The sequence below is a fragment of the Coregonus lavaretus genome (assembly GCF_964263955.1).
Source record: "Coregonus lavaretus genome assembly, chromosome: 17".
Lineage (NCBI taxonomy): Eukaryota > Metazoa > Chordata > Actinopteri > Salmoniformes > Salmonidae > Coregonus > Coregonus lavaretus.
The window spans coordinates 32,714,114-32,775,793 of record NC_140004.1 but is presented as its reverse complement, the minus strand read 5'-3'; the positions used below and the strand labels follow the sequence as shown (position 1 = coordinate 32,775,793).

The 61,680-nt window shown below is 44.0% G+C and overlaps 2 protein-coding genes across 2 annotated transcripts; both read right to left on the bottom strand.

The window, feature by feature from the left end:
- Positions 1-1,630: 1,630 nt before the first annotated feature.
- On the bottom strand, positions 1,631-21,526 carry LOC311144903 (vacuolar protein sorting-associated protein 37B-like). The gene is made up of 4 exons (XM_084181078.1): positions 21,336-21,526; positions 9,327-9,498; positions 5,158-5,240; positions 1,631-4,826 (listed from the first exon to the last, which is right to left on the bottom strand). Exons 1-4 carry the CDS (start codon positions 21,438-21,440, stop codon positions 4,344-4,346), a joined length of 843 nt encoding a protein of 280 aa, XP_084037204.1. The 5' UTR covers positions 21,441-21,526; the 3' UTR covers positions 1,631-4,343.
- Positions 21,527-27,579: 6,053 nt separating this feature from the next.
- LOC311144268 (ABC-type oligopeptide transporter ABCB9-like) lies at positions 27,580-59,019 on the bottom strand. Its single transcript, XM_084180281.1, has 11 exons — positions 57,964-59,019; positions 54,604-54,718; positions 54,286-54,416; positions 53,154-53,359; positions 52,795-52,992; positions 52,405-52,533; positions 50,242-50,430; positions 45,157-45,330; positions 44,756-44,915; positions 33,319-33,455; positions 27,580-28,894 (listed from the first exon to the last, which is right to left on the bottom strand). Exons 1-11 carry the CDS (start codon positions 58,667-58,669, stop codon positions 28,574-28,576), a joined length of 2,466 nt encoding a protein of 821 aa, XP_084036407.1. The 5' UTR covers positions 58,670-59,019; the 3' UTR covers positions 27,580-28,573.
- Between the last annotated feature and the right edge of the window lie 2,661 nt (positions 59,020-61,680).

Genomic DNA, 61,680 nt, shown 5'->3' with positions numbered 1-61,680 from the left:
CTTTAAAGTATTTTTACTTAAGTACTTTACACCACTGTAACCCAGTTTATTTTTGGAACGAAAATTTGTATTAACCGGTTCTCAAGATTTTAAAATAACGGTTCTGTTCCCGAACACTAGAGATGACTTTCGTTTCGGGTTCTGCTTCCGTTCCTCCAAAAATTCGGTTTTCTGTTCTGTACCCTGACCTGGTCATGATGTAGCTAATGTTTTGGCTGTATCAGAAAGGGTTTAACACTGTAGAGAATTTACCAAAGCTAAATGTGTTGCATCATAAATGAGAAGTCTACAGTGAATTCATAGCAGTGTATATAGTTCCTAAATCGAGTGTCCTGTTTCATTGGCATTGATTGTTGTTAATAACATGTTTGTATTGAATGCACACCTATTGGACCCACTTCCCAGGCTGCCCACCTGTCATATCATTATCCATGCATTTCAGATTTCTGTTTAGATTAGGAAAAGTCTGAATATGTTCATTTATGGACCATATCTTCCCAGAGACATACACACATGGGGAGAATCTTAATTACATACACTGTGCTTCCCTGTCTCCTCATTCTCAAAACCCATTGGATGAGAAAGCCAGAGGTCCCGCCCCTCTGACCTCCTCCAATGGGTTTTGAGAAGGAATGGATGTGCCCCCGCACATTGACTCTGCACCGGTACCCCCCTGTATATATAGCCTCCCTACTGTTATTTTATTTTACTTCTGCTCTTTTTTTCTCAACACTTTTTTGTTGTTTTATTCTACTTTTTAATTAAAAATAAATGCACTGTTGGTTAAGGGCTGTAAGTAAGCATTTCACTGTAATGTCTGCACCTGTTGTATTCGGCGCATGTGGCCAATAAAATTTGATTTGATTTGATAGGGTGCAATTGAGATTCTCAAATGTTACAGGTCCCGTGCAGCTCAGTTGGTAGAGCATGGCGCTTGCAACGCCAGGGTTGTGGGTTGGATTCCCACGGGGGCCAGTGTGAAAATGTATGCACTCACTAACTGTAAGTCACTCTGGATAAGAGCGTCTGCTAAATGACTAAAATGTTGTCCAAGGAACATCATACAGTAATTCTACTTTCAAGGCAATGTCAGTAAATTAACACTAGATGGCGGTCTTGTTTCAATTTACCCTGCAGAGCCTGATTTCACCATCAAGGCTGGCTCCTGTATTGTAATTTGGATTCATTAGAACAACCTTCCTCTAACTCCAATGTTCATTATAACATTTAACATAATCAAGATGTGACAATGTATGCATCTTCACAGCAAAATATATTAACAATGAGACAGTAGGTAAGCGTGGTTGTTTCTAATGGTACCCTATTTCCAACATAGTGCACTACTTTTGACCAGAGCCATATGGGCCCTGGTCAAAATTAGTGCTCTATAAAGGGAATAGGACTGTGAGGCCTAGGCCGTAGAGGGAGATCAACTCTATTGAAAGTTCATTCCAAGCTCAGATGCCATTAGTAACCTCACATTTTGGAATATAACCTTCCTAAATATTATGAATTAAGTTGAAATGGCCAACTGTATCAGCACTCCTCCCGAACAACCTACATTACATTTAGAGATCAAGCTTTGTGATTTGGTGTGATGCAACTCAAGAGACAACATAAATACAAAAAAAACACTTTAAAATAGTTTTATAATTCCACCAACCACCTCTACAATCTTAAAAGCTAAAAGACCAACAACATTAACATTGAATCAAACAATGTATGAAATGGAGTACTACAAATGTCTGTATTTTAAAGCAGCCCAAACAGCTGAATTATGCCAGTTATAGACAAACAGCTAGCTACAGCAGAAAAACTCTTGAAATGAATAAAATAAAAACTAAAACATGCACACAAACAATGATTAATAATTTAAATTAGAAATGCAGGTTCATCAAAACAATTGGTATACATCAGATTTCTTGCATTTGAAAAAGAAAGATGCATGACTTTATCTTCAACATAACTTACAAGCAAACTGTTATTGCTCCGATTGTGGCCCATGTATCAAAAATATGCATTTCTGTTTGATATAAAAACTCTAGGAGTCCTATTGTGTTGGCGAAACATAGATATGCATATTAACAGAAATGGTGGTCACCCACCTCAGGGCAGGCAAACCACTGTTTCTATTGATAGTATAAAGAAGCGGTAAGAGTACCACACAAACATTAGGCACAGACCCTGAAGACATACCTCTCAAGCACAAGTTCAGAAGCAAACTGCAGTGGCGGCACCAGCCCCATAGCACCAGTTAGGAGAGTTGAATCCTGACAGGCAGACAGACAGACTCAAGCCTCTCCTGCCCCCAGGCATGCATAACCATCACATTAGTTGGAGAACCGAACTGGGGCACAGCCAAGGGGAAGTAAACATTGATGGGGGGGTTAGCAAGGGGCTAGCAACATACTATACATGTATGTTCCTAGGCTAGGGTGATCCAGACCAGCAGATAAGTTAAGCATGGTCAGTGTTCACAGATCGAGCATAGAGCAGTCAGCAGTATGATTCTCCATAATCAGTCCAGTTCAGTGTAGGCACTCATTGGCTCTTTAACAGTGCACAACTGCAGCATTTAGGACAAGGTAACCAACCACTGTTTTAGGATATGTGACTCCTTCAGGATAAGTACTTGTAATAAAAATGGTGCAGAGACATTTTAGTTTCATGTTTGATCCAGACTCCATTTCCTGAATATGGAGTCTGGTGTGAAGAAACAATAGGCTACAAAACGATAAAATGTGCACACCTCAAACTAGTACCATATGGGTATAAACCTAACAAATGGATATGCAGGAAGGTATGAAAATAGTACTTTTACACAATGGTTTATCTATAAACAACTTCAGAGACATTAAGACAACATGGAATCTTTGGTGTTCAGTCAATGTGATAATGATCCGAATCAAATATTTAGAGCCCAACACAAACATTGTCTACATACATTAATTACAACAGAGAGTGCTACTGTTCACACAACTGTGAATGACTGGCTCAGTTATATACTTAATTTGATATGGACTGTATATGGTTATATCACAGATTAAGATTATATATATATATGACTAAATCTTGTTTCAACATCCAGGATGATAAGCTTTAGAACATGTACCCAAGTAAAATCAAGAGAAAAGGTCATTCAATTATGAAAGGAGTGCTGAAGGGCAAGACAAAAAGGTGAAAGGCAAACAAATGTCTCAACTGTTGAGCATAAAGTATGCTTATTAGATAACTGACTAAAACATAGTTAAGAAAAATGTATTATATGGCCATGGCCAGATCCTTCATAGGCCAGACCAAAAGGCCCAGGGTTCAGAGTGTTTGTGACAAGAGCCCCACCCACCCCTATCAGCACAAATCTGCCCTGAGCGACAGAGACCAACTGTCCTCCGTACTGGATTGAGCATGAGATCCATACACTCCTTTGACAAATCTCTGTTCTGGAGAAGAGATGCACCCACCTCACAAAAACATTTTATTTCTGTAAAAATGTCTGTCCACTCTTTCCTGGCAAAAATAAGTAAGCATCCAGCATCCTGTAAGACATTCGTACTCTAAATATATATTAATTAATTTAAGAAGAAGTCTCAACATTTCTACGTACCCTATGGAATTAAGTCAGTAAATGTCCGAATATAATGGATACAGGTTTGTGCAGATATACCTGGGAAATTGGTTCTAAAAACAGCACAGTAAGGTCTCTGTTCGTTTTGCATATGCTTTGCCATTATCTTCCGTGAAGAGTCTCTGGTAACGCAACATAAAACCAACCAATCCAAATGACACAGTAGATGAGATGAGAAACAGCGATGAACGGCTGTAGTCCCCCTTCCCTTTAGACACCACAGACGACAGATGAGGCACCGTCACTGTGACAGGGGCAGGAGGAAAGGGAGGACTGAGGACAACTGAGGGGCATGGACTGTCTGACTGGGACAAAGTGGTGATAACCTAGGGCTCATTTAACTGGGGTGATGGCCAGTCCATGCTACTGAGGCCAGTGAACCATTCACTTTAGACTACATCTAAAGCCCTGTCGCTGAGGGATTTAGCTTTGCAGACGTAGGCAGACTGGTAGGTCAAGTCCTTTCTGGGGTGTTGTAGCAATGAAGTATTGATTCTGGTGAAAATAGTGCAAATTCAATCTCGATGCTGTATAGATTCAGTTTTTTCAGTTGGACATGCCCAGACCAGCCGTAGCAAGTCAATCAACCCCCTTTGCGTTACGTTGCGGCATATTCATGGAGCCTCACAGCCTGACACGACACAGAAGATAGTTCCAGCGAGGCTGCAGTACAAGTCCACTGCACGTACTGTAATGCACCTTTACTGTGGCCCATTCACTACTGAATCATGAAGCCAGACTGCGGAGCCATGCGAGGGGGAGGCCTCTGAGGCAGGGCAGGGGGGTACTGAGACACGAAAGGCTGCAGATACCCAGGGTTGACACTGAGCAAAGAGTGGCCCGCCCTGGGGGGGATAGGGGGGTATGGGGTGGCAGGGTAGGAGAAGACAGCAGGCTGGGGCTGTGGGGCTACAGCTGGGGGTTGTTGGGCTGGAGGGGGAGGGGGGGCTCTCCTTGGCTGGGGCACTGGAAAGGGGTTGTGGTTGTTGGCATCTGTGTAGAGGGGGGCTGGCCTGGCTGAGACCTCCTGAGGGTGGGAGCAGGGGACTGGGACCCGAGGCAGCCGCCCACCCTTCAGCACCATCTCCTGCAGCTTGTCAATCTTCACCCTCCTCAGGTGGGCTAGCTTCCTGTTGCTCTGGTACGAGTCCATGAAGGCATCCAGGGTGACGTCGCCGTCCAAGAAGGAGTCAGCCATGTTCTTTTTAGAAAAGAGGGATGGTTTTAAAACATTCCAATGAAGCAGTCTGGAGATTCCATGCAAACGCAAATCTTTTTTTATGCTAAATAAAATAAAGTATAAACAATGTGATGAATAGATGTGAGGATTGGACAGTAACAAAACTGTGAGGTGTTCTCCCAACTTGTAACAAACGGGACCATAAAGTCAGATTAATAAACCATAAATGATAGGCCCTGTGGGCCACAGCGGAAATAAAAACAGGAAAGGCAGGACACAGTGTTTAAACTGATGGCACAAGAGACATTAGGCCATCCTTTGACAGAGAGAGAGGTGTTGTAATGCTGCTTACCTCTGTCTCCTCTTCAATCTTGGCTCCCTCTGCCTGCAATAGAGCAAGCAATGTGTCCAATGAACTGTTCCCAGAGCTGTGGTCTGTGAGCAGATGAGAAAAAATAAAATAAAAAGTTGACATTTTGTTTACTACTGCAACTAGAATTCATAATCTCACAGTGACAACACTTGAAAATGTGTGGTCTGAACAGAAGAGAGAACAGAAAGGACAAGACAAATGTTTACATTTTGTTTTACAACCGCAACTAGAAATAATCAAAAAAAAAATTGCCTCTCATAGTCACCCGAATAAAATGTACTGCTGAAAAGAATGAGTAGGCCTCAATAACATGAGACACTGACTAACATGATGACTACTACATAAGTATGAGGGAGTATTCAACCAGTGAGGGGGGAAACGCACAGCTCCATATCCAGCCGTCACTCATTCTCTACAACAACATCCTCTGACTGACACCCGAACCAAGGCCTCATTACGAGTTGCCAGGATAGATCCACTCTGAGCAAAGAGACTGACGGTCTTTCATAATGAGTGGTGAACTGAAATAGATTGGGGCCTGCGTCTGTAAATGCACCCTACTCCATAAATAGTACACTACTTTTGACCAGAGCCCTATGTGAGTATGGGGTGCTATTTGGCACAGTCAGGGAGTCTCCAAGGAATCTGAACAAGAGGCCAGCCTTGTTCCTGTTCCTGTGTTGAGTCAGTCTGCTGACTGAAAGACTGAAAGTCAATACCAGCTGGAGCTGCTGGAATTACATGCAGGACCTGACACCAAAGCAACCAGGTCACACAGCAAACCTCTAGGTTTCTGATCCCTGCCCACTAGTGTGGTGCCAATGCCAACTCTCTCATATTTCACCAACACTGGACAAATCCCACCTTACAGAAAGACAGACCTCATGTAGCCTATAAGGCGAGAACATGAGCGGTTGGAAATATTTGTATGTGTTATATGTTTTAGCATATCTGTTATTACAATGTTTGTGTAATAACAAAATAAGTATGCGTAAACCCATTTGACTTGTCATAATAAGACAGATATGAGCCATACATTCCATCAAGGAGCTCCAGCAAGAAAGAAAGAAAGACAGAGAGAGAGACAGACGGAGACAGGCGGAGACAGAGAGAAAGACAGTCATAGAGAGAAAACACAGTAAAGCCTGGACAAAGGCCTGGCCCCCTCCACCTCCCTGCTCAGTGCCAAATAAAAACTGGCTTAATTTAACGACCTTTCCCCAGGCATGTGATGAACGGCGTTTCACAGTTGCCCCAGCTAGTGGAGTGCACCCACTCACAGTGAATTACCACACTGCCAGAGAGAGAACTACTGTCTGTCCAGTGTCCACCATCACCACTCTCATGACAGCATCACAGGAAAACAACATTTAAACAGGGAGGATGGGGGAGGGGAAGTGGTCATCGATCCAATTGGCATGACTGAGATTGTTGGATTTATTTGTGAACTAGACATGTTCCAAGTAGTGTATTAGAACCAAATCCAAGTGTACTGTGGGTGTGAGTTGCAGAGTGAGGTGTTAGGAGGATAGAAGCTCTTCCTCTGGCCCAGCCAGGGTCTCTACACTCTCTATGGCTCCAGCCAAACGACTCGCTCATCCCCTCTCCAACGAGACAGACTCACAGGAGCATCAGCACTCCTCCATACAATGGAATGATTCTCCACCTCTGAAAGACCAGAGTGGAACACACACACACACAGTTTGGACCCAGGGATCATGAGTGCCATTTAGTAATGGATACAGACCAGCCTCCATGACAGTGAGGGGGAGTTTTTGGCCACTCTCCCTTTCGCTCCCTCCCTCCCATGCACTTTTGCCCTCACACGCCCGGCAGCACAACAGCCCGCTGCTGTACTAAGGGGCAGGGCGGCACAGTCTGTCCTGCCACCCTGGCCCTGCACTCACTACCACCCTGGAGCATCTTCTGAAGCACCCCTGTTGCCGTTGCCATGGTGGAGGATGGAGGGAGTCACTGTATGCAAAGGAAACACACAGACCAAACAATACTGGGTTGATTCTGCCTGAAGACCATGCTTTTCATCTGGGTCACATGGCTGAGTTCAGTTGCTCCCAGCGCTGTGGGTTGTCTCCCAAATGGCACCCTATCCACTATATTGCGCAGGAATAGGGTGCCATTTGGGACACAGCCCTGCTCTGTCCTTCCCATAAAGATGCACTACGGCTGCTGCTACTGCTGCTTACAGCAAATCCACAACTAGGACAGCCAGCGCCAGCCAGCCAGCACATAGGGAAACCAGTAACCTACATTTGACAAAAGCCATCTTGCCATCAACAAATGGCAGGAGGCGAGGCCTTCCATAACATAAACGGCCACACAAGTGGAGCATGGGAATATAAAAAAGTCCATGCACTTGCCATCTCCTGTCTGGACTACTGCAACTCGCTGTTGGCTGGGCTCCCCGCTTGTGCCATCAAACCCCTGCAACCTTCCCAAGTTCTCCCATGTCACCCCCCTCCTCTGCACACTCCACTGGCTTCCAGTCGAAGCTCGCATTCATTACAAGACCATGGTACTTGCCTACGGAGCAGCAAGAGGAACTGCCCCTCCCTACCTTCAGGCTAAGCTCAAACCCTACACCCCAACCGGAGCACTCCGTTCTGCCACCTCTGGTCTCCTGGCCCTCCCACCCCTATGGGAGGGCAGTTTCTGCTCAGCACAGTCCAAGTTCTTCTCTGTCCTGGCACCCCAATGGTGGAACCAGCTTCCCCCTGCAGCTAGCACAGCAGAGTCCTTGCCCATCTTCTTTACTTTCTAGCTCTGACTTTACTGATAGCTACTTTATTGAGGAAAAATGTACTTACTATGACTGTGATATTTGGTTGTCCCACCTAGCAATCTTAAGATGAATGCACTAAGTCACTCTGGATATGAGCTTCTGCTAAATTACTAAATTGTAAAAATATAAAAGCACAATACCATCTACTGTGTACAACAGGAGGCAGAGAGAGACAGAAATCCTGTTCAACTGAAGGAGGGAAAATGGCAGCCTATGCCTTAGGGAGGGCCAAATCACTGCTCCTGTGACTAGAGGAGAATACAAAGTCAAACTAACTTTATCAGTGAGTGCTAAAGCCGCCAGAACAAAGACTGAAGTGAAATGTTGGCATGCTGTTTGGAGTGGGCTTCCTGGCAACCGCTGAGACATAGCAGGTCATAAGTATCAGCAGTCAATTTATTCAGTGGCATAGGACGCGGGTGGGGGTCCCCTAAAGCCTTCCTTTGATCATCCTTGAGATGTCACTACAACTTCATTGGAGTCCACCTGTTGCCAATTCAATTGATTGGACATGATTTAGAAAGAAACACATCTGTCTAGATAAGGTTCCAGAGTTGACAGTGCATGTCAGAGCAGAAACTATACCAAGGAACTGTCCGTAGACCTCCTAGATCAGGGTTGGGCAACTTTGATAGGGGTGGGGGCCACAAAAAAACAGAACTCATCATGGGGGCCGCAGTGACTTGTGGGTCTGCGTACCCACATCCATCCCACACAAAGTGCTGTGGAGGAGTGTCAACATGTGGGTATACATCTCTCTCTCTCTCTCCACCCCCGTCGCCCTCTACCCCCATCGCCCTCTACCTCTGTCTCTTTCTCAGCTACTGCAGTATAGCAGGAATCTAATTCAATGCTGGATCCTGCTCAATACTGGCAGAGATGAGCTAGTGCAGGAGGGAAGATGAAACTGGGTTAGGGCCTCTATACAGGCCCGGGGGCCTTCTGATGGGAAAAGTTGGAGAAACTGGTCAGGTCTGTGTGTCATGATCTAACGGAAGAACAAACAAGAGAAAAATATTATGCAACGTCACAAACTACCCTCCATGATAGTCAACGACAATGTTCAAAAGCTCAAAGTGAGTTGTCAATTTGGCAATCCAGGTAATATCATTGAACTTCTTCAAACCGTAAAGCCATCACACAAACCGTTAATAGCAGCACCATGTTTATGTCAACAAACATAAAAGTTGTTTATCATATCAACCTATTCATGTCAACAGTCATGCATTGTAAATTCAAATATACTCTAATTTTGCAAACAGTAAGAAAGCCTTGTCCAAGACAGAATGGCCCAACGGGCAGGAACCTTAATCCTGTAGCGTGTATTACCTAGTTTAACATGTATTACCTAGTTTGGATTTGTAAACCTGGTAGGCCTCAAAGCTCTCCTGTAGGGAGCTGTAGCGCTTGGTGAGCTGGCTCTTCTTGTGATGCAGTCTGGGCTGCAGTTGAAGGTTCTGCTCTGCTAGGCTGCGGTTACTGGCCAGGGTCATCTCCTTGATCTGCTGCACCTCCTGCATCTACAACATACAAAGGATCACACAGACATTGAGTACGATTATATGCATACAATAATGTGATTGTGGATAGTCAGATTAATATAATAGTTTGATTAAAAAGTTTAATAGATGAACGATTTCCCTAATAATCCTGTTAACATGGACAGATCTGAATGGCACTCTGATAAATGCAGAAAATTGACAATCAAAATAAACATTGTACCACAGCGACAATGTTATTTTTGGGAAGCATATTTGATTCTGAGTTCGGACATACAGTATAAAGTTTGTATGTGAAAACTACTTGTAAGTAAGCATATTCCATTTTTCTGAACTCACTTCACTCTCACATAACAGGTGCTAGAACATGCGCAGATCAAATACACCACTGGAACGCTGATTAAGGTGTTTACATGTTATTGCAGCTCAATGGGTGTAACTTTTGTTGACAACTTCGATACCCTATGGAAACAAAACCCTTTTTATAAGGAGGATGGGATCCCCCGAATAATTTGGGTTCCTGGATCCTTTCACAGCATTCTAAGGCTGCGTTGAGACAATGACTTATCAGTGACTCAAGCCCAGCTCAGTTAATCCCTACCATTGTGTCGCTGAGTTGTCATAATGCTTCAGCAAATGTACATTATACCAGGGGCGTTGGTAGACACAATGTAAGTAACCTATTTTATGTCCCTCTAACTGCCCTGAATGCTGCTGATCCTACAGCTATTGTATGCAGTAATAAGGTGCCTATGAACCAGAGTTACAGTGGGGGAAAAAAAGTATTTAGTCAGCCACCAATTGTGCAAGTTCTCCCACTTAAAAAGATGAGAGAGGCCTGTAATTTTCATCATAGGTACACGTCAACTATGACAGACAAAATCAGAAAACATCCAGAAAATCACATTGTAGGATTTTTAATGAATTTATTTGCAAATTATGGTGGAAAATAAGTATTTGGTCATTAACAAAAGTTTCTCAATACTTTGTTATATACCCTTTGTTGGCAATGACACAGGTCAAACGTTTTCTGTAAGTCTTCACAAGGTTTTCACACACTGTTGCTGGTATTTTGGCCCATTCCTCCATGCAGATCTCCTCTAGAGCAGTGATGTTTTGGGGCTGTCGCTGGGCAACGGACTTTCAACTCCCTCCAAAGATTTTCTATGGGGTTGAGATCTGGAGACTGGCTAGGCCACTCCAGGACCTTGAATGCTTCTTACGAAGCCACTCCTTCGTTGCCCGGGCGGTGTGTTTGGGATCATTGTCATGCTGAAAGACCCAGCCACGTTTCATCTTCAATGCCCTTGCTGATGGAAGGAGGTTTTCACTCAAAATCTCACGATACATGGCCCCATTCATTATTTCCTTTACACGGATCAGTCGTCCTGGTCCCTTTGCAGAAAAACAGCCCCAAAGCATGATGTTTCCACCCCCATGCTTCACAGTAGGCAAAGGGAGTTGAGTTTTTACCAAAAAGTTCTATTTTGGTTTCATCTGACCATATGACATTCTCCCAATCCTCTTCTGGATCATCCAAATGCACTCTAGCAAACTTCAGACGGGCCTGGACATGTACTGGCTTAAGCAGGGGGACACGTCTGGCACTGCAGGATTTGAGTCCCTGGCGGCGTAGTGTGTTACTGATGGTAGGCTTTGTTACTTTGGTCCCAGCTCTCTGCAGGTCATTCACTAGGTCCCCCCGTGTGGTTCTGGGATTTTTGCTCACCGTTCTTGTGATCATTTTGACCCCACGGGGTGAGATCTTGCGTGGAGCCCCAGATCGAGGGAGATTATCAGTGGTCTTGTATGTCTTCCATTTCCTAATAATTGCTCCCACAGTTGATTTCTTCAAACCAAGCTTCTTACCTATTGCAGATTCAGTCTTCCCAGCCTGGTGCAGGTCTACAATTTTGTTTCTGGTGTCCTTTGACAGCTCTTTGGCCATAGTGGAGTTTGGAGTGTGACTGTTTGAGGTTGTGGACAGGTGTCTTTTATACTGATAACAAGTTCAAACAGGTGCCATTAATACAGGTAACGAGTGGAGGACAGAGGAGCCTCTTAAAGAAGAAGTTACAGGTCTGTGAGAGCCAGAAATCTTGCTTGTTTGTAGGTGACCAAATACTTATTTTCCACCATAATTTGCAAATTAATTAATTAAAAATCCTACAATGTGATTTTCTGGATTTTTTGTCTCAATTTGTCTGTCATAGTTGACGTGTACCTATGATGAAAATTACAGGCCTCTCTCATCTTTTTAAGTGGGAGAACTTGCACACAATTGGTGGCTGACTAAATACTTTTTTCCCCCACTGTATATTCATAGCACTGAGGCGGTGTACTCTAGTAGGAAGTCCACTGTGTGCAGCTCACCCTGCACTAACATAAATAACATGAGCATGTATACGTCTGCTAAGCTTCCCAGTAAAGCAATGCAAACAATCAAGCATCCCAATAAAGTGCTAAAAATAGCCCACGTTAAAATATGTAGCTTAAGAAACAAGGTTCATTAAATTAATAACTTGCTAGTAACAGATAACATTCCAATTCTGACTATCTCTGAAACTCAGATAATACCTTTGATGATACAGTGGAAGCAATATATAGTTATAACATCTACAGAAAAGACAGAAATGCCAATGGAGGTGTTGCTGTTTATATTCAGAACCATATTCCTGTAAAGCTTAGAGAGGATCTCATGTTAAATACTGTTCAAGTAATATGGCTACAGGTTCATCTGCCTCACCTAAAGCCCATTCTTGTGGGAAGCTGCTATAGACCACCAAGTGCTAACAGTCAGTATCTGGATAACATGTGTGAAATGCTTGATAATGTATGTCATATAAACAGAGATGTATATTTTCTGGGTGATTTAAATATTGACAGGCTTTCATCAAGCTGCCCACTCAAGAAAAAGCTTCAAACTGTAACCAGTGCATGCAACCTGGTTCAGGATATCTGTCAACCTACCAGGGTAGTTACAAACAGCACAGGAATGAAATCATCAACATGTATTGATCACATCTTTACTAATGCTGCAGAAATTAGCTTGAAAGCAGTATCCAGATCCATCGAATGTAGTGATCATAATATAGTAGCCATATCTAGGAAAACAAAAGTTCCAAATGCTGGGCCTAATATAGTGTATAAGAGGTCATACAATACGTTTTGTAGTGATTCCTATGTTGTTGATGTAAATAATATTTGTTGGTCTGTGGTGTGTAATGAGTAGCAACCAGACGCTGCACTTGACCCATTTATGAAATTGCTTATTCTAAAAGCTGTTAAATCCCTGTGGATTGATGAGGAATTGAACAATTTTATAGTTCAGAGGGATGCGGCAAAACGAATGGCAAATAAGTCTGGCTGCACAACCGATTGGCAAACGTACTGCAAATAGAGAAATCATGTGACTAAACTGAATAAAAAGAAGAATAAACTATACTATGAAACAAAGATAAATTATTTAAAGAATGATAGTAAAAAGCTCTGGATCACCTTAAATTAAATTTTGCCCAAAAAGGCAAACTCAGCTCCATCATTCATTGAATCAGATGGCTCCTTCATCATCACAAACCCACTGATCTTGCCAATGAAAAAATCATTGAAGTAATTGGCAATATTAGCAAACTTAGGCATGACATGCCAGCAACAAACACTGACACTACACATCCAAGAATAACTAATCAAATTATGAAAGACAAGCGTTGTAATTTTGAATTCTGTAAAGTGTGGAAGAGGTGAAAACATTATTGTTGTCTATCAACAATGACAAGCCACCGGGGTCTGACAACTTGGATGGAAAATTACTGAGGATAATAGCGGACGATATTGCCACTCCTATTTGCCATATCTTCAATTTAAGCCTACTAGAAAGTGTGTGCCATCAGGCCTGGAGGGAAGCAAAAGTCATTCCGCTACCTAAGAATAGTAAAGCCCCCTTTACTGGCTCAAATAGCCGACCAATCAGCCTGTAAACTTTTGGAAAAATGTGTGTTTGACCAGATACAATGCTATTTTACAGTAAACAAATTGACTTCAACAAGCACAGGACTTACACAAATGACTGATGATTGACAGAGAAATTGATGCAAAAAAAGATTGTGGTGGCTGTTTTGTTAGACTTCAGTGCGGCTTTTGACATTATCGATCATAGTCTGCTGCTGGAAAAACCTATTTGTTATGGCTTTACACCCCCTGCTATATTGTGGATAAAGAGTTACCTGTCTAATAGAATACAGAGAGTGTTCTTTAATGGGAGCCTCTCCAACATAATCCAGGTAGAATCAGGAATTCCCCAGGGCAGCTGCCTAGGCCCCTTATTTTTTCAATCTTTACTAACGACATGCCACTGATGACTCAACACTATACACGTCAGCTACTACAGCGACTGAAATGACTGCAACACTTAACAAAGAGCTGCAGTTAGTTTCAGAATGGGTGGCAAGGAATAAGTTAGTCCTAAATATTTCCAAAACTAAAAGCATTGTATTTGGGACAAATCATTCACTAAACCCTAAACCTCAACTAAATCTTGTAATGAATAATGTGGAAATTGAGCAAGTTGAGGTGAGTAAACTGCTTGGAGTAACCCTGGATTGTAAACTGTCATGGTCAAAACATATTGATACAACAGTAGCTAAGATGGGGAGAAGTCTGTCCATAATAATGCGCTGCTCTACCTTCTTAACAGCACTATAAACAAGGCAGGTCCTACAGGCTCTAGTTTTGTCGCACCTGGACTACTGCCACAAAGAGGGACGTAGGAAAATTACAATTGGCTCGGAACAGGGCAGCACGGCTGGCCCGTTAATGTAAACGGAGAGCTAACATTAATGATATGCATGTCAATCTCTCATGGCTCAAAGTGGAGGAGAGACTGACTTCATCACTACTTGTGTTGACATGCTGAATGCACCGAGGTGTCTGTTTTTAAACTACTCGCACACAGCTCGGACACCCATGCATACCCCACAAGACATGCCACCAGAGGTCTCTTCACAATCCCAAAGTCCAGTACAGACTATGGGAGGCGCACAGTACTACATAGAGCCATGACTACATGGAACTCCATTCCACATCAGGTAACTGATGCAAGCAGTAGAATCAGATTTTAAAAAACAGATAAAAATACACCTTGTGGAACAGCGGGGACTGAAGAGATACACACACAGGAGCAGACACACATACGCACACGGGCGCTAGCACAAGGACTCTGAACACACGTACATTGTCAATATTGTTGTATGGTGGTATCATACATTTTTTGTTGTAGATATGTAGTGGTGTAACAATGTTATATGATGTACTGTTTTATCTTTTGTTAAGTGCCTTGGTGTGTTTGGACCCCAGGAAAAGTAGATGCTGCCTTGGCAGCAGCTAATGGGGATCCCTAATAAATACAAATAATGTAAAAGATTGCTCAGAAAACCAGGTGTTTTAATCGGTGACGATTAAGACAAGCAGAGCAAGGTGTTTACATGACTATTGCATAATCTGCCTACTGCCATGATCAGTTTAATATTGGATTATTACTGTGCATGTAAACATACTCATTGTAAGACACACACATACACTGTAAAACACACACACATAGGCTTAGGCGGTATACAGATTTTCCTATAGTCATACCGTCCTTCTCTCATCCCAGGACTTATGCTATTACCGGCATTATTCATCACCTAATGTGCGCCACACAACAGAGACTCGCTCACTGATATAGAACGCTATGTACTCACCAGCTCCTGCTTTCTCCCAGTGTGCTATTTACAAACAAAGACGTGACTGGCTCAACTGTTCTGGGGAACTACGGTAAGATTGATAATATAAAATAATGTGACCGGTGCTTTATCGCTTAAGGTATTGCACAAGTTGACTGGTATTAACTCACAACAAAAGCCCATGGCATGTGGCTTATGATTGTTTATTTTTTATTGTCATAGTTTGAGGCAAGAATCTAAACACCTTATCAAGGACAGAAAAAGTGAGTAGCTTGGGCGTGAACAGCATCATGTTGCCCAACTCTGAAAATGCATTAACTAGCCTAATAGGCAGTAGAACACTACTTCCAAAAGTAATTATCTTGTCAGGGAATGACAGAAGCCAGCCAGCAGTGTGGGCTGGAGGGTGCCAGAGAGAAAACAACATTTCAGACAAGGCCAGAGGCTAAGTACATTCATAACCACTGTACTGCCGTGACCTGAGCTGACCAAACCATACAACCAACTAACTTCCCAGAACAGAACCGGACCGCGTCTCAATAAGCCACTCCAACGCAGTGCACTGAAAAAAACAGGCCTTTAAATAGCGTCCATAACTGCAGGCTTGTTCTGTCAAACCAAACACATTATGTTTTGCAGGGGAAGGAAATAGTTCCTGACTGGCTCTCCACTTTCTCTGTACAGTGACAGAAGATGAGGAAAAAAATGGAACGGGGAACACCAAAACTGTCACACCAAACATAGACTGTGCTGCTCAACATATTCGTTTTCTTCCCATTTAAGATGCAATATAAGAACATAATGACGTTATTATGCTGAAGGCAGAAGCTTTTAGCTGTGTGGGGATTGAGTACAGCGGCCGTATCTGTATCAAGCAGCTCAGAGTAGGTTGGAGTGATGATTTAGGATCAGTTTAGCCTTTTAAATCATAATGAATATGATTACATGGACAGGGAACACCTGATCCTAGATCAGCACTCCTACTCTGAGATGCTTGATAAATACACATACAGCCCCAGAGCTCAGAGGGCCAGTGGCAGCATCAGCATCACACCCAAACAGAGGCTTTCATTTGGAGCCTCCTCTCAGACTGTGACCATCTAGTCGCATTTTGTGACCTTTAACTTGCCTGTGTGAGTACACAAATAAATACAAAATACTCGACCAGTTCACCTCAATCAAAAGTCCTATTTTTGGGGCGGATAAAACCATTACATTTGTAAAGTGCATTATCCTCATGATTCCTGTAATAAAAGTGAAAGCCCTGCTGACAATCAAGCTTTGAAATGCAGAGCGTGCTAAAATTGCGCACCGGTCATCGCAAGTGCACTAAGCCATTGCAAAAAAAATTGAAGATATTTACTGTTAGATTAATACATGGCTACTAGCGGTAGGTGTTATATTGAAGGCCCGAGGAGGTGTTGTATATGGCCAATATACCACGGTTAAGGGCTGTTGTTACATCATCCTTATCACTTTACAGAAATTCTCCAAACCCAAAAGTATAGATAGTTCTAAACAAAAAGCCTTAAAAAAAATCTAAAAACAATATAAAGCCATCTTCTTCTATGAACTCACTGTAATCTAAAATATCTAATACCAATCGTATATGGTTACGAATACTCCTTCCTTTAATAATAATATAATAATATGCCATTTAGCAGACGCTTTTATCCAAAGCGACTTACAGTCATGCGTGCATACATTTTTTATTTTTTTTTGTGTATGGGTGGTCCCGGGGATCGAACCCACTACCTTGGCGTTACAAGCGCCGTGCTCTACCAGCTGAGCTACAGAGGACCACAATTAGCCTCAATTAGCCTTAATGAAGGCTAATTGAGTTTCACTGATTATATCATCAAGGCCTTTTTTCTGCCTATTAGCATAGACATGTGCTAGTAACTTATAGTCAGTTGCCAACAACGTGATTGGTCTCCAATCGTCGAAGTAAAGAGAGTCCTTCTTTGGTTTGGGTATAAAAACTATTAGTCCCTGTCTCAAAGAAGGAGGTAAGATAGCATTAGCAATACCCTCTTTGTAGACCGAAAGCAAGAACTCTAATATTAGGCCAAAAATGTTGATAGACATGATACTAGCAGTTCGGTGGCTATGAGTAATGGAACATCCCCTCGTTTCTCTATTGCTAGAGGAATTAGACAGGGTTGTCCAATCTCCACTCTTATTTATTTTAGACACAGATTTACTATACATATTTCTTAACAAATTGGAGAATTTAAAAGGGATCCGTATTTTGTTAAAGACATTTACTCCCTTTAAGAGTGTGCGCCTAATCTCAGCTCGTTTCCTGTATAAAAGACACCTGGGAGCCAGAAATCTTTCTGATTGAGAGGGGGTCAAATACTTATTTCCCTCATTAAAATGCAAATCAATTTATAACATTTTTGACATGTGTTTTTCTGGATTTTTTTGTTGTTATTCTGTCTCTCACTGTTCAAATAAACCTACCATTAAAATTATAGACTGATCATTTCTTTGTCAGTGGGCAAACGTACAAAATCAGCAGGGGATCAAATACTTTTTAACCTCACTGTAAGCATATTCTGCAGATAAGACATCTTAATTATCTATGTTACCTAGCTAATTCTGATTTCTCCACCACACCTGTTAATGATTTCTTGCACAAAAAGGTACAATTTTGACAAAACGCTGTGTGTTTTTTGCTCCTCTGATTCAGAATCTATCGAGCCTTTTTTGTTTTAATGCCGCCATTCTAGTAAACTATGGATTGAAATTCATGAATGGTCTCAAATGACCTATGTTTACCTTTGATGATGTTAAATGGCATTATGCTTATCCTTGTAATTCTGATCATAACTATTTTATTAACATTATTATTCTCTTGGCCAAATATTATATTCACAAATGTAAATGGAGTGGGGAAATTCCTTATTTTGTAGTTTTTTTTCCATTGAACTTTTACAATTTTATAAATCCCTCAAACTTGTGAATCTTAAAAAGTAGGAAAAAGTATTAGAAGTCATGTCTCTGAATGTCTGTTAATGTCTCATTGCCTTGTCACATCTAAAAATGACCTGAATTATTCACCTGGTGTTTTATTTTTTTATTTTTTCATTGTTTATGTGTAATACTGGTATTATTGTTGCAATAAAAAATCATTTAAAAAAAGGGCTGTTAGACAACGCAAGACGGAGTGGCCTGGATACAGCCATTAACCATAGTATATTGACCATATTTTTACATTTTTGTCATTTAGCAGACGCTCTTATCCAGAGTGACTTACAGTTAGTGAATACATTATATATATATATATTTTATTATTTTTTATACTGGCCCCCCATGGGAATCGAACCCACAACCCTGGCGTTGCAAACGCCATGCTCTATCAACTGAGCTACATCCCTGCCGGCCATTCCCTCCCCTACCCTGGACGACGCTGGGCCAATTGTGCGCCGCCCATGAGTCTCCCGGTCGCGGCCGGCTGCGACAGAGCCTGGATTCGAACCAGGATCTCTAGTGGCACAGTTAGCACTGCGATGCAGTGCCTTAGACCACTGCGCCACTCACCCATATACCACAAACCCCAGTAAAAATATATTCTGGGTCATACCTATGGTACACGGTCTGATATACCATGGCTTTCAGCCAATCAGCATTCAGGGCTCAAACCACCCAGTTTATCATTAGAGTTAGCGATCTAGCTAATGTGTTTTGAGTTTCCACTTCCTCATGTGGTGAGTTTGCACCACATGGGGGGTGAATACTTTCGCAAGCCACTGTATCTTCTTATCACAGTTGCCCAAGTAAGTCTCTTATTCACTGACTGACACTGGCTTACACCTGCGGTTATGTTCTTTTCTCCTGTCTCTAACCACAATCACATCAAAATGGTGACAATATGCCTCTTCTCTTCAGCTCTACTGAGAGAGAGGCTTTGCCTACTGAGACACTGATCATGGAAGAAATTCACATAGAGGGGCTGAATGACTGTACACAATCAGCTTAAACTCAAATTCACTTAGCATTTTGACATTTCACATGCTAAGTTAATCAGAAGACACATCATGTGGTGATAGAGAACTAGGTCACCCAGCACCCCGGCGTCCAGATCCTCCCTGTAACATTTGTTCAAAAGGAACTTTCCTTGCTTGATATGCTATTCTTAGCTGGATGTCTTGGGTTGGGTTGAAGATAGCGTGCAGTTACAGCTGCCTGATCAAACCAAGACCAGTCTGGCAGCTATAGTCCCCGTCTGTCCCTGACTAACACACACACACGCCGTTAGAGAGTGCAGTAAAATAATAATACACTGAGTTAACTTAGAACAATAGGTTTATATCTACTGGCAGGGCACATGTTAGTCTACGCCTGTTGTTTACGAAGCATGTGACAAATATAATTTGATGTGATTGATTTGATGTCAATACGAAAAAGTATGAAAACCTATGCACTCACTACTGTACGTTTCTCTGGATAAGAGTGTTTGCTAAATGATTAAAATGTAAATGTTGATTGATGTCTGGCTACCAGACAATATAAAACAGTCAGTATGTAGCCTATGATATGAACCAAGGTAAGCCAAAGAGACTTGTGTAGATCCAGACTGAGATTGTTCTTCATCTCAAATAACAAGAACAGACCACATTCAAATGTAACTCCATTTGCATACAATGACTGCGCAGGTGAGGGAGAGTGCATTTCCAAATGTGTTAACTAGCCGGAAGTGTAGAAGTGTCCCTATTTACGGGTATGCAATCAATGCATTCTCATTCCTGGAGCAGTACACAGTGTACTTACTTACTGTACTGTACCTGCTCAGATTACATATACATGTTCAAAGCTGTGACATCCAGCAGCTTCGCCTTTGGTAAGGTGCGGAACTTTCCAACTAACTCAATGAGGTGTGTCCTGAGTTAGTCAGAACTGCCTTTTCCAGGCATTAGGAGCACTTCTCGCCATCTTGCTGTATCCCAAATGGCACCCTATTCCCTATATAGAGCAGCACTACTTTTGGCCAGGGCCCTTCCCTCCTCTGACAAGTCAATACATCCCCCTCTGTAACCTGTAATGACGTAGCTGAAGGTCCATGGTTGGTAACCAACAGCATTAGCTCTGTGCTATATAGCCCTATTGGCATTCGACTCCACTGCCACAAACTGTTTCTGCATCATACAGCATAAAACGAAACCATGGTCAGCTAGAATCAGATAGAGGGAGTAATAAAAATGGAACTGGGACTATAAAAATCTGATCTCTGATGATAGCACATTGAGACACATACAAATCAATGCTTGCTGGTTTAATTGATTATTTTACAACATCAGTTAACGTAGGCCTAGATCCATCTGTAGGGGAAATGAGGATTCTATGGAATTCATGTCTAGGAACCACTGTTCACCCTCATATACAGTGGGACAGCTTGGTTCTTGTTTTATGTGTGCTACTAGAAGTCCTGACCAAGAAGGAGAACTCTCTGAAAATTTAAGCAATCATCATTATTAAGCCGTGGAGCAGTTTACATTCAATATAATCTAACAAAGTACTGAAAGTTATTCTGTTTTGTTGAGCAGAATGCCATGACATGCAACTAAGTCCATTCAGCAGCTGGTCTTGCAATTGACGTTTCCCAAACAGATCCTTTCTGACCACCTTAACTGTATGTCCAGTCATTGCTGCAGCTTGGCAACATAGCGTACAGTATTTTGCTTTGTCACTCACCAACCACAATACCGGACTCCCTACCCAGAGAGGAAGTACGTATTTTTGCTCTTTGCCAAGACAAACATGGGTAGGATACTGTCCATTTTAACTACAAAAACATTGTCATGTTGCTTATACTGTCAATCACTGTGAGTGTTTTTGCTTGTTACTTTGTCAGTGGCAAACTGCAAGTCTTGCTATTCTACGAAACGTCTCTAGTTCCAGGAAGGTTACTTAAGTAAGAAAGTAACGTTCTAAACGGTCTTCAATAAACGTGACACACCTGCCATTGAAATATGTATTGTGAAGTAATATTGAAAATAATATTGGGAAGTATGCCATTGTTCCGCTAATTCTCAACTTACCCTACAAGCTGGCAAAAGCTAAACAAAGGGCTTGAAATTGAAACAATGCAGCAGAAAACCCAAGTGATATAGGAATATTGTTATAGTGGCTTACCTCTTCCATTTCTTGGACAATGCTGTTGAGTTTGTCATCATCCTCAAGCAATTCGTTGAGCTGTGTCATCGAGTACGAACTAAACTTGTTCCCAAAACCAGACATTTCTGTCACAGCTGCGTTCCTCTCTTCGCCTCGCGGATCCTTTCGATGGAGGGCCTTCACTTCACGCGATCCAGAGAATAAACAGCAGCAAGTTAGACTGGCTGAATAAATAAAAAAAGCTGGAGCCTCTAACCGGAAACTGTGGGTGCCTTCTTCTTCTTCAGTGGGGTTTATCGGCGGTTGGCATCCAACGTTATGGTGCATTACCGCCACCTACCGTACTGGAGTGTGGGCCAGAGACAGGGATAAACAAAATCCTACCTGCCAACCCAGTTTCTCTTAAAAAAGACAACAAAATATGTGATACTATATCTAATGACGTTCTATTCAATATACTCTTTAAACTAATTTCCTGTATCCCCTTCTCCCTTATACTTAATCTCATCCTCTCTCTTTCCCTCTGATACTGCCCATACTGTAGCAATACATGCTCCACAGTCTCTATTTCCTGACAATAATCACATTTTCCTGATGGATGCTTTCCTATCACGCTTAGTGTCTTATTCAACAGGCTGTGTCCCACCCTTAATCTTGTAAAAATAGCCTCCTCTCTTCTGTCCCTTCCTGCCGTCCTCCCCGACTTGCTTCCCTTAATATTTATATTCCACTGCTCCTGCCATCTCTGCACCATCACTGTATATATAACAGTCTTTTTGCCTCTGCCTTGCTCATTGACACTTCAACATCCCCACTACTAAGTGCTTGTTTAGCCTGTTCATCTACTGCCTCGTTCCCCCCCACCCCCCACATGGGCTGGGACCCAAGTAAATCTTATCTGTATACCCATCTGTTTAATCCTGCCATGGGTTTGTTGCACCTCATAAAGCAGGTCTTGTCTGCTATGTGAGCTAAAGGACTAGAGACTAATTAACACTTCACATGAATCAGAGCAAATAACTACTCTGTCTTGTTTGACTTCCTCCACCCACTGACCATCAGCTCTGCCGTATATACAGCCAGATGATCTGTAATATGTTTCCTGACTTCCACCCCACATTCCTGCACTACAAATGCTGACCCAGTATGTCCTGTCCTTGGATCTTTTGAACCATCTGTGTAAATGGCCACAAAATCCTGATACACAGTATCCAGATGTCTCTTAAACAAATCAGATGGATCAACACCCTCCCTATCTTTCTGTAGTATCTACAACACTTCTAGATCAACTACTGGAGGCGGGAGTAACCATGGTGGATTTACAGGAATAACTACCATTGGACTAAACTCCCTTCCATACAGTCCCATCTCCTTCGCCTAGGTGTTACCCACCGACCCAAAGCTCATGTTCCCAGCATGCCTGTAAAATCCCTTTCGCAGGATGAGACACCACATGTTCTTGTAGGTTGACCCAATAATTCATTGCCAGCTGCTGTCTCCTAATCTGCAATGGCATATCCCCCATATCCACCTGTAATGCAGCCAGTGGGGACGTCCGAAACGCCCCACTACATATTCTGAGTCCTTGCCCCTGTATGACATCTAGCCTTTCCAGTGAGGTCCGGGCTGCCGAACCATACGCTATACTGCCATAGTCTATTACAGATTGGATCAATGCAACATACATGGTCTTCAATGAGGAACGTCCAGACCCCCACTCCTTCCCCGTCAGACAGCGCATCACATTTAGCACCTTCTTACACTTTCCCACCACTCTCTCAATGTGTTCTGCCCAGGTCAGTCTAGTGTCAAAGTATACCCCAAGGAACCTGAAGGCCCCCACCCTCTCCAAGTTTCTCCCATATAACCTCAAGCATACCTCATCTCCCACCTTCCTCCTGGTAAAGAACACTGTTTGAGTTTTCTCAACAGAGAACCTGAATCCCCACATTAATGCCCACCACTCTACCTCATCAATTGCTTCCTGTACCTTCCTGACTATGTATAGCACATTTCTTCCCCTCTTCCATAAGCCCCCCATCATCTGCAAATAACGACCTCCCTATATCCGGCTGTACCTGAGAGTAAACATCATTGATCATGATTGAGAACAACAGAGGACTAATCACGCTCCCCTGTGGTGTACTGTTATCCACCAGGTAGCTGCCTGATAAAGACTTCCCCACCCTCACCTGGATAGACCTTCCAAACAGGAAATCCTTTATCCAGTTGTTCGTTCTTCCTCCTACCCCCATAATATCAAGCTTGATTAACAACTCCTCCTTCCACATCATATCATACGCCTTCTCCACATCAAAAAAGACAGCTACAACAGTCTCCTTGTTCACCTGAGCCTTCCTGACCTCTGCTTCTAAGTAGAGCACTGGATCCATAGTTCCCCTACCCTTCCTGAACCCACTCTGATGTGGCGATACTAGCCCTCTGCTCTCCAGGAAGTAAGTTAGCTTCTCCGTAATCATACGTTCCATAATCTTACATACATGTGATGTTAAAGCTATTGGCCGATAGCTTGTTGGCCTCGTTGGATCCTTCCTGGGCTTCCGGATTGGTACCACTACTGCCTCCTTCCAACTGCCTGGTAGTTTCCCCTCCTACCACACTCTGTTGTACAACACCAATACCTTATCCAGTGCCTCATCACTAAGATGGGCCAACATAACATAGAACACGTCATCTTTCCCAGGTGAAGTTAACCCAGCCTTACCTATTGCTCTTTTCCCCTCTGCCATGGTAAATGGTGCATTCAACGCATCATATACATCCTCCCTCCTATCCAGCACTCCAGGATGCTCCTCTCTCGTGTTCTCTCTCCCCCTCTGCCCCTCCTCTGACAGATTTGCGGAGCCATGCACTTGGACAAATGCTTTGGCCATCATCTCTGCCTTCTCCTCATCTGTTACTGCCACATCCTCCCCACTCGTCAACACTGGATAATCCCACTCTCTTCTGACCCCACTCATCCTCTTAATCATGCTCCACACTTCTCCCACAGGTGTCGCCCTTCCAATGGTGTCACAGAACCGATGCCAACATGACCTCTTTGCCTGACGGATAGTTCTCCTCACCATGGCCTGGGCCTGCTTATACTGAATCAGATGTTGGAAGTTATGCGTCCTTTTCAGTACTCTAAATGCTCCTACTCCTCACCATTGCCCAACATTCCTCTGTCCACCATGGGACTGCTTTCCTCCTCCTCCTCCCTGAACTCTTAGGTATAGCCTCAGTAGCTGCCCCCACTAACACTGTTCTCACCCAGTTATTCATACTATCCACATCCCCTCTCATATCCACCCGAGCCATCACCTGCTCACTCAGCTCCTGAAACTGATCCCACTTTGCCCTTCCAAACACCCACCTGCCTACTCCATCCACTGACACCTCCTCCTCCCTCCGGCCTACTGTACATACAATGGGGTAGTGATCCCTCCCTACTGTCGACTCCTCCCATACCTCCCACTCACATATTCCTGCCATTGCACTAGATACCAGAGTGAGGTCCAAGGCAGACTCTTTCCCTGTGGCTTTCCCTGTGGCTCTAGTCCTGTGTAGCTCAATTGGTAGAGCATGGCGTTTGTAACGCCAGGGTTGTGGGTTCGTTTCCCACGGGGGACCAGTATGAAAAAAAAAAAAATGTATGCACTTACAGTCTGGATAAGAGCGTCTGCTAAATGACTAAAATATACATCAATCCTGGTCCCTCGGCCATCGTTCAGGCACACCAGATCTTTCTTTTCTAGCAAATGTTCCTTCACTTGGCCATTTCCATCCATCCGTTTCCCCCCCAAAGCGTGTCCCTACGAACCACTACATATCCCTGTATGATAAACTCCACAGTCGGTTTGAGCCATGTTTCCTGCACACAAATCACATCAGGCTTAGCTAGCATATCTACAATGAACTGCTTGAACTCCTGCCCATTAGCTAACAGGCTTCAAGCATTCCACTGTAGTACTACCACCATAAATAAGATCCAGTAATACATGACTCCACCCTCGGCTGATTGAGATAATCTCGAACCTCTTCCCATGTCAACCCTGTCATACTCAAATGTCTCCCAGCAGCCTTCACTATTAGTTTAATCTTCTCTGTTTTAGACTCTACTTTATCGGTGCTATTGTTAGCTCCTGCTATAAACATCACCAGCTTTCTCTTTTCTATGTATACCATCTCGCCGCCCACCTGCCCTGTAATCCCCGGTCTAGATGCTCACATCTCTCCCTTGAACCTATATCTCCCTGGACCACCCTCACTGCCTCAGCATATGACACCCTTCTCTCCACTCTCACTTGTTGCACCTCCACTTCCTGCTTCATAGCCTCACACCCACTATATGCCACACTATGAGCACCCCCACTGCTGCAGCACTTTGGTTGTCCACCATCTCCACACATCCCATACTCATGCTCCCCTCCACACCTGGCACACCTATTTTTCTCTTTACAGACTGTTGCTACATGCTCAAACCTCTGGCATTTATAACATCTTAAAGGCTTCAGTACATAAGCCCTCACATAATAAATCATATATCCTGTTGTTACTTTATTTGGCAGTACCCGGTCCTTGAAATGTAACAGAATAGATGTGCTATCTACCCTAACTCCACCTCTTGTTGCTTGTAATCTTTGAACATTCACTAGAATGCCTCCTCTCAAATTGTCCCTTACCTCTTTAGTGCTAACACTCACAGGCACTCCTGCTATCACCCCTTCAATCCACTGCTTCTCTGCTTGATCAGTCCAGCTGCTCGACTCCACCTTACACTTCCCTATTTGCTTCACTCAGAGAGCTTTTTTCCCTCTGCGCCATGTCCTTACAGAACACCAACAAGCTCCCATCTCTTAACACTTTAGCATTGACAACTTCCCCAATCAACTATTTTATCACAGCCATCAGCCTTATCGGACTCATCGCCCCAACTCCCCATTCCTCCCTAAACTTCAGAAACACTTTATGCTCCTCCTCACCTCCATGCTCCCCTCGCGTCTTATCTTGCCCTTCCTCTGCACTTTATACCTCCGAACTTCTGCTAGCGTTGGAAGCTAGGTTCCTCTCCTCAAACGTCATTTTCTGCCTCCTCTCTGCCTCCATAGACCTCTCGCTCCCCTTCAAACCCCTACACCCTTTCTCTCCCGCTTTCTTTTTCTTACTCCCTCCTTTATTTGTACCACTATGTTCCATACTTGCTTCACCTTCTTCTCCATCACTATCTCCTACCATTTCTGACCCATTCACAGCACAGCCATGCCGAACCGCCGCCACACTGAGTAAAGTTTGTTTGCTTTTCAACGATTTATCCCACCTACTCATCTAACCTCTCCAAACGCAACCTTCCTGTCTGTGTCTCTGCTTCGTCAACCTCAACTGTGGGTCCCTTCTTCTTCTGTGGGTTTTACGGCGGACTACAACCCAAAAAGGTGTATTGCTGCGACCAACTGGACGGGTTGAAACCAAAACAAGGTCAAAATAAAATCCATACGTGATAGGGAAACTAACTTCATCCACCCAAATAAAAATAGTACATTGACAAAACAAAACACCCACTTCTTCCTTCTTTCAATTCTCCATATCTCCCTTAGACCCTGAGAGGGCGGTAGGACTTGTGAAAATATTCCATGAAACTCCTTCGCCAAGAAATCTTTCAGCCCCAGGAACCGCTCCACCGCTTCCACAATGATTTCTATCTTCCTGGACCTTCTCTCCACCTGGACTTCCTGACGGGCTGCCCCCAGGTGGTAAGGGTAGGTAACAACACATCTGCCACGCTGATCCTCAACACGGGGGCCCCTCAGGGGTGTGTGCTCAGTCCCCTCCTGTACTCCCTGTTCAACCATGACTGCATGGCCAGACACGACTCCAACACCATCATTAAGTTTGCCGATGACACAACAGTGGAGGCCTGATCACCGACAATGACGAGACAGCCTATAGGGAGGAGGTCAGAGACCTGGCCGTGTGGTGCCAGGACAACAACCTCTCCCTCAACATGATCAAGACAAAGGAGATGATTGTGGACTACAGGAAAAAGAAGAGGACTGAGCACGCCCCCATTCTCATCGACAGGGCTGTAGTGGAACAGGTTGAGAGCTTCAAGTTCCTTGGTGTCCACATCACCAACAAACTAACATGGTCCATGCTGTGATCTAAATATACTAGTCAGAGCAATCTCTGCTACAGTAAAACCAATAGGCTACAACAACCAATATGTTTACAGTAGCCTAGTTCAGAATGGCAGTCATATCTTAGTTAATTCAGTACATTCACGTTTAATTGTGCAAAATCAAGAATCGGACAGCATCAACATGAAATCTCATCTATTCAAAATCAGCAATGATAGTGTCATAGTTTGAAGATAATGCACTTCCCATTGATTTGCATAGAATAAAAAAAATACAGTCTTCAGCGAAGGCACCTCTCTGTCCTGTATACAGTACACATTTTCACATTAACAGAGAGAGAGGCCTAGCTGTTGACATGTAAGCAGAGATGCCTTTACCATTTCCACCTAGTATTGCCATAAGAAATAAAGTATCACAATACTATTACTGTTTTGTACGTCATACAATCAATGATGTTAACTTTGGCTTGAGCTGTCTCCACCTCAAAGTACATGTGCGTTCAACACGAAGACCACTGCGATAACCATAGACTGTATAATAGACTCTATAACATTGATAAACTTATTCAAGTGTTGCTCATTAAAGTCCGTCAAAGCTGGTCAAATGGCTACCAAATCCCTATACTCTTACTGATTATTCAATAATAATGCATTACTCAAGGTTTTGGACACCGTGAAATAGATTTTAGTTGAATCTATTCAATCTACTGTGCAAATTTTAAATCCCTTAAAAGGTCCAATACAGCTGCTGTTATAGAAAATTGGGAAAGGGGTGGAGTTTGACAGTTTTTTTGTTGTTGACCTTTAACTAATTAACTGCCTGGTGATGTCACTAGTCAAGCCAAAACTCCATCCCACCAAAACAGGCTGAAATGTAAGGTGGTCTTTACAAACAGCTCTTACACTAAAAAGGGCATTATCATCATTTTCACCATTTCACTGTATTATTCCAACCACATTGTGTGGAAATATATATAAACCACAGGAAAATCACATTTTCGACTGCACTGGGCCTTTAATAAATTAAGGGTACTGTAATGTAATGCCTTGGATATGGGGCACTCCATAGTCCATGATTGCCAGTCAGTCAGTGTTAGCTACCAATGGAGCCCAAGCTCTCTCAGTAGCGTGGTGCTTCACATTCAGACTTACTGGGACTGCTGCTATCAGGTCCACTTCGCTGACTACCCCCCTCAGACTTCCAGGAGTGCTTCTCTGGGGGGTTGAGGACCTCTGCCCCCGTCTCGATACCCAGGACCTGCCTCTGCACCAGCTTGCAGTACAGGCCCCCCTTGGCCATGAGTTGGTTGTGTGGCCCCTGCTCCACCACACAGCCACCGTCGATAACTATGATGTTGTCTGACCTTTCCACTGTGCTGAGGCGGTGGGCGATCACCAGCACTGTGTGTTGACGCATGTTGTTGTTCAGGGCCTGCTGGACCTGAAGAGAGAGAACATGGAGAGGATCCTTACCTACACTAAGTCTAAACAACACAAGATATAGTATTCAGAAAACTAGAGAAAGTGGCATAAAATTCAAGACCACAGATAAGGAGAATATGTTTGAATGCTGGCAAAGATTCTTCTGCAATAATACTGACCTTTTGAAAGCAGCATAGTTACATTGCAGACAGTTAATGTACAAAAAGCTGTGAAGTATTTGTAGTTAATCATATCAGTAATGTTAGTTCATTATATCAGAGCTGTAGCTCCGCCCACCGGTGAAGTGGAGCAGAGCATGCTGGGCGATCTCCAGCTTAGAGAAGATCAGCTCGAGAGAAGTCAAGCGAGAGAAAGTTCCAGCCATCCTCATGTTTTCCCAACAGTTAGCTTTCATTGTGTTAGCCAAGGCCGGTGTGCGTCCTTGTTGATATGTAAGTACATATTTCATATCTTTCAGGTGTTTATGTCTGAAGATGCACTCTTATGATAATGCAATATTTATGGTTATGCTAATTAGTAGTTTATACTGCGAGCTAGCTATTGTGAGCTGGCTAGCTCTGGTTTGGTTGTCATATCATTTCGGACATTTAACCCTGTATTTGTAAAGGATAATGTCCCCCAATGCGTTGTTTATATGCCCTGTAATTGTATAGGTGTATGGTACATCATTATATGGGTATTACATTATATTTCACTGTTTAGAGGTATGCAAGTTCATTGTGCAGTTGTAGCCTTGAACTGAAGATGATGGTGCTATGCCTTGTAGTACACGTGCAGCGGCACTCCTTTGATCTCAATTAGTGCAGTCACAGTCACATTGTATTGTGCTGTATGGTCCTGTATAGCATTAAGTCATCATAGTCATGTTATAGCCATGCATATTGTTTATAAGAGATGTGAATTGGAGATTGTATTCTGTCATTCACTATTGTATGACTCTTTACTTGCAGACCACATACAAACTTTTGGTTAACACAATTATCAAGCCATACACTGTGCTGTGCCGTTACTGCTCTGTGAATCAGCGTCATTAAACAACCTCAACTGGAATCATACCAGTCTGTCATCTGTGCCCTTACAAGTACATGGGAGAGAACACATAGTGCTGAGTAAAGCCTAACCCTACAGAATATACAGTCCACCAAGTCCTCAACTACATTGTGGTTCTTCGAGCTGGATAAAGGTGTTCACTCCCGGATCAAGATGCAGCAAGTTACTGGTGAAGCATGGACCTGGTCTGATCATCCAAGGCGCCAAGCCTCACCTTATCCAAGTTATAGTAGCACAGCACGGTATGATGTACATGGGCAGGAAGAGGAGAGTTATTCTCATCATGAAGGAGTGGCCAAGATGCCCCCTTCACCTCGTCATGTGCAACCTCATCCACTCGCCAGGTTCAATGAGATGCTGCCCCAGAGAGGGACCATCAGAGCCATCATCACAGAGGGTATGGTTCAGAACCCCAGCTAGCCCACAGCCTGCAGAGGAAAAGAGAGCACATGGAGGTCAGCAGAGAAGGCTCCACACCCTACGCTTACCGGGAACACAGGAAGCTGCCAACAGCTTACCAAGCAGAGCTACAGGAGATCCGGAAAGAGAACGAGAAGCTGCGTATCTCTCAATGAGGAAGCTTGTGGATAAGGTCTGCAGTCTCCAGCCACCCCTTGACCCGACTGCAGCCAGCTACACCCCCACAAAGTCTACTCAACAACAGTCTGGCCCTGCTGTACGAATTGAATCGGTTCTTCCAGTCCACCTCATTCCCCCACCTGAGCTAGAGGAAGAGTTCAGCGAGGAGTACAGTGAGGAGTACGATAACGATGAAGAGGAATGCGATGACGTTGAGTGGCCTGATCCACCACCATGGCCTACAGAGGAAGAATCAGAGCAGCCAGAGAAAGAACAAGTAGTAGACCTCCTGGATAAGATGATGAGTGAGCTCAAAGTCATGAGGGATCAGGCTACTTCTGCTGCTGCTAAGCAGAGCAGACCAGCATCAGTAGTCAAGACTCTAGGCCACCCTACAAGAGAGGCTACACCTTCGCCGTGTCCCAGAGAGTCAAGTTACCATCCTGATGTGGACTATAGCCAACCTCCTCACCAGGCCAGTGCTGCACCTTCACAGTGCTATGTCGGTGCAGTGACCCGGAAATCTTTTCCTCCTAGGGCTCACCCTCATGCAGCAGCCTATGAGCAACGAAGAGCTGCCAGCCAAAGGCAACCAGAGCACCCACCAGGTCGCCGACCAGGTCGGGTTCCATGGATACCTAGGCCAGCCCCTCAACCCCATCCGCAGCCCCCTAGAGGCTTCACCGCCGCAGCAGCAGTGCAGACTTACAGAGGGCCTAGGCCAACCATCCCTAACTTCAACAGCCGAGACCCAAATGAGTTTGCTCGCCTGAAGATCGCACTAGGGAGCCTCCTGCCAGCTGACGGGAACGAGCTCTTCAAGTATCAGATCCTAGTCAATCACTTAAAGCTAGAAGAAGCCTGCCTAGTGGCAGATTCATACCTCAACTCCCCCACGCCTTACTCAGACACCATGGCAGCCCTGAACGAGAAGTTTGGACAACCCTGAAGAAGATAGCCAGTGTCATGGACTCTCCCGATGTACACCGTGGAGATACAGCTGCCTTTGAAAAGTTCGCACTACAGGTCCAGTCCTTAGTGGGCATGCTCCGGACACTGGGTCCAGATGGCGACATAGCGCTGATGTGTGGATCTCATGTGGCACGCCTACTCAGCAAGCTACCACCTGAGATGAGGTCAGACTTCCGCCGTCGCATGTTTCATCAGCCAGGTAACACACACACACACACACACACACACTTTGGTTGAAGCAAGTTGCCAGACCACTAAGTGCCTTAGCCCATCCATACTACATACACTGTGCTGTACTGTTCCGTGCCTGTCCATATTCAGCGTTATTAAACCACCTCAACTGGAATCTTACCTGTCTGTCATCTGTTCCCTTACCAGCACATGGGAGCGAACACATAAAGAATATACAGTCCACCAAGTCCTCACTTACAGTTTATTTATACTAAAAGAGGATTCTCCAGGGTTAAAAGTATCTAGTATAGTTCAAGACTTGATTTGCCTGAAGACAGAGAGCAGGGAGGACACCAGCAGCTGAGAGTAGTTATCATAACATTAGACTGCATTTAGAGAAGTAGGTTATTGAACTAAAACAAGAACTAGGTTATTGTCATGAAACTTCAGGAGATGGATATAAGTGACAAACACCGGCTTCGAGGGCATTATCCCTTTTATACAATGGGTTACCAACATATTCAAATAATGATTTACATATGTTTATTAAAAACATTATTCTGATTAATGTATTCGTACTATTTCATACTTCCACAAGATATAGTCCCGACACAAATCTACGGTTGCTACCCAAGCCGGCTGGTCGTTCGTTCTATTGGTTCGGTTGCCAGAGAAGCGACCCAGTCATTCAGTCTTTTTGTTCTGTATCTATGGACGCGACCTAGTCGTTCGTTCTAAATGTTCCATTGCCATACTGGCTGGCAACGTTCTTATCCCTTACTTGCTAGCTAGCCAACTACGGCTAATTTACAGTCACATCAAAAAGTGCAACCAGAATAACAGCAAAGTAGCGCATTTGTTTAAGTTGTTTTCTAGTGACATTTATTTGGATACATCCATAACAATGAGCTAATGAGGCACGATTTCGCTTGGCATAGAAAATGTGCTCACTCCTCAGGACACTTGTTCAGAGGATCTAGCAAACAGCACAGTTAACGCAATCACTTCAAATTGAAGCTGGAAAGACTGCAAACTACAGTAGCTGCTCTTCGTTTAGTTTTACCTTTTTTCAATTGACATTTCTTTGTATATATCCATAAAAATGATGCCAGCTGATTCATGATTTCAACTGGCTGAGAAACGCTGCCTGCCTGTCTGTCTCATCCCAACTCGTTCATTACAATGGGACAGCTGGAGATCGAATTTGAATATTGAAACAATGTTGCAAATGTTGGAGAGACAGACAGCAAGGTTTATACAAATCTCCGCTGTTGAAAACGAAATGTTAGTCTAAAATAAATGTGAGATAATGTCTAGGTGCTTTTTATAGTGGAGATCAAGTTTATAACTTGCCTGGCTGGGCTGATGAGACAGTGGATTGCGCAGTCAGATGGAACAGAGTAAATAGGCATTTTAACGTCATAGATTTAGCCGGTGGTAACTTGTGGAATAGACACCAGCTGAAATGCGCTTTTAACCAGCATTCAGGATTAGACCCACCCGTTGTATAATACTCTTCCTCTTTAAAGCCACCAAGGCAGGGAGGGGTTTTCATTTTCCAGGATATACTGTATCTTTATCTATAATTCACAACTTGATCTAATTAAACACAGATTACAGAACACTGATTTGACCTGCCTCTTTACTTACAACATGTTCGCTCTCTGCATCCAGTGCACTGGTGGCCTCGTCCAGGATGAGAACATGTGGGTTGCGGATGAGTGCCCGTGCGATGGCCACCCGTTGCTTCTGTCCCCCTGACAACTGGGTCCCCTTCTCACCCACTCCTAAGAGAGGAACGAGGAACAATTCCACTGTGTTAGAGATCTTAAAATAGAAATGCAAAATCATATGAAAATCGTGAGGAGATGCTGTGTTTCTCAACATACTGATCGGCCAATTTCCATGAACATCATAAGATTTAGCAGTTTTTAGTTACCTCCTGTGGGGATCTAGATGTGATGCCTAACTTAGAAGGAATGCATTAATGATTAAACATAATGGGTTTGTACTGTACTGATATAAATTGTTTCACATAACAAGCTGTGATTCATGTGAGGAACGTTAGGGGGTAGGATGAGATAAGAACTTGTGATTCTCACAGACACATACACACTGCCTCTTTGTTATACCGCGCTCAAGGACGTGTACTGCAAAAGTGCTGACTTTCTGGATAAGTTGCAAAACAACTAGACACCTGGCAACAGTGAAGCGCCAAGGGACTGGGACCAGCCTGTGCGCCAACGGATAGGCTGAGTAAGTCTAAACCACGCTCAGTCTCTACTCTGATTGGCCAGCAGGGAGCGGGAACTATCTCTGTCAGAGTATTTGAAGAAGAACTTAGAACAATGGATCAGTTCTCTGAGTGCCCTGCGTGGTATTTCAGTGGACCCGTATATACGAACATCATATTTACCATTGAAGTGGTTTGCATTAATTAAAATACTAGTCTATTTTCGAAGACGTGTATTGACCTCTTTTGTTCCTAATACCAGATTTGAATTGACGCAACTTAACAATTGGTGACCACCGACTGTGATCTGGTAGAAGGGACTTCGCTGGGTATTGTCCGGCCCATTGGACATCTCTGTCATTGGACGGTGTGTTTCACAAAGAGTCCGGACTACTAAAAACAGGTAAGCAGACACCTATTGTTATATAACTAAAGTTCTTCACATTGGCTTTATCCAAATTAATTTTGTGAAACACCTGTTTGATGTAAGTGAACTAAATTATGGAATTATTATGAGTAGATAAGCACCATATTGTGACATGCAAACCTTTGGTGAATGTGATGTTAAACCATGGTACCATAGAGTATTGTTCTACCGGCAAGGTCTGTAACTACGAGGGTACGGCTAGGTTCGGAGAAAATACTGACATCTATCGGCAAGGTCCGTAACTGCGAGGGTACGGCTAGGTTCGAAGATACAGAGAATAATTGACTTAAGTAATTGCTATCGGCAAGGTTCGTAACTACGTGGGTGCGGCTAGGTTCGGGAAATTTTAGATAGTGTTGCGCTATGGCTAGGTCCGTAACTAGTACGGCTATGATCGTAGGAGCACTTTAAAGTACACTATAGTGTTGCGCTTCGGGAGCTGTACTTGGGGGTACCGCCCAGATCGGAGGAGCACTTTAAAGTATAGGGTGTCGTATGCATGAGCGTGTGAATGATCCCAGTGTAATAGAGTGTTTGCAGACAAAATAAAAGAGGGAATGCGGGTTATTAAAATTAATAAACCTGTATACCTTGATAGAAAACGAATTAGGAATTCAACACGTCTGTGGCTGTCCAAACTGTATAATTTGTGAATAACTGTTGGGTTTGTGGTTGCTTAAACCGTATAACCCATTAATAACAATTGGTAACATAAAGGTAAAATAATGAATAACTAGTATGACTAAACTGAAACGTTTGAACTGATATAACTGAACTGTAACGTTTGATGTTTGACATAGCATAATACTGGTTTTAAATAATTATGTTGAAGCAATTTGGTTTAGTATTTGATTTAACGTTTGATGTTTAACATAGCATAATACTGGTTTTAAATAATTATGTTGAGGCAATTTGGTTTATTAGTTGATTTAACGTTTGATGTTTGACCCTGCAAAATATTGGTTAAATAATTAGACTGAAATAATTTGGTTTATCGTTGAAATATAAATATGCACCGACTTTAACTATTTAGGTGGGAATAATTTGATTTAAATAAAAGACTAACGTACTTTAAATAACGGCTAAAACGAAAAGCAGACAAAGCCTGTTCCGACTGGACACAGGAAGGGAGGGGCTGGAGACAGCGAGAGTGTGGCTTTTGGAGTCAGGAAAGACTGGGAGTTGGCTGGGAACACCACGGGGCGATTGTTTGAGAGGTGCCTGTGGGTTTCTGACGATATATACACGTATGAACTTGCTCACCCGAACGTAGACGTACATCATGGGTGAGAAAGTAGAGAATAATCTCATTTGCATTTTTGGTCATTTAGCAGACGCTCTTGTCCAGAGTGACTTGCAGGAGCAATTGGGGTTGGGTGCCTTGCTCGAGGGCACATCGGCAGATTTTTCGCCTGGTCGGCTCGGGGATTGGAACCGGCGACCTCTCGGTTGTTGGCGCGGCACTATTGGTCACTAAGCTGCCTGCCGCCCCATATGAGTTTAAGGTTGTGCCGTTGTTTGATCATGTGATAACATTTAATGGGTAATCGGACCATAACTAATGTGGTTATGGAAGTAATGTATAAATAGTGGAGAGCCAATAGGGGGCTCCATTGAGCTATTATGGTTTATTTGGCATTTCAATGGCATAAGGTGAAGTCTGTGTGTATGAGTGAATTCAACGGCTGGTGTGGGTGATGACCGGATGCTACGGAGTGTTTGGTTTGGTGATGTTGAATGGACGATTTGTAGCGTGTTTTGGGGTTAAATAGAAAGACTCACTTATTCAATAGAGAATGGGTGAAGGGAGAGAGCATTACTTTGTGTTGCTGAATGAGGTGAAAGCTAGTGGAGTTTTCATTTGGTGACGTCACTTGCTCTATGAACTGGAAGTATTTACTTTGAAAGCATCGCGGAATGTGTGGAGTGACTGGCAATGTATGTAGAGGGTCCCTGGTTTGAACACAGGTAGGGACAGTTGGTAAAGCTTTCGCATTGGGGCTATAGACCTAGATTATTACGTGGATTGAGAAATGTCAAAGGTTGAATTAGATAGCTTAAGTAGAAGTATTCTAGAAAGGTCTATGAAAATATGTTACAAGGTCCCCTTGCGCCTTCCCCGTTGGATAGCAAGGGGAGGGGTGAGCTATAGTTCAAATAATAATATAATAATAATATGCCATTTAGCAGACGCTTTTATCCAAAGCGACTTACAGTCATGCGTGCATAAATGTTTTTTTTTTTGTGTATGGGTGTATGGGTGGTCCCGGAGATCGAACCCACTACCTTGGCGTTACAAGCGCCGTGCTCTACCAGCTGAGCTACAGAGGATAGGAATATCATTAAATGTAATACTTATTAACGATAGCAAGTATTTGTTTTATTAATTAGGGCCTAATCAGAGAGAACAGTTAAAGAAATTGAATAGCGAACTGAAATGGCGATAGAGCTGTGAAAATTGAGTTGAGGACAAAGGAGAGTAATTTATGGCTCTGGTTAGCGGGAGAAAAAAATAAATAAAATTAGAGACAGTCAAGCGAGTTGGGTTGAGCTGTGGGATTTCAAGTGGAGGTCTGAATGCTTGACTGGAAGATAAATTCTAATTGTTATTACTTTATTAGATAGGTTGCTTGACGCCAGTAGTGTATGCAAATAGTTGGTGAATTTTAGAACGATAATTTATTTTCGTTACGGGGACCAGGGGATGCAAGTGGCTTTGGCTGTTGTGCTGGGGGAATAGCGCCAGCCTGTGGTGGGTTCTGGATTTGTTAAATAAACAAACTTATATTTTAAACTATAGTAATGCAATAGGCTACAATTATAACATTATCAGAAAAAGGGCACAATTTTATGTGAAATAGTTATTACAATTATTATTAATAGTTATTACAGTTATTATCATGGCCAAAGGAGGGAACATTTGATGTAACCATGATTGTATTGGCTAAAAACTGAAATATGACATTTACAGGGGGGACAGGAACAATAGAAGGGGAGACAGATTTTCCTAGGGGGTTGATCAAATAATTGATAATGGATCATTTGAGATGAGATCACATGTAGCAGAGTTAGGGTAATCAATTAAATAATCATTGTATACTCGAGGAATTTTGAGTGGTTTTATGGATTAGTTATGAGGAATTAGATTGATACAAACAATTATTGATGGGTTAGGACTGGGGATATCTGTATCATGTTTTGTGTGTACTACCATCTTTAGATTACTGATGGTAATTGAAGGTTAACAAAAATTATAACCAGGAGAAAGAGAATTAGCTTATCTCATTGGAATGTTGCCCAGGGCTAGGGGGAGCAGTAGTGAAGTTAGGCAGTATTTAGGTCATAAAAGTGAGATACCAAATTAAGTGAGGCCTGGCTATTTGTGGTTGTTGTTTTTCAAATTGGGTTTTTCAAACAAAAAACAACACACCTAGTATGATGTTTATAAAGCGTTGTTGTTTCAATTTTGGGGGGGTTTCAGCAGGTCAAGGGTGATAGGTCTTAGAGGAGCACGCACAGTGAATTTTATGGAGTTTTTCGGTTTTGGCTGAGTTTGGGGTATATATGATTTCTTATGAGAATGAATGTCATGAGGACTTAATGAACACTTGGGATAAGTAACATTCATGAAATATTTAGAATAATGGTAATGTTTAGTATACTATGGGATGGAACAGTTCGTTTAATGATTTCAATGGCCTCTGAACTCTGTTTTAACTTTCTGGTGTTAATTAATCATCCACACTAGTAAATTCTAAAGGCATGAGAGGAGGACTTTAAGATAGTTTATTTTACTAAGTTGAGGGTAATTTATAATACTGTGAAAAGTGTGAAGAAGATTATAATTTGGTAATAATATATATGATTTGACCATATGACCATAAAATAACAGAAGAGAGAATGAGGGATACCTGTTGATAGTCAATTGTACTAATCTTGGATTACTTTTACGGAATATAAGTAAATTGAGGTATTATCAAATGTTGTCATTTACATTTCATTTTTAGTATGCTTTAATAAACAACAAGTTGGTATTTGAAACTAAATTAATGCAATGAGCTGCAGTAATCAGAGGAAGGCACAATCTAAGTGATTGTTTAGGTAGGTGGTAATATTGACACATGGGCAAATCATGTGTCAAAAGGGGGATGGTAGGAGATGGTAGGATTAAATAATAAATATATACGAAGGAGAGGACGAAATACTTAAAAAAATATTTTTAAAATATATATATATTTTTTAGATACAGTAAAAATAAAAATGTCAGAAATAGAAATTGAGAGCTGAACATGTGTAAAGATAGTTTATTAACCACACCCGTATGTCAGAGGTTTTGTGCCCCACAGGTGAACTAAAGGAGAAGGTGACCCACTCTATCTAACCAGGAGACTGGTGAGCATCCAGTCTCTAAAGAAGAAAAACTGGAAGCAGGCCTGTTGGGAAGGGCCCTATCAGGTTATATTGGTCACTGCCTTTGCCATTAGAATAGCTGAGAGATCCACCTGGGTGCATGTCACACACTGCAAAAAGGTAAACCCAGCTACACCTGACGAACAAACACAGAGTTAGGAGAAAGAACCGATCACCACTAGGGCTCGGAGGTTGGCTCCTTAACGAAGATTCCCTTACCCTGTCTGATCATCCCTGTGTGAGTTCGATAGAAGGTAAAGCAATGGGTTGGCCTCCAGCGTCTGACATGTTCTCCGGGCGAGGGTGGGGATTCACAGGTCTCCTGACGGTAGGTAGCTGTCTGATTGTGGGGGCAATATTCCTAACACACTCAAACCCTCCTGATCCGCCAGAAGTAGTAGTTAAACTAACACAAGTTGATAAAATAATACCTGAGCACAGTCTACGAAGGCATAGGAGACAGCTAGACGTAGGGAAAGGGGAAGTACTAGGGACGTAGGGAAGGACATCACCTTTTGAGGTCTTTGCGGACCAGTTGGGGACTACTGGCTGGTAGTATCGTAAAGGATGGGAGATATATATGTATGTCACCATGTACATCCTGGGACTATGTAGTTGCTAATACCGAGCGGGGGGGGGGGGGGGGGGGGGATTCTTATTATTGTTTTTCTAGGACTAATAAGATAGGATACAGGGTAGGACATCTTAGCTCCTGCTCCCACACAGAGAATGTCACAACTAAAGAGACCATGACTAATCTCTCCTCTTTGTTGCAGCCAGAGGATTTTAGGAACCAAAACCAGGCCCGTGCTGACATCTGATGGTTGTGTGGTGATAACAGATAGTGAACTCACCTACATACGCAAACAATCAAACGTGTCAGAGACTGGTGAGTTGTCACGTAGAAAGTGGGACCTCCTCCCGGGATCCGTTGATGAAAGGATATATATTGATGGGATAGGAGTACCTTGAGGGGTTCCAGAAGAATTCAAAGCTAGGAATCAGATCGCAGCTGGGTTTGAATCAAGTCTTTTCTGGTGGTCAACAATTAATAAAAACGTAGATTGGATAAATTATATTTACTATAACCAGCAAAGATTTATAAACCACACTCGTGATGCAATAAAGGGATTAGCTGAGCAGACAGCGGCAACTAGCTTAATGGCATGGCAGAATAGAATAGCTTTAGATATGCTTTTGGCTGAGCGGGGCGGAGTTTGTGTTCTGTTTGGATCTATGTGCTATACTTATATCCCCAACAATACAGCACCGGACGGGTCCGTAACCAAAGCGCTTCAGGGACTCACCACGCTGGCGAACGAACTGGCTGAGAACTCTGGTATTGATAGCTGTCACGATCGTCTGAAGGAGGAGACCAATGCGCAGCGTTGCGAGTGAACATGATGACTTTATTAACTTAAAGCAACCACGAAGAAAACAACAAATGACGATACGTGACGTTCTAAACTGAAATACAACTACCAGCAACAAAGAAACAATAACCCACAACACAAAGGAGAAAACACACAGAATATATATGGCTCCCAATCAGAGATAACGAGCCGACAGCTGACACTCGTTACCTCCGATTGGGAGTCATCGACCAATCACCACATGACACAAACAAAATGAAACTCACCCATCCCCAACACCACCAAATGAAATACACCCAAACACAAGAAAATGAACAACCCTGGCTCAATATAAACGTCCATAGAGCCAGAGTGTTACAGTACCCCCCCCTAAAGGTGCGAACTCCGGGCGCACCAACATCAGGACTAGGGGAGGGTCTGGGTGGGCGTCTGTCCATGGTGGCGGCTCTGGCCCCGGTCGTGATCCCCACCCCACCACAGTCACAACCTGCTTCGGTAGCCTCCTCCCAATGACCACCCTCCACCTAACCCCACCTGGACTAAGGGGCAACCCCGGACTAAGGGGCAGCATCGGCCTAAGGGGCAGCACCGGGATAAGGGGCAGCACCGGGATAAGGGGCAGCACCGGGACAAGGGGCAGCACCGGACTACGGGGCAGTACCGGACTAAAGGGCAGTACAGGACTAAGGGGCAGCACCGGGCTAAGGGGCAGTACCGGACTACGGGGCAGCACCGGGCTAAGGGGCGGCACCGGACTCAGGGGCAGCACCGGACTAAGGGGCAGCACCGGGCTAAAGGGCAGCACCGGACTAAGGGGCAGCACCGGACTAAGGGGCAGTACCGGACTACGGGGCAGCACCGGGCTAAGGGGCGGCACCGGACTCAGGGGCAGCACCGGACTAAGGGGCAGCACCGGGCTAAAGGGCAGCACCGGGCTAAGGGGCAGCACCTGACTAGATGGCGGATCCTGGCTGGCTGGCTCTGGCGGATCCTGGCGGGACGGCTCTGGCGGATCCTGGCGGGACGTCTCTGGCGGATCCTGGCGGGACGGCTCTGGCGGATCCAGGCGGGACGGCTCTGGCGGATCCTGGCGGGACGGCTCTGGCGGATCCTGGCTGGACGGCTCTGGCGGATCCTGGCTGGCTGGCTCTGGCGGATCCTGGCGGGACGTCTCTGGCGGATCCTGGCGGGACGTCTCTGGCGGATCCTGGCAGGACGGCTCTGGCGGATCCAGGCGGGACGGCTCTGGCGGATCCTGGCGGGACGGCTCTGGAGGATCCTGGCTGGACGGCTCTGGCGGATCCTGGCTGGACGGCTCTGGCGGATCCTGGCTGGACGGCTCTGGCGGATCCTGGCTGGACGGCTCTGGCGGATCCTGGCTGGACGGCTCTGGCGGATCCTGGCTGGACGGCTCTGGCGGATCCTGGCTGGACGGCTCTGGCGGATCCTGGCTGGACGGCTCTGGCGGATCCTGGCTGGACGGCTCTGGCGGATCCTGGCTGGACGGCTCTGGCGGATCCTGGCTGGCTGACGGGTCTGGCTGCTCATGGCTGGCTGACGGATCTGGCTGCTCATGGCTGGCTGACGGATCTGGCTGCTCATGGCTGGCTGACGGATCTGGCTGCTCATGGCTGACTGACGGATCTGGCTGCTCATGGCTGGCTGACGGGTCTGGCTGCTCATGGCTGGCTGACGGATCTGGCTGCTCATGGCTGGCTGACGGGTCTGGCTGCTCATGGCTGGCTGACGGATCTGGCTGCTCATGGCTGGCTGACGGGTCTGGCTGCTCATGGCTGGCTGACGGATCTGGCTGCTCATGGCTGACTGACGGATCTGGCTGCTCATGGCTGGCTGACGGACCTGGCTGCTCATGGCTGGCTGACGGGTCTGGCTGCTCATGGCTGGCTGACGGATCTGGCTGCTCATGGCTGGCTGACGGGTCTGGCTGCTCATGGCTGGCTGATGGTGCTGGCTGGGAGGCTGGCGGTGGAGGCGGACCCCAGCCTCGGATTGCAGTCATCACCTCCAGCAGGGCGGCTCCCATCTGCAGGAGCTGCTCTTTCTGGTCCCGAACCCGAGCTTCCAGTCTAGTATGGGCTGCGTCGGCTCCTGCTGATTCCATAGCAGGTGTATGATTCTGTCTGGCGGAAGGCTCTAGCGGCTCCTGTCTGGCGGATGGCTCTGAAGGCTCATGGCAGACGGGCGGCTTTGCAGGCTCAGTACAGACGGGCAGTTCAGACGCCATAGGGCCGACGGGCAGTTCAGGCGCCGTTGGGCAGACGGCAGACTCTGGCCGACTGGTGACGCACCCCGTAGGATTCGTGCGTGGAGCAGGAACAGGCCGGGCTGGGCTGGCGACGCGCACCTTATCCCTGGTGCGAGTGGCCGGAACAGGCCGGGCCGGGCTGGCGACGCACATCGTGGACCTGGTGCGTGGAGTAGGAACAGACCGGTCCGTACCGGGAACACCCACCACTGGCCTTAACTGGGGATCAAGAACGGACCGGACCAGACTGGTAACACACTTCAGTCTCTCATGCCGTGCCACAACAACTTCCCTCCCTCTACTCGCCAATGGCTCCCGTAATCCGATAGCCTTCTCTCCAGCTCTACCTGTGGCAGCCTCCTGCTGCCCAGGCGCCCAAGCCATGTGCCCCCCCCCCAAAAATGTTTGGGGAGTAACCACGGGCTTCCAGCCTCGACTCCGCGCTTCCTCTTCATACCACCTCCTCTCGGCTGCAGCTGCCTCCAGCTCTTCACGAGGGCGGTGATATTCCTCCTCATACCACCTCCTCTCGGCTGCAGCTGCCTCCAGCTCTTCACGAGGGCGGTGATATTCCTCCGGTTGTGCCCAAGGACCCTTTCCAGCCCGAATCTCCTCCCAAGTCCAAAAATCCTTAGGAGGCGTCCATAAATCCTGCGTAGGTAGGTCCTGTTGCCGCTTGTTACGCTGCTTGGTCCTCTTGTGGTGGGTTATTCTGTCACGATCGTCTGAAGGAGGAGACCAATGCGCAGCGTTGCGAGTGAACATGATGACTTTATTAACTTAAAGCAACCACGAAGAAAACAACAAATGACGATACGTGACGTTCTAAACTGAAATACAACTACCAGCAACAAAGAAACAATAACCCACAACACAAAGGAGAAAACACACAGAATATATATGGCTCCCAATCAGAGATAACGAGCCGACAGCTGACACTCGTTACCTCCGATTGGGAGTCATCGACCAATCACCACATGACACAAACAAAATGAAACTCACCCATCCCCAACACCACCAAATGAAATACACCCAAACACAAGAAAATGAACAACCCTGGCTCAATATAAACGTCCATAGAGCCAGAGTGTTACAATAGCTCCCTAAACGGTTGGTTTGATAACATATTTGGTAAATGGAAAACTATTGTTGTAACTATTCTGGGTGAAGTTATAGCTTCTATGGGTATACTTGTTCTTTGTGGATGTTGTCTTATTCCCTGTGTCCGAGGGTTGGTGAGAAAGGAGATGGAGAAGGCGGTTTCCCAACAGATGGTGAGATACGGCCCAATCCCGGACTCCGACCTAAGGAATGAAGGATATGACCTACCAGGCTTGGTGGAGTGACACCCTAGAGGGTGTCTAAAGGGGGCCAAAATGTACTTCCCTGTTTGTGTTTTATGTTTTAATAATCTTGTGTTTTGTGTTCTATTAATCCTGTGTTTTATGCTTTATTAATCAAGTTAACCATTGTGAATGTTTGTCTTTCCTTATGTGAAGGTTTGAAGTTCCTGGGTGGCTGGTAGCCAACCTAGTACCAGTTGGGTGTAGATGGAAGGACTGAAGGCCTTTTTATTATCATTATTGCCTATTAATAAAAGTGTGATTCTTTTTGTTTGTATTGTATTTTAATGAGTGACACCCTAGAGGGTGTCAATACGGGGAATCCTAGATTTCCCTGAAATTTCTTATTTTGGGTTTTCTTATTTTGGGTTCACACCCAGTGGGTGTGAAAAGGGGGATTGTGGGGATCTAGATGTGATGCCTAGCTTAGAAGGAATGCATTAATGATTAAACATAATGGGTTTGTACTGTACTGATATAAATTGTTTCACATAACAAGCTGTGATTCATGTGAGGAACGTTAGGGGGTAGGATGAGATAAGAACTTGTGATTCTCACAGACACATACACACTGCCTCTTTGTTATACCGCGCTCAAGGACGTGTACTGCAAAAGTGCTGACTTTCTGGATAAGTTGCAAAACAACTAGACACCTGGCAACAGTGAAGCGCCAAGGGACTGGGACCAGCCTGTGCGCCAACGGATAGGCTGAGTAAGTCTAAACCACGCTCAGTCTCTACTCTGATTGGCCAGCAGGGAGCGGGAACTATCTCTGTCAGAGTATTTGAAGAAGAACTTAGAACAATGGATCAGTTCTCTGAGTGCCCTGCGTGGTATTTCAGTGGACCCGTATATACGAACATCATATTTACCATTGAAGTGGTTTGCATTAATTAAATTACTAGTCTATTTTAGAAGACGTGTATTGACCTCTTTTGTTCCTAATACCAGATTTGAATTGACGCAACTTAACACTCCTAAGATGTTCGTTTTTATATTTCACTCCAACAGTTTAGGCAATAGCATTAATATCACCTGTGTCATAGCCATTGGTTAGACCGGTGATGAAGTCGTGTGCGTTTGCCTTGGTGGCTGCCTGCACCACAGCCTCCATAGGGATATCAGTCAGGCCATAGGTTATGTTCTGCTCTACAGAACGGGAAAACAGGACAGGCTCCTGGCCCACAAGTGCTACCTGCAAAAACAACACAGATATAGAGGCTGTCTTCTTGCATTGGGATATTTACCAGTCTTCAACTAAAAATGAACACTGCTGCCCTGGTGGTAAAAAAGGATAAACTGTATCTAACACGAGACAGAATATGGGGATTTCATGGCAAACTTCTCAGGTAGTAATGGCGATTTAACACAGATTCTCAAAGACGCCATTGTAAACAAGGAGTTAAAACATCAGAGGAGAAGTGTGGAGTGCTGACCCGTGAATGGAGGAGGTCATGCTGGTAGGTGTGCACCTGCCGGCCGTCCAGCAGCACCTGGCCTTGTTGTGGAGAGTAGAAGTTCTCTAGGAGCCCCACACAGGAGGTCTTCCCACTGCCTGATGGTCCCACCAAGGCTGTCACCTCCCCAGGCCGCAACGTGAAGGACACACTCTGGAGACATAAACCAGAGGCATATACAGTGTAGAAAGTCTACACCCCCTTGACATTTTTTCACATTTTGTTGCGTAACAAAGTGGGATTAAAATTGATTTTTGTCAACGATCTACACAAAACACTGTAATGTCAAAGTGGAAGACATTTCTGAGTCAATACATGTTAGAAACACGTTTGGCAGCAATTACAGATGTGAGTCCTCTTGGGTAAGTCTCATAAGAGCTTTGCACACCTGTATTGCCCAATATTTGCCCATTATTCTTTTCAAAATTATTCAAGCTCTGTCAAGGTGTTAAGGATCATGGCTAGACAGCAATTTCCAAGTCTTGCCATAGATTAATCAAGCAGATTTAAGTAAAAACTGTGAATTCCTCTCCCAGTGTCTGGTGTAAAGCAGACCGAAGCAGGTTTTCCACTAGGGTTTTGCCTGTGCTTAGCTCCATTCTTTTCATCCTGAAAAACTCCCAGTCTTTGCTGATGTCAAGCATACCCATATCATGATGCAGCCACCACCATGCTTGGAAATATGGAGGCAGCTACTCAGTGATGTACTGTGTTTTCCCCAAACATAAGGCTTTGCATTTAAGTCAAAAACAGTATTACTTTAGTGCCTTGTGCAAACAAGGATGCATGTTTTGGAACATTTGTATTCTTCTTTTCACTCTGTCATTTAGGTCATTGTTGTGGAGTCACTACAATGTTGTTGATCCATCCTCAGTTTTATCCCATCACAGCCATTGAACTCTGTAGCTGTTTTAAAATTACCAATGGCCTCATGGTGACATCCCTAAGCTGTTTCCTTCCTGTCCTGCAGCTCAGTTCAGAAGGACGACTGCATCTTTGATGTGTGGGGTGGTTTAATACATCATCCACAGCATAATTATTAACTTGACCATGCTTGAAGATACACTACATAGCCAAAAGTATGTGGACACATGCTCGTCAAATATCTAATTCCAAAATCATGGTCCCCCCATTGCGGCTATAACAGCCTCCACTCTTCTGGGAAGGCTTTCCACTACATGTTGTAACATTGCTGCAGGGACTTCCTTCCATTCAGCCACAAGAGCATTAGTGAGGTCGGACACCGATGTTGGGCGATTAGGCCTGGCTCGCAGTCGGCGTTCTAATTCATCCCAAAGGTGTTCGATGGGGTTGAGGTCACTGTAATGTCAAAGTGGAAGACTGGCTTTGTGCAGGCCAGTCAAGTTCTTCCACACCAATCTCGACAAACCATTTCTGTATCGACCTCGCTTTGTGCACGGAGGCATTATCATGCTGAAACTATTTCTGGAAAATGTATTCTCCTAAATTCTAAATTTGTTATTTTATTAGGATCCCCATTAGCTGTTCAAAAGCAGCAGCTACTCTTCCTGGGGTCCACACAAAACATGAAACATGACATAATACAGAACATGAATAGACAAGAGCAGCTCAAGGACAGAACTACATACATTTTTTTTAAAGGCACACGTAGCCTACATATCAATACATACATACAAACTATCTAGGTCAACTAGGGGAGAGGCGTTGTGCAGTGAGGTGTTGCTTTATCTGTTTTCTGAAACCAGGTTTGCTGTTTATTTGAGCAATATGAGATGGAACGGAGTTCCATGCAATAATGGCTCTATATAATACTGTACGCTTTCTTGAATTTGTTCTGGATTTGGGGACTGTGAAAAGACCCCTGGTGGCATGTCTGGTGGGGTAAGTGTGTGTGTCAGAGCTGTGTGTAAGTTGGCTGTGCAAACAATTTGGGATTTTCAACACATTAATGTTTCTTATAAAAAGAAAAAGTGATGCAGTCAGTCTCTCCTCAACTCTTAGCCAAGAGAGACTGGCATGCATAGTATTTATATCAGCCCTCTGATTACAATGAAGAGCAAGACGTGCCACTAAATAAATCATATTTAATTACCATAAATCCCATGAAAACTATAGAATGACAAACCAAATAAATATGTATAGCAGCCTAGAGGTAAGTAAATGGTGGTTTCTTCCCTGTCTTCTCTCTGGCGGTGGGGAGAATGATGAAGAACTTTATGCTGTGTATGTGCACTGTGAAGGCCTGTTGGAGGCTTGACCACTTTGGCCAATCAGAACGTTGAAAAAAACCAATCACAGTGTGTCTGCCTTGATGTTCATAAAACACCACGGACCCTCTCTTGCGCAGTGGAATCCAGAACGATGTGTGACCACTTGGTTACGGCAACACCATTCTGCCGAGCACACCCAAACCAGAGTGGTCACCGCAAAGCCCAAGGAGCCTGACCCTATCCGCAAAGCCCAAGGAGCCTGACCCTATCCGCAAAGCCCAAGGAGCCTGACCCTATCCGCAAAGCCCAAGGAGCCTGACCCTATCTGCAAAGCCCAAGGAGCCTGACCCTCTCTGTAAAGCCCAAGGAGCCTGACCCTCTCTGCAAAGCCCAAGGAGCCTGACCCTCTCTGTAAAGCCCAAGGAGCCTGACCCTCTCTGCAAAGCCCAAGGAGCCTGAACCTATCTGCAAAGCCCAAGGAGCCTGACCCTATCTGCAAAGCCCAAGGAGCCTGACCCTCTCTGCAAAGCCCAAGGAGCCTGACCCTCTCTGCAAAGACCAAGGAGCCTGACCCTCTCTAGAAGCCCAAGGAGCCTGACCCTCTCTGCAAAGCCCAAGGAGCCTGACCCTCTCTGCAAAGCCCAAGGAGCCTGACCCTATCTAGAAGTTGCTGTAGCCCTGCTTGGGATATTTAGCTTATTGGCTATTGGTTGAGACTGAGGGCCCGTTCTAGCTTGGTATGTCAGGGTGGGAAATTGGAAATGTGAATTTGGCCAAAAATGGAGGTAATAATGTATTTATTTAGGTTATAGTTTATTGAGATGCATGAATACACCACACCAATAGCACGATTTTATGGCTGTTTTCAAACAAATTTCCTGAAATTATATTTAGTAATGTTCACTACTTGGTCAATTGATTTGATAGCATGTTTAAATCTAGGCAAATAAATGATATGAATTGATAGTTCACCTCTCTGTTTTCTTTTATTCTGTAATAGGATATATTGTAATCATGTGTTCAAGCTACTGAAATCAGGGGCTCTTGTTCAGTGCCACTTCGACTATGTGTGCTCTTCCTGGTGCAATACTGCCCCCAAGATAATTGCAAATAAATTGCAGACATCTCAGAACAAATTAGTCAGGATTATTCTTAAACTTCCAGCACGTACTCATGTTGACCATTCCCACTTTGAAAGCCTTAGATGGCTCAAAGTGGAGGAGAGAGACTCTCGGATTAAATTGTGTCTTGTACACAAGATTTTCCACCGTATGGTCCCCAGGTACCTACTTTAACTTGGTCCGAAATAACCATAATTATTCCACTACACTAATAAAAATGGTGGTTCAACAAGGCTTCTTCTAAGATCCTCAAAGTTCTTTGAAGAACCTTGGGGTTCTTGGCACTGAAAATGGCCCCCAAAAAGTTATTCCAAGAACCCCATAGGAGTTGGGGATCATTGAGGAACCTCCTTAGTTGGTGGGGGTTCTTGCAGGAACCTAACTGCCCAACTGAAACATTTGGTTTTGAATTTGAAAGGGCAGCAGGTGCAGGCACTTGTATGATCTAAATTGATATTGTTTTATGATGATACTATCTATCTTTCCATATTTGTGCAAATCTTTCTAAAACAGAAAATGGACACAATTCAATGGATATCAATCAACAAAGAGGTAAGAATATGTTGAAGGCTAGCTGTATTGGGTGCAGATGACTGTACTGCTCACTTTGGTGTCTGTGTCTGCAGGTATACAGACGAGAAGGCATTCAATTGGTATTGGTATGTTATGCAGATCACATTTACCTTCTTCTTCCCTTACCCCGTCAATGAATATCCTATAGGCCTCTACATTATGGACAAGGTATGTGTATGAAAATTATTATCAAAACTGTTTTTTTATTTACATTCACCACAAAAACCAAGGTATTAATTCTGTTGTGTGCATGTTTTGTTAATCACCTGTATAATTACTATTTTTTGGGATTCACAGACTTCACACTCCCTACACCTCTGATGAATATAACAGGAAACCTGTTCGATCACCATGCACTGAAAAATCATTCTGTCTATGGATACGGAGAACATCAACATCAACAATTTGGGCTCTGCTGGGAGTTTACCTCATATTTGGATTTTTAATTCTGCTTTGCCACTAAAATCATAATAAACACTGAGAACTAAAATATTGTGTTATTGTTGTTATTGTTATGCATATTATTATTATTATTATTATTATTATTATTAATAATAATAATAATACAGGAGGGGGTAGTACATTTTACGTATGGGTGGTCCCGGGGATCGAACCCACTACCCTGGCGTTACAAGCGTCATGCTCTACCAATTGAGCTATAGAGGACCATTACAGTCATATTGCCAAATCCTCTAAATCAGGGGTGTCAAACTCATTCCATGGAGGGCCTAGTGTCTGCTGGTTTTTGTTTTAAGACCTAGACAACCAAGTGAGAGGAGTTCCTTACTAATTATAGACCTTAATTCATCAATCAAGTACAAGGGAGGAGTGAAAACCAGCAGACACTCGGCCCTCTGTGGAATGAGTTTGACACCTGTGCTCTAAATATATGGCTCTGACACCCCTTCATTCACACCCAGCCATCATGGCATAGGCATACATACAGTAAATCTAATATAAGTTTAGACATGACGAAATGTAGTGACATTGATCAATAGCTTTATTTTATGATTGATAGACAAGAGACGTGTAGCGGCTAACTTTACTCTATGGTAATGGTATATAAGCTTTCTGCTGGCCTGAAATGATACAGAATTACCTGACAACAGTTTTTCTGTCTATAGCTCCACTCAGCAGTCTAGCTTTGAGCCCAATTTGAATGGTCAGCTGACACATACCTTTAGAATTTCAGTTTCGGGCCGTGTTGGGTAGGAAAACGTGACGTCTTTAAACTCGACCAGTCCTTTGCAGGTGTCATGGACCTCTTTCACATCATGTGGGTGTTTGGACTCCCTGTCCATGTACTCAAACACCTTCTCAGCTGCTCCCACTCCCTGCATGAGACCTGTGAAGACCGATGCTATGCTCTGTAACACAAGTCATTCAAGACAGGGGTAATATAATTATAATGGTCTCTTTCAGTTCCTCTGGATTTTCATAGTGTAAGTCTTCATCATCACACATCCATTTTGCCTATGGTAATGTAAGGTTGCTAAAGGGATAGGTTGTGATTGTCAGTTACAGATGTACAGTATACAGTTGAAGTCGGAAGTTTACATACACGTAGGTTGGAGTCATTAAAACTTGTTTTTCAACCACTCCACAAATGTCTTGTTAACAAACTATAGTTTTGGCAAGTCGGTTAGGACATCTACTTTGTGCATGACACAAGCAATTTTTCCAACAATTGTTTACAGACAGATTATTTCACTTATAATTCACTGTATCACAATTCCAGTGGGTCAGAAGTTTACATACACGAAGTTGACTGTGCCTTTCAACAGCTTGGAAAATTCCAGAAAATGATGTCATGGCTTTAGAAGCTTCTGATAGGCTAATTGACATCATTTGAGTCAATTGGAGGTGTACCTGTGGATGTATTTCAAGGCCTACCTTCAAACTCAGTGTCTCTTTGCTTGACATTATGGGAATATCAAAAGAAATCAGCCAAGACCTCAGAAAAAAACTGTAGACCTCCACAGGTCTGGTTCATCCTTGGGAGCAATTTCCAAATGCCTGAAGGTACCACGTTCATCTGTACAAACAATAGTACGCAAGTATAAACACCATTGGACCACGCCGCCATCATACCGCTCAGGAAGGAGACACGTTCTATCTCCTAGAGATTAACGTACTTTGGTGCGAAAAGTGAAAATCAATCCCAGAACAACAGCAAAGGACCTTGTGAAGATGCTGGAGGAAACAGGTACAAAAGTAACTATATCCACAGTAAAACAAGTCCTATATCGACATAAACTGAAAGGCTGCTCAGCAAGGAAGAAGCCACTGCTCCAAAACCGCCATAAAAAAGCCAGACTACGGTTTGCAACAGCACATGGGGACAAAGATCGTACTTTTTGGAGAAATGTCCTCTGGTCTGATGAAACAAAAATATAACTGTTTGGCCATAATGACCATTGTTATGTTTGAAGGAAAAAGGGGGTTCCTTGCAAGCCGAAGAACACCATCCCAACCGTCAAGCACGGGGGTGGCAGCATCATGCTGTGGGGGTGCTTTGCTGCAGGAGGGACTGGTGCAAAATAGATGGCATCATGAGGAAGGAAAACTATGTGGATATATTGAAGCAACATCTCAAGACATCAGTCAGGAAGTTAAAGCTTGGTCGCAAATGGGTCTTCCAAATGGACAATGACCCCAAGCATACTTCCAAAGTTGTGGCAAAATGGCTTAAGGACAACAAATTCAAGGTGTTAGAGTGGCCATCACAAAGCCCTGACCTCAATCCTATAGAACATTTGTGGGCATAACTGAAAAAGCGTGTGCGCGCAAGGAGGCCTACAAACCTGACTCAGATACACCAGCTCTGTCAGGAGGAATGGGCCAAAATTCACCCAACTTATTGTGGGAAGCTTGTGGAAGGCTACCCGAAACGTTTGACCCAAGTTAAACAATTTAAAGGCAATGCTACCAAATACTAATTGAGTGAATGTAAACTTCTGACCCACTGGGAATGTGATGAAAGAAATTAAAGCTGAAATAAATAATTCTCTCTACTATTATTCTGACATTTCACATTCTTAAAATAAAGTGGTGATCCTAACTGACCTAAGACAGGGAATTTGTATTAGGATTAAATGTCAGGAATTGTGAAAAACTGAGTTTCAATGTATTTGGCTAAGGTGTATGTAAACTTCCGACTTCAACTGTATGTGCTAGTGTTGTTTCCTTGCTTTTTTAAAGATCCTATTTTGGACCTCTGATTTTGAACTCTGCATGGTTGAGAAGGAGCTTGTAAGTAAGCATTTCACTGTATGGTTTACACCCGTTGTATTCTGTCATGTGACAAATAAACTGATTAGATTTGAATGAGTCAGACTTGCCTTCAGGCACTCTCCTAGCTCCAGCTCATATAAGATGAACGATATCAGGCCCCCTCCACTCATCTGCTCAGTAACGACCAGGTGACCTCCGTAGTAGAGGACAGCCACTTCAAGAATAAGCTCTGAGATCTGGAGCAATGACAAACACATTTGAAACTCTTGTGAATTTGTGAATGTGCCCAACGACAAGGGTATGGCACCGATACAGTGGATACAACAACAAAAAACACAAGACAGATATAAAACATGAGGCAGCTCCTTAAATCTCAGTCTGTTGTATGTCAGAGCAACGTTCAGTCCCCGTCTATCTTTATTTATTGCACTTTTATTTAACCGGTCGAGTCAGTTATCATCTCACAGATGGTAGCTACTGTACATGGTAATACCTACACAACTGGACCACATGTAGAGGGCGTAGGCCAACGCTTGCTTCTTGTTCAGCTGAAACATGACCTGCAGCCTGCCGTAGTATGAATCAGCCTCCTGTTCCTCATTGGCAAAGCTGCGTACCGTCTTCATGGCTGAAACGGTCTCCTCGGCCACCTGGTTAGCCTGAGCCAGGGCAGTCTGGACCTCTTTGGTCAGTCTCTGAGGATGGTTAACAAGAAAATGTACAAACTAAATACTGTGTGAATTAATCTGTTAATACACATAAGTATTTCAACTTAATAAATGGGCTGGGGGCAAGTTTGGTTTGGAAAGACAAGTGAAGTGTGTGTGTGTTTGTATGTGTGTGTGCTTGTGCGTACCTTGTAGTACTCCCCATACACTTTGGAGATGACTGTGATGAAGGGGAATCCCATGATGGTGACCAGAGTCAGCTTCCAGGACATCCCGAACATGAAGATGAAGAACCCTATGCCCTTCACCATACTCTTTAGGAACATGTTGATGTTCAGAGAGATCAAGTCACTCACTTGAGTAGTGTCAGAGGACAGGCGAGAGGTGATGTCACCTAGAGGACAAACATTTTATTTTATTTTTCTAAACTCTTTTCGTATTTTCATTATTTCATGACAGGATAAGAACAGAAGCAGGGAGACAATGCATAGCGCTCATGCAGGGACCGAACCGGGATCACCGCCACGGGGACCAAACTCTGGGCCCAGGAGAAAAGCTTTTACACTTTGTGGAAGAGGAACATTTTATTTGTTATCTTATATGGCCTGAAGAAGGGACAGGTCATCCGATTCCTCGTAGTTTCTGTAAGATTGCTCTTAATCAGTGTCCTTGGTATGATTTGTCTTCTGCCTGTGGGGCTGCTATCTACTGATAAGCAGAAGTACCTGACTCATACGAATGGCATGTGAAACACCACACCCATCCTGGGTCTGTATAAAATGTCGGTGAGAACAAAGAGCGAGTTGAATTCGTTTTCCCATGCATGTTCAAATAAAGCTTTACTGTATTTTGAGATCGGATTGCCTTCTGAGTGGGTTTTTTCCTCCACAACTTTAACCCTTTACTTAAAGCCTGCAGGCATAGAGAGACGTAGCATAGTATAATAATCCTTGTCATAAGACATTATCACTTTAAATGTATTATCCATGCTTATAACAAGTTATAAAGCATTAATAACAAGGTATAAAGCATGAACAACAAGTTATAAAGCATTATAACTTGCTATAAAAGGTAGACTAGCTCTTGTCATGTGTCAGCTGATGGGGATCTAAGTAAAGATTATACCTGCAGACTTAAGTGTTGCCAAGCGTTTTATGTATCTTCTGATCAGAGGATCAAAGGAAAAGGGAATGAATGTCCTAAATGACACCCTATTCCCTATTTAGTCTACTACTTTTGACCAGGGCCCATAGGGCTCTGGTCAAAAGTAGTGCACTATAAAGGAATAGGGTGCAATTTGGTACACAGCCGAGATGTCACCTGTGTGGTTAGCATCAAAGAAGCCTATCTCCTGACACATCAGAGACCTGAAGAGAAGGTTCCGCAGGCGAAGATTCAGTCTGGCAAATGTTAGACTAAAGAGACCACCTCGTACTCCAACAGCAATAGAGCTGAGAAGAGATGCAAGAAATTAAACACTGCAAAGGATATACGCAACAAGCACACAATAATGTACGTCATAATCTATTCAAATGTAGAATCAAGCACAGATACAGTCCATCAGAGAAGATATAGCACACAACATAGTCTAAAAAGTTAACAACACACACACAACTTCAACCATTCATAGTGTCTTACCTGGCTAAGGCCAACACTGTAAGGGTGATCAGGGGCTTGGTAAAGTACTCCATACTTTTGTGAATAACAACGCCATCTATAGCCTGCCCAATGTAGTAGGGAATGAAGGCCTCACCTATGAAGGGGAACACATTGTACCATTAACTGTTATGAAATGCTAACAATAAGCACAACAGTGTAAAATAGAAATATGAAGGGAAATTTGTAAGAATAGGGCAATAGTTATACAACATGCTTACGTTATTTACTCATGTTGCATGAGTCATCTACTGTAAATGGACAGTAAGTTAGGCTAATGAGTAGTAGAGAAACATATTGCAACTGTAAATGCAATACCATGCTGGTGTGAGTAACACCGTCGTAAAACACAAACGCCTGGGATCAAAACAAAACTTCAAAGAAGCTAGTATTGCTGCTTTATTACACATTTGACCTACTGTAGATAGGATACTATCTCACACAGCACTGTGTAAAGTCTATGCCTCACAATGGTGATCATTAAGCAAGTTGATTTGTCATCTATAGGGCCCTGAGTTTTTTCTGACCATGTTAATGACCAACAAAAGGTCTAATGGGTCCGCACTCAAAAAATATGTTGCATAAAGCTTACTTCATTATAAAAAAAATTCACTGCATGTGTACGCTATTCCTGATGCAGTCAAAATAATAAAAAGATACAAAAATGAAGCATTATGTGACATCTTTTTGAGTGCGGACCCATTACACCTTTTGTTTGTCTGAATTCGTGGGTTTTACGCACCAGCCAAGCTTCTGGGAGAGCGCGATGGTCCCCTTTTGACATGTTACTGACCAGGAAGAACTCTGTTGCCCAAGTAATAGGCTATAGGAGCCATTAGTTGTTCCTGGTCAGGCTTCATTGTCTCATGTCAGATAGCGTGAAGGCCGTTTCGGTTGAGGGACGAGCGTCACGTAGAAGTAACGCCATCTAACGTGAGACATTGGGTCAGGCCCTAGTCATCTGAGGATTGTGTTTAAATAAGGGTTTTGACTAGATGGGATGATTGCAGCTGTCAGAAATGACTTTTCGTAGCAGGTTAGGAGAACTTACACAGCAGGTTATCAGAATTAGCGTGGCAGGTTAGGAGAATTAGGTTAAGGTTAGGAAAAGGGTTAGGGTTAGCTCAAATAAAAAATGTTATCCACGATGCAACTCTAACAAGCAACCTTTGACCAGTAGCGGTGCGTGGGTAAAATCACCGGGGAAGCCAATCCAGAAAAAATACATATTACAACATGTGTTGTGATAATTGCGTTGTTTGCTCTATAATCTTTTAAGTTCATATGCCTTGACACCGTGATATATAGGCCTAAAGCTGAGACAATAAGAAGACAGTGGCAGAATAAATTCAACCACACCTTTGTTTCATCACAAAACCGGAGAGCAACATCTGTCCGGTGAAGTCCACAAAACATATTGCATGTAACAAACAGTTACATGACCTACAGCATGGTCAAGCAAGGTAATGTTTCCGACATTTTCGGACTACTAAACAACTATTGATTTAGAACCTTGGAGAAATACCGCAAGTCGCAAAGAAAACAGGAGTTGCCTCCACTATTCCAGCACTATTTCAACATAATCTAATCAACCATGCTTAGTCTAATACAGTGACAACTAAAAGATACCAAAAACAATTTAGTCCAATCAACGTAATATGATGTGGCTGTCCATGGTACTTGAGCGTGCTGTCTCTGATCAACTTTCTCGTTATCTTCAGAACGACCCTAACCAGTCAGACTTCAAGATGGGTCACTCAACCGAGACTGCTGTTCTCTGTGTCACAGTGGCTCTCCGCAATGCCAAAGCTGACTCTCTCTCCTCTGTTCTCATCCTCCTAGATCTATCTGCTGCCTTCGACACTGTGAACCATCAGATCCTCCTCTCCAACCTCTCAGGGCTGGGCGTCTCAGACTCTGCAACACTCTTGGATTGCATCCTTCCCGGCAGGCCGCTCCTACCAGGTGACGTGGAGAGGATCTGCACCACGTACTCTCACTACTGGTGTCCGCCAGGGCTCGGTTCTAGGCCCTCTCCTCTTCTCTTCTCTCTATACACCAAGTCACTCGGCTCCATCATATCCTCACATGGTCTCTCCTATCATTGCTATGCGGATGACGCTCAACTACTTTTCTCATTCCCCCCTTCTGACACCCAGGTGGCGACACCCCCCCAGCTTTGATTCTACTGACAGATGCGTTATTAAGGAAAAATGTACTGTCTATGCCTGTGATATGTGGTTGTCCCACCTAGCTGTCTTAAGATGAATGCACTAACTGTAAGTCGCTCTGGATAAGAGCGTCTGCTAAATGACTAAAATGTCAATGTAAATGTACTGATTTCTGTGTGTGTGTGGTGTGTGTGTGTGTGCATGCATGCAAGTAGAAAAAACATGTTGACTCACCCTACTTGTAGAGAAACGCCAATGCCATACTCCTCTTTCATGTTGCCTAAACGGTCTATGACTCTGTCATACAGTACACACTTTTAGTATTTGTTGTCCTAGGCTACCTGGCTAAAATACATACTTGCTAGCCTAACTTCCTTTCATGGGCAAAGATACGCCAGGCCAGCTTGTTAACATTAGCATACTATGTATAGCTATATGTTGAACTTCCATCCTCTCAGGCCAGGGGCACATCAATGTATGAATTAATGGTTGGATCAGAATCGCCGTTATAATCATTGGATGTTATAATCCAGTCCAAATCCCTATCTCCATCCATGGCTAATTTAGGAAAGGGACGATTTTAGCTAGCTAGCTAGCAACTGGAGGACAACAACACAATGGAGATGCAACAATTAAAGTTTTTTTTCTGTCAATAATGACGGTTGGCTTGTGATGTGATTGGTCTGAAGCCAAATACAAACTGGCTTCCCTTTACACTTTTTTTTTTGGTGCGCCAGGACCATTCACAGCTGAGCTCACTCAGTTTAGCTCAACACTGATTGGCTATTATTTTTAATGTTTTATCAAAGGAGGCCAAATGCTCGCTGGCTTCCCTTGCCATTCAATGCTACGGGCATCAACAATGTCATACTCTTTCTGACCAGACAGCATCAGATAGATACGTTACACATACTGAGACAGAGGGGCGCTGTTTCGTTCGCTTGGATGCTTTCTCCGGTGAGATACATTCAGTCTCTTGCGAATTGAAGGAAACACAGAGACGAAAGATACATTATTTTGTATGTTTTTTTGTTCATTTCTTGTTCATTTTTGGGGGAAGCCTGGCTGCTATTGGCATCCATGAATACACGCCACTGCTTTTGACATCACTTTGACATTAGCTGCATCCCTTCTAGCCATGACCTTTAAATAAGGGGTCAGAGTTACTCACACACAGCAGAGATGAGGAGGAAGAGGATGGCAACAGAGAGCAGCCCAGCGTCTTTACTGCAGTAGGACAGCAGACGCCCCAGTGTGGCCCCTGAGTTCGTCTGGTCCTGTGTCCCTTTCCTGCTTGCCCTCCTCCTCTTCTTCCCCCCATGCTCCTGTCCTTGCTCCTCCACCTCTTCAGTGCCATTCTCTCCAGCTGTCTCCACCAGCCTCTCAGTCTCCTCACAGCCCCCCTCTCCTCCTCCTCCACCACCACCACCTCCCTCTCCTTCAGTAACAGTGTTGGGAGTCCTTCCCAGGAGCCTCCAGAGGAGCACGGTCCCCAGCGCTGACACACAGGTCCAGGAGAACAGGCTGAGGAGCCAGGGTTGGTGCACCAGATCACCCTGCTCCGACAGCATCAGCAGCTTGGCTAAGGCGTAGGTACTGATGGTCAGGCAGATGAGGAGAGTCAGGGTCCCCAGGGCAGAGACCCTGCGTGGACCGTCCACTCTGTTCCATAACACGCCTATGGAGGCCCCCAGCAGAAGGCAGACTCTGACCAGCACAGTACCCCAGAGGTCCAGGACGGAGTGGAGAATGTCAAAGTTCTGCCCATCCTCTGTGAATATTGCAGTCTGGGATCCGTGTAAGTACATGACAGTGGTGACAATAACATCCACAAGGATGAATACCAAGATGCAGCTCACCACTACTATGACCCCCATTCTGTTTCAGTCTATCAGGGGTGTAGTGTCATGTAATGTCAAAAAGTCTAGGGAGAAACAAGTTTTAATAGAGCTGCTATTACAAGATATGAATAGGGTACTACAATTATAAAGGTTTTTTTCAGACTATAGTTTTGAATTCAACCCGAATTGTATGCCTACCGTGATCACTAATGCGCCTGTGACATCAGGTTTCAAGGGCTTGCGTTACTTTATCACATTTCCCTACCGTTGCTTGTCTTTTCTCTGATATTCGATTACTCAACAGCTTTCCTTGATACAGTAATTGGTTATATTTTAGGCGATAGACCAGTCTCTCGACGTCTGTCGCATTCTTGTTTCATCCCGTATTGTTTAGTGTTTACGGAAGCCGGTAATAGTCATGGTGTGAGAGGCTCCTCCCACAAGATAATGCAAGGACTGGATTGATTGGCGGGCAAATAGAGACCAGACCTGTACATTGTTATTTTTATTAGGTTTATTCAAAATAGAGAGAGAGAGTGTGTGGGAGTGTGTGAGTGAGTGAGTGTGTGTGTGCGTGTGTGTGTGTGTGTGTGCGTGCGTGCGTGCGTGCGTGCGTGTGTGTGTGAGTGAGTGAGTGAGTGAGTGAGTGAGTGAGTGAGTGAGGAGAGAGAGAATTTTGACAAACAGAAGAACTGAAAATGTGCATTAAGTGAAAGTAATATTTATCATTACAGTCTTAAAGCTGCAATATCTAACTTCTTGGGTGAACCGACCAAATTCACATAGAAATGTGAGTTAAAGCTCTGTAATTCCCATTGACAGCAAGTCTAAGAAGCAGGGGAGAACGACTGCCGCCCTCGCATTGAAGATGTAAAGTTCAAGGCCGACCGCCGCGGTACTGCAGGCAATTGTTTCCAGAAAACAGGATCCCTCGATTATAGTCAATGGGAGTTTGGCGATCTTCGTGGTCAATATTCGTGGATATAAAAACATTTCCCGAACACAATCATGTACTAATACTTGCTTCTATTTCACCAGATATATGTCCTTGAACCGATTATTTTAAAATCACACACAGCGAAGTTATGAGGATAATTTTGTTGCTACCGGCAGTTAGTTTTGACTTCACAATCCTGTGTAGAGAAGAAAAGAGAAACCCTTATGGTCATTGCAGCCTGCGGGAAAGATGTTCCCGTCTCCTCCCGCCCTACAGGCTGATGTAAACGCTATCAGAGCTATTTTTATGATCTCTGATGGCTCCAATTTCCAGCGTTTGTTCTTCAGAGTCGTTTGGATACAGTGTTGATAGCAAGGGCAAACATAGCTTGTTCAGGATTTAACTGCACTAATCACTATTGCAAGGAGGATGATGATCTTTTTTTGTGGTAAATCTGTCATCTGATTAAATTATGATCTTCACTTTCATATTTTCGTGTCAACTAGGGCTAGGCTTATGCTAGTAGAGGGTTAGCTAACAGATAGCCTAGCTTCCAATGCTAGCTTAGCATGAATGTTCTAATTTTATGTTCAATAATGAGTGACATGCGAAGCATCTTACAGTATGTTTGCTTGATTGCTAGTAGCAAGTGTGTTCATGGTTTGTCACAGAGGTCAGTCATTAGCTAGATAGTGTTAACTAGCTAGCTAATATCAACTCCGCATGCACCTGCCTGTTGTGGCTGATCCGGTGGCAGCATATACAGTGGCTTGCAAAAGTATTCACCCCCTTGGCATTTTTCCTATTTTGTTGCCTTACAACCTGGAATTAAAATGGATTATTTGGGGGTTTGTATCATTTGATTTACACAACATGCCTACCACTTTGAAGATGCAAAATATTTTTTGATTGTCAAACAAACAAGAAATAAGACAAAAAAACAGAAAACTTGAGCGTGCATAACTATTCAATAGCTTGAGCGTGCCCCAAGTCAATAGCTTGAAGAGCCACCTTTTGCAGCAATTACAGCTGCAAGTCTCTTGGGGTATGTCTCTATATGCTTGGCACATCTAGCCACTGGGATTTTTGCCCATTCTTCAAGGCAAAACTGCTCCAGCTCCTTCAAGTTGGATGGGTTCCGCTGGTGTACAGCAATCTTTAAGTCATACCACAGATTCTCAATTGGATTGAGGTCTGGGCTTTGACTAGGCCATTCCAAGACATTTAAATGTTTCCCCTTAAACCACTCAAGTGTTGCTTTAGCAGTATGCTTAGGGTCATTGTCCTGCTGGAAGGTGAACCTCCGTCCCAGTCTCAAATCCCTGGAATCCCTGGTTTCCCTCAAGAATTTCCCTGTATTTAGCGCCATCCATCAATCCTTCAATTCTGACCAGTTTCCCAGTCCTTGCCCGATGAAAAACATCCCCACAGCATGATGCTGCCACCACCATGCTTCACTGTGGGGATGGTGTTCTCGGGGTGATGAGAGGTGTTGGGTTTGCGCCAGACATAGCGTTTTTCTTGATGGCCAAAAAGCTCAATTTTAGTCTCATCTGACCAGAGTACCTTCTTCCATATGTTTGGGGAGTCTCCCACATGCCTGTTTGCTTATTCTTTTCTTTAAGCAATGGCTTTTTCTGGCCACTCTTCCGTAAAGCCCAGCTCTGTGGAGTATACGGCTTAAAGTGGTCCTATGGGCAGATACTCCAATCTCCGCTGTGGAGCTTTACAGCTCCTTCAGGGTTATCTTTGGTCTCTTTGTTGCCTCTCTGATTAATGCCCTCCTTGCCTGGTCCGTGAGTTTTGGTGGGCGACCCTCTCTTGGCAGGTTTGTTGTGGTGCCATATTCTTTCAATTTTTTTATAATGGATTTAATGGTGCTCAGTGGGATGTTCAAAGTTTCTGATATTTTTTTATAACCCTAGCCTGATCTGTACTTCTCCAAAACTTTGTCCCTGACCTGTTTGGAGAGCTCCTTGGTCTTCATGGTGCCCCTTGCTTAGTGGTGTTGCAGACTCTGGGGCCTTTCAGAACAGGTGTATATATACTGAGATCATGTGACACTTAGATTGCACACAGGTGGACTTTATTTAACTAATTATGTGACTTC

Bases quoted from the DNA above. Each gene is read 5' to 3' on its own strand.
- LOC311144268 (XM_084180281.1), bottom strand. From the start codon at position 58,669: ATGGGGGTCATAGTAGTGGTGAGCTGCATCTTGGTATTCATCCTTGTG. The intron at 54,719-57,963 runs GTGAGTAACTCT...TCCCCTTCATAG, and splicing joins CCTCCTCATCTCTGCTGTGT to GTGAGGCCTTCATTCCCTAC. The intron at 45,331-50,241 runs GTATGTGTCAGC...TTATGTCTCCAG, and splicing joins CCGAAACTGAAATTCTAAAG to AGTGTGTCCTTCACGTTGCG.
- LOC311144903 (XM_084181078.1), bottom strand. From the start codon at position 21,440: ATGTCTGGTTTTGGGAACAAGTTTAGTTCGTACTCGATGACACAGCTC. The intron at 5,241-9,326 runs GTAATACATGTT...ATCTGCTCACAG, and splicing joins GGTTTACAAATCCAAACTAG to ACCACAGCTCTGGGAACAGT. The intron at 4,827-5,157 runs GTAAGCAGCATT...TTTTCTAAAAAG, and splicing joins AGATTGAAGAGGAGACAGAG to AACATGGCTGACTCCTTCTT.